Genomic DNA, 71,917 nt, shown 5'->3' with positions numbered 1-71,917 from the left:
TTGTGCCAGGTATCAAAACCAGAGTTTGATGTTCAGATGCCAGATAGAGTTTGGGGTGGGGGGGTGGGGGGGTGGTGGAGGGAAATCTTTGGACAGAAAACAAATATCAGTGACAGGAAATAAATGGAGGGCACCGAGTTGTCACTTTTAATAGACGGTGAAAATGACGATTTCTCTCGGGGTCACCTCTGCAGCCCCTCGGTTCCCCTGGTCTGGCCGCTGTGACCCCCGAAGCTGAGAGGATCCCGCAGAGCGCAGGAGCCGCAGCCCGGTCCGGTCCGAGCCGCCGGGGTCCCGCAGAGCGCAGGGGCCGCAGCCCGGTCCGGTCCGAGCCGCCGGGGTCGGACGGGCGGCGGCCGCTTGCGGGCAGGGACCGTCGGGGGGCAGTAGCACCCAGCGCTTCGCAGCGGCGCCCCCGGGAAGCCCCGGCGCGCTCCCGACTGACGGTGCGCTGCACCTGATCCCCGGGGCCCGGCTGCCTTCCAAATCCCCGTCGCATCGGGCTGCCGGGCGGTGACACGTTAACATGCAGCATATGCATCTCCATTTCCCTAGTCGCTGGGTTATTTGTAAACCTAATTTAAGCGACATCCCTCCCTGCTCTTATGGTTTCGCATCGCTCCAAAGGAAAGGGTGGGAGGGGGGAAATAAAATCAAATAAGAGAGGTGCCAGCAGTGCACTTTTTCCCCTTCCCCTTCTAGTACAATAGCTTTGTAATCATTCATTTGCTGCGTAGGAAGGACCTGGCACCCTTGGGTGCAACCTTTGTGTCTTTAAAGGCCAATATTAGAGACGAAAAATCCTCTAGGTTTCCTGGAAAGGGGTGAAGGAGACTGAGTAGCAGATGCACTTCCAGCTGGGATCCATCACCCTCCTGCTTTGGTAGAGAGAAGGGCCTGCCTGAGTGAAGGGCTGTGCTGCGCTGCTCCATGGCTGGGGTGGCAGCAGGCAGTACAGGGAGGGAAGCAGTGGGATTTTGAAGAACTGCACAATTTCTTCCAAGTGATTAAAAAAATGTCATGTGCTTTGTTTGCAGATTAGTTCCGTTTGTTTGTTTTTGACAACACTCACAGCTATCATTGGGGAGCAGGGGGAGTGGCCTATGGTGTCCCAGCAAGTAAAACCCATGAAATTTGATTAAATTTTATGGTTAGAAAGGTAAAATATTTTACCTCCATAAATTCCTACCAAAGCAGTTTTAACCAGCTACAGGTTTTTCCCTATCATTCTTCCCAGCTGAGGTGCAGCTTTGCTGTTCAGTGTTTAACAGCTGCTGCTGCAATAAAAAGGGGGGTTTAATTTTCATCCTAGGTGAAGTACTGCTTATTCTTTTCTTTGTTGCATTTTTTTATTTGTTTGTTTGTTTCTTACCGTGATAAAAGTGGTAGGAACTTTTAAAGATAGAAAAAGGCCATGGCAGTTGTTCCAAGGAGTTTAGAGTATGGTCTTCTGAAGGATGCAAGAAGACTGACAGTAAGAAGAATGAGAGGGTACATTTCGTGTGTGCCTTTGTAGTTTTCTATTCAGTAATGTCAGTCTGTTTGGAGGAGCAGAGAAATGCTCGCAGGTGTCTGAGAGGAGACCTTGAAAAGGCAAACCTCATCGAAGGAGAGACCTGTAGAATGACAAAAACAGCTTTGCAGAAGAGATCAGGAAATCAGCTGTGGTCACGGGACCCTTTTGGAAGAGGAGAGAGACTAAGTACTCAAGAGACTTCAGCAAAGCTGCTCCTAGAAAGCTGAGTGGAGACACAGGTGCAGACAAGTGGGTGGAAGATGGGTTGTCAAGGTAAGGGCAAAATGTTTCAAATGGACTGCAAAGGGGAAAAAGAACTGGTGAAGGATGGTTTTGGAGGTGTTTTGAGCATAAGGATGACAGAGAGGATAATGGCAGGAGTGTCTTGGATACACTGAGGCTCAATGTGTTTCATGGTCAAAGCTCAAGGTAACACAGGTCCAGAGATGGTTTTGTTATCTTGTGTGCTTTCTGAGGGGTCTGTATCAGGGCTTTTCTTGTACAGTGAATGCAAATACCTTTCCAATGGCAGCTTGTAGATGTGTATAACTATTATTAAGCCTGTAGTAGACCTCCTCTGAAACTGACTGGCAAAAAAAGAAAGAAGGTGAAAAGTTAATATGAAACTTCTGTGCAATATTTTCACAGCAAATGTATGATTTTCATGGGAAGGAGCACAAATATTTTTCATCAAAAAAGGAAAATTTTTCAATTTTGACAGTTGTTTACTAGGTTGGGCTATTTTTTTTTTTTTTTTTCTCTTCCGCTCCATCAGCTTGTTTTATTTCTTGTGGCTTTGAGGTTCTCAACATAAAGTCAGCATTTTCTCCATGTGGGGACATTTGCTACTCTCTTCCAGCTGTCAATGTATTTGTCTGAAATCTCAGCTGAGAAGACCTCTGGATTTGCTTGTCTGCTATGAAAATAGCTACATGGAGCAATTAAAACCTTAGAAAAGAGAAAAGAAGCCTTACAATTAGCAATGTTGTATCAGCCTGCGAAATCTCTTCCTAAAGGTACACCAGTGGTACTGAGAAGCACACATAGCCCCTGTTGTTATCTGTGTGAGGTTTTTAGGGTGTTGCTGCCCTGACCTGCTGCTGAGGAAGATGCAGGGCCAGCAGGGGCAGCTGGGTGGCTGTTCGGAGCCCCTGTGCAAGGAGCAGCTGGATTTGACAGCACTGGCAGCAGCACTCTTCAACACAGTGATTTGATGAGAAGAATATCTGCTGGAGACAGATAACAGGACAAGAGAAGCCTGCAGACTTGCTGAATGGTAACTCCAACTTCAATCAAATGTTTGCAATACAATGTGTTCTACTTCATCTACTTTCTTCTCCAGAGAGGTGAAGGAGGCTTACAGACACCCTGGAAACATTCTATATGGATTAACCCACTGGAAAGCGGGTTGGCAAGAGGAAGGTAGGTCTGGCTGCAGCTCAGAACTCACCCATGTTACTTTACTATGAGAATGTTAAGAAGTGATTATCCATCTTTCTTGGGTAACAGTAGAACACAAGGAGATGCTGCATTGTAGCCATCTTTCTGATTGTATCTGGTGGCCACCCTTTAGGAAGGAGTGAGGACATCAGTTCTGACACTTCACAGCTGTCCAGTAGAGTATTCCCATCCTGCCTCTATACAGTACAATATCAACTGGACATCCCTCAGTTCCTTTCCCAGTCCATTGTGCTGCTCTGGACAACTTAACCCACCCAGTTAGATTAATTAGGCTGATTCCTCCAAGGGCTGAGTGAACAGAGGGAGAAACTCACTGTGAATATTGGTTCATATTTGAAAGTGAATTTTCATTCAGAACAGAGCCACATCCACATGACTGCTGCAGCTAAACCAACCAAGCATTGAATTGAGGCTATTCATAACAAACTGTCCATGAATGGCCTGCAGGGCAAAAACTATCTGCAGGAGAAATTCATGGGCAATTTTGACTAATGAATGAATTTGGGAATTTGGCTTACAGTTTGCAGACAATTCACAAATGGAAAAAAAAGCCATATGAAATTTATTGAATAAATGATTTACAGTGAAATATTTGTTCAGCTCTAATCTCTGTAACATGTGTAGTTTATGGTGTTAGAAAGCATTTTAGGATTAGCTGTGGGAGCTATATGTCAATGAATAGTCTGTGAAAAAACCCCATTCCTTGCAGAGCAAATATATGAAAAACTGCTAATGGCACCCGACGCAGAGGGAGCCTGGTAAAGAGCTCATGCTTGGGAAAGGACTGTTGGATTCCAGCAGTGTCCCTGGGCTCTTCAGAGGAGAAGTTCAGGCTAGAAATCAGTTGTTTGTGCTGATTGCAGTAACTGAGAACAAAAAGGGTGACGGGCCTATGCATGGCAGCCAGCAGCCATTCGAGAGTCATTTTGCTTCTGCAATGATATTCACTGGGAGACCGAGCTGTGATCAGTTTTCACCAAGGTTGTAAGAAACATAGCTCAAACCTTGTTATTTAATAAGGGTATTTATATATTAGAGGTACTAAATGTTCATCTGCCTGGAAGTTCTTTGCAGCTAGGTAGAGCATGACTTTATGCCTTTAATCCATAGCATTTTAATGGTGCTAATACTAACAAGTCCTGCTGGGAAAACACTAACTACACCTTGAATGAATAAGCTTTCAGGTTCCTGTGGAGATGTTCCTAACTATCCTCTCTTTGGTTGTCCTCTAGATTCTGTTCCACACTGCATTGCCCCATTTTAAGAACAGCCTTCTCCTTCTGTGCATGGCCTCTCCTACTGCAGGGGCCCTTTGGCTGGGCCCTATCCATATATTCAAATGCTTGCTAGAAACCCTGAGTGCCTGTTCTCCCTCCTGAGTGGCACGCAGTGGGAGCAGCTCAGTGCTTCTACATGACACAGGCAACAGGAACTGCTCTGTACCACTCCTTTGCAGCACCAGGAACTGGCTTCACTTTGGCAAAGCTGGAACTGGAGCTGACTTCTGAAACTCATCTGGCAGTGGAACTAAGGTTACTCAGAAAATGCCGATCCAGGACAAAACTGAAAATGTTTCCTGTCACTGTTGTACTGGGGACGGCGAGAAGAACAACACAGAATTCAGGTCCAAGAGAAAATGGGCTTATTTAATTAATTATAAATCCATTTATATAACTTGGTTCACAAGAATGCATGATATTATTGGTCCCTTGATCAACCACCTCCCAGAATGATTGGTTGAGACTCTACAACACCCATTTCAAAATAATTTTCCAATGTACCATAACAATACTGGAAAACAAGTTAGCAGGTGCTAGATAAAGTCTTAGTTTACAAAAACTTTGAACTGTTTTCAGCTAGCTTGCGTGAGAAAGGAAAACTTCACAGGAGGCTGCAGAAAGCTGGAAAATTCCTCTGCTTCTAGCTTTTTAATATCCACAGTTTCCATTTTGTGTTGGAAGTCCTGGACAGCACTTCTGCAATCACTTTCAAGTGGTGCAATGAACAGCTCTTTGTTAAGTCCATCCTGCATTTCCACCCCCCCCCCCAAGTGCACCAAAAGCTTCTAAACTGAGTCTGGCTGGGAGGAGATTCATGATGCACAAAGCCATTTTATGAAGGGAAGCTATAGAAGCAGCTTGCAAGGGATTCCATTGGAGATTAATAGTAAGTTTGGTGTGGCATTTCATGACAAGTATCTTCAGAGAATAAACCTCATCGTATGGATAGGAGTTTGTGCTGCTCCTCTGTTTCTCACAGTCTTATCAAAGATGGATCTCACCCTTCCTTTTCTTATGATCACTGGCCTTAGTTGCTCCATGTCCCACTTCTGTTACTGTTCCCTGCTCATTCTTCCATCCCTTCATCCACCCACTGTGGCTCAGTTGGTGTATCTCCTCCCTGGGCTGCTCCAGATACTGGCTTCAGGCAGGGGTTAACTAATCCAGCATGTTCCATAGCAGACTTGTTTATGGTAGCAGTAGAAATAGAAACACAGACACTGAGAGCAAATGAGCTTTGGCTCATACTCTTGTTCTTCTTTGCTTTTAGTAATGTTGATATTTCAGGAAATAAATGGCCCAGATTTGACTGTGAAGGCATTTCCAAATGCATGGAGGTTTCAAAGCACTAGAAAGCATTTGACTTTAGGACAATTACTGTTAAAGTGTATTAATTTTGTGGCATGATTCAGATGTCAAAAAAAGAGAACTTACAGCAATGGTAGTACTCTATTTTGGTACAAACAATGCATAGCAAAGTGACTTTCCTGGAAGTGCCCATCTTGCAAACACTTTCTTTCAAATTCTGATTCATCAAGAAGAATAAGAACTGGAGAAAACTATCCTGAAGCCATAATGGAGAATTCTTAAGTTAAGAATGATCTTAATAACATTGTTCTCTCTTTTTACAGCTCACTTTCATAATTGCAAATCAATGTTTTTAAGTGAATGTATTCTGTTATCCTCAAATCTTACCTGGTGATAAAGCAAATTTCTGAATAATAGGACATACATTCAGACACTGCAATCTTTTTAGGCTTTTTTTGTCTTTATTTAAACTCAGGCTTGCAAACCCTTGTTTCATCTACTGTCCTGTGTGTGGCACTGTAAAGTCATGAGGAAGTCCACCTCTGTACTACAAGGAGCAGGGCCTTGGCAGGCCCTCACAGTACAGGCTCCTGCATTGTGAACAGACAAGAATTACCATAAACCTCTTTGGGAATGGACAAAGGAGCAGTAGAAGAGAAATCAAGAGAAAACAATCCAGTGAAAACATGGTGCTGACTTAGGATCTGTAGGAATGCAATGAACCCAAAGACCTGTTCACAGAAGTGTGAGCAGGGCTCCTTTAATTTTTGCTTTTCCCCAGCACTACCCTTAAAGAAAGCAGGACCCTCGACAGAGAGTCCAGAGGGCAGTAGTTTAATCAGTGTTCTGACAAAAATGAACTATGGAAAAATGTTGAGTGAATTTGGGTTAATTAGCCTACAGAAAAGAAGGCTGAAGGGGGAAGGTGGTAACAGTCTATAAAAGACTGCTACAAGGAAAAAAGGCAATAAACTGTTATTCTCATCCATTGTGGATAGGACAAGAAATAATGGGCTTAAATTGCAGCAAGGAAGATTCCGGCTAGAGATAAAATGGCCATGGTAGTGAAACCCCAAAATGTATTGCCTGGGGAGAGTGTGAAAATTCCATCACTGAAAAGCTTCTTAGGAGCAGATTAGGTGGTCATTTGCCATGCATGCTTTAGTTCTAGTTAATCTTACCTCATGGCAAGGGATAAGATAGATGGTTTCCTGAGGTTCCTCCATGGCTTTGTTACTGTGTGGTTCCAGATGTGCCTGGAATTCAGTCAGCTCCGTACATGGGTTGGAGAACCGGTGTCAAAGGCAATAAGAAAAGCCCTGTCACAGTAAGAACACTGATTCTGTGCTCCCTTGTGCTGTGCTGAGTAATGTTCTCAAATGCCTATTGAAAATACACTCAGCTGGGCTCCCTTCCAGTGGTGGTGGGAGATAGGTGTTAGGGGGAGGGCTGGAATCATGAACAGTTGAAACAATAGGTGTCCTCTGCAAAAAGAGATGTCCTATCACATTTATTTTTCAGGAATATATAGGGTTGGTTCAAGACAGTCGGTCAAACGAAGGTGTTAAAATCATGCTCAGGCTTCAAATGCTTTTCAGATTTTTTTCTCTAAACCTTCTTTGTCCTGATCCCTGTTACAGTTTTAGTAATTCCTGGAAGTCCTTTTCCCCATGCTGGTTTATGCTTTTCCTGATCTTTCTCCTTTTAAGCCCGGGGGAATTAACCAACCAATCCATCTGAAAGCCGCAGAGTTCCTCCTCCTCTTTCACCCTCCTTATGTCCTCTCAGCCTGCCCTACAGAGACCCCACTATCCTCAATGCTGTCAAATCCTGACAAAACCAAACAGAATAAATACTCTTTGGTTGCTGTGCATTCATGCCCCAGTCATTGCCTTTCCCCTCAGAGGAGGAGGACTGGGCATCTCTGGCTGTTTCTTTGACCATATGGTGACACCAACTCTGTCTTTGTCAATTCATAATGCTCAGAAAACATTCACTTTCTGCTCCTTCCCAACCCCCAAGGTCTTTCCTGTGCTGTCCCAGATGTTATGCAAAATACAGCAGGCATTTATCACACCAGTCATGTTTAGATGATTTATAAGTCAGTACCACCTGCCCTTCAGTCTCCCAGAAACATGTGCTGCTGACATTCTACAAGGAAATGCTTGTTCCTCCAGTCTAAAAGCCTGGTGACAGGCTCTGGAAACCAGGTGGGCTGGCTTTCTTGTACACGAAGAAAGAATTGTAAAAGAGGGAAGGAAGAAAGCAAGTAGTTTGCTGAAGCTTGCTACAGCAGACCAGCCCCTGTGCACAATGTTCCTGAAATCACGAGCCTTGATTTCCAGGCTTCCTCACACTGAGGCACAATCACACATGCCTTCCTGGCTGCTGCTGTCCCAGCTTTCTGGCCTGGCCCCCTGCCTGGAGTAAGTTTCTTTTGATACTTGTGTACTGAGGTGTTCTTATTCAAGGACACCTTGAATAAGATTCAAGGACCTGACACCTTGTTTTAGCCATCTGAGCTAGGTTAGCAATGACCTGTTATTAAAGCTAAGCCAGCTCCTTCAGCCTGAAATGGGGATGGGATTGCTTTCAGGAGCATCTCGGGCAGCAGATCTCACCAAGCAATACTGTCTTCTTGGCTGCAGCTGGAAGAGCACATGACATCCAGCCCTGATATTTGTGACTGTGGAAGTGTCACCAAACACAGGCAAAAAGAGCTATGAGCTTGATATTATTTTAAGTAAGTCCAATAATGTTTTTTCCTGATGTGTGAAAGACAAAAAATAAGGATAGAGAATCATTAGCCTGTCTCTACATCTTCTGTGCAAAGCTATCAACAGCCTAGGTGAGATACATTGCAGTTCCTCCCACAGGGAGCTCTGAAGGGAAATTTCCACTGGCCTCCTGAAGAGACAGAGCTGGTCATCCATGCCATGTAGGGCCATCTTACTGCTTTAGTCATGATTATTTCAGCTGAAAAGCAGTGCTCTGCCAAGAAAATATGATCCCAGTTAGTGTCTAGCCAAAGTAAATAAACAGTAAGTCTTGCTTCTCACTCATACTGCTGTGGTATTGAAAGCCTAAGGAAAACCTAACTCCAGATCTTCTCACATCATGAGTTCTCATGCTTGCATGCCATCACAGCCTTATTTTGTGTCTTCTGATGGCAGTACCCATTTGTGTGGCCTCTATTTTATCAGACAATATTTTAGAAAGAGTGCTGGAAACATTCACAGTGTCATAGGAGATGAACTGGAAGTTTGTCAGTTCAACCCCCCCTCCAGCCCCATACTTCTTGTGTATCTGACATGAAACTCAGTATATATGATACCAGAGAGTATAGAGCAGAGCAGAATTCCCTTAAAATGCTTGAAGTTTAATGAGAGTGAACATGGAGCCCCCCACACACCGTGAAGTCAGCTCGACAAGCAGTGAGCATGCACTTTGTGTCAGGAAATGGTATGTAAAGCAAATGAAAAACAGGGATGGCCTTAGAGTGGATGTCCTCTGAGTATGCGAACAAGCCCAAAAGGAGAAGAAAGTAGGTGTAGAAAACAGACAGCTCTCTTTCCTTGTGTTGCTTTGTCTTGGAACTAAGCAGGGGAGTCTGAGGGTTAGGTATGGAGTCTGAGAGTGGAAAAGTAACTTCTCCCAGTGGGAGACAAGGAGCACTTGAGAGGAGAGAGCAGGTTATGATGACAGCCCTTGACAATGTTTGCAGAAAGTACTCTGGTTTGGGCCACTGGAGTGAGCTAAAACCTATCTATGCACACCAGCTTTGGGTGGTGAAGATTATATACTGCAATGGCCTCTTCTCACAGCAGCTGTGTTTTTCCCTGTTTCAGTTAGCACAGTTGTGAGCTCTGCCATCGTGACATTTTACAGCAAACACCCATCTGCAGTATTTCCTTAATGACAAGAAATGTTAGATTTCAGTCCCTCTGTTTTCTGACAAGAGCAACAATGCCTCTTCCTCTAGAGCAAAGGGCTGTAGGCACTGTATGTTATTACAGTAGCTTTGTGTTTCTGGAGGCGGTTGTTTGGTTAGACTCTCCAGTGATACAGATTTGCCGGGAATCCCTTAGCTGTCATCAGAATTTATGAAACAAAACCCCACCTGACCCCCAGTGACAGGCTGTTGGGACAGGAAACCTCTGTTAGTCCACAGAAACTAGGTAAATAGAGCTGGGAAAACCTCTAGAGTCCACTGCTGTACCAGAGAATGATTGTCTCCCAGACTCCCCTGCATGAGCGAAGCAACAGGCATTCCTCAGGGAGACAGGTCAGCATCTCCATTATCGAGTGTGCCCATCAGAGGCTAAATCTCCACCCTTTTAATTTCACCCTATTCTTCATAGCTGTAAGACCTTTATTCCTCCCAGGACAATTATTCTTCCATCAAATACTTGTAGCAGGTTAAGTATGCTCCTCTGGGTATAGCTAGGCAGCTATACATATTTAGCTCTTTTCCTCCCCAGGAATCAATTTCCCCAGCCCTTTAATCATGTTTACTGCTCTTCTCTGAATCTGTGCAGTTGCTGGTATTTTGCATTGGTTCCCATACATCTCTGGGCTTTTGATGAGCTGTATGGTTTCATCTTTGCCCTTTTTTCTACCAGCAGAGAGGCAATCTAGTGAAGCAGGTGACACTGAGCTAATGGAATTTTGTGACTATGATTCTCTACCTCCTTAAACTGCTGGTTGATCTCAGAGATCAGTTGCTTGTTGCAGCCTTTCTCACTGGGTGAAAAGAAACAACAGTTCCCTCTCCTGTGAAGTGCTTGGAGATCTCTGTGTGCAAACAGGATAGAAACACTAAACTGTACAGCTGTTATTGCTGCCTAGAGGAGTGGCTGGCATGGGGAGAGGGGTTCTCAGGCAGAGCCCTGCCCAGCCTCCCTCACACACCCACTCACCAGCAGAGATGCATTAGTCTCTGTAGAGAGTCCCTCTCTACTGTGCAGCTCACGTCTCTGAGTTGTGAAAGTCTCAAAGGAAAGAGGGCAGCTTAAGCTCAGGTTGAGGGCAATTATGTTGCTTAATAATTTCACCTCCCTCTGATCCTTCCTTGTCAGTGAGGGACCAGCACATTAACTCTCAATAAATTAAGTAATTATGTTGTGTTTAAATCTCTCTGTAATATTTCGCTGTTGAGTTTTCTAACAGAATCAGGACACTTCTTGGCAGCTTTTTCTCCTTACTCACCCTGGTATTTGACCCCTACAGGAGCAGCTTGGTTTCTCCCAGGATCTTGGATGCCAGTAAAGAGCTCTGCTCAACTTTCTTCCCTGCCATCTGCCATCCTGACATTTCTTGGCCTTAGAACAGCAGATCAGATTTCACCTTAATCAAATTGCAAAGCACTGAGGTAATAGTCTTGGTCTCCAAGCACTGTTACTTGGACTGAAGTGGGACACCACAGTGGGCACAAGGTAGCAGATTCCTGCCAATGAACTTCCTGGTGCCAGTGCACAGAGCGTGGATCCCTCCTGGACAGGACCTGAAAGAAAAGACAGAGCAGCTGAGAGCTGGGTGACTCTGCTTTGCCAGAAATGTTCAGCAAACACTGCTGGCTGCCCAGCTGTAAGGAACTGACTCCAAGTCTACTTACTACAGGCATCCTATCAAGGCTGATATGTGTCTGCCTGGCTGGAGAGGCCTCATCAGCCAGTGGCAGAGACAGGGCAAATATGTGCCAATGGATGTGACACTGGAACATGTGGCAGGCTGAATTCTTCAAGCATCTTTCTGTGTCAGGAGAGACAAATTGTAGGGGAAGGAGCCTGGCTTCTTTTTGAGTCGGGGGAGGGCGTTTTCTTCAGCGAACTGTTCAGAGAAATGTTATGGTCCACGTTGTCTGATGCCCAGAATAGGACTACAGTGAAATTCTGGTCTTTCATTTAGGACAAAGTCACCTTCCCATGTAGTCACAGCTACTGTCCAGCTCTTGCAGCTGCTAAGACCCACACTTTATCTATTCTGGATCTACCCAGATGTCAGTAAGTACCCTGGGCTGCATGCAGATACCCACAGTCTGAGGGCTCAGGCAAAGAGCTGACGACCACCTGTCTGAACACTGATGAATAGGGTGGGCATCCCCACTTCTTCCCCTCTGTGGGTGCTCACAGTGCATGGCCCATGCCCGGTCACTGCTATTCTCCATAGCAGGCTGGCAGTAGGTTGGTGAGAGGTGAAGTGGCTGCACAGTGCAGATGCACAAGGCATGCAAGCTGTGGGGAACAGGAGGGTGAGCACAAGGGCATGAGGGGTTAAGAACCAGGCTGGAGAGAAAACTTAGTTAGAGATAATATCAAGGAATTCAGTCAGGGAAGTAGGAAAGTTTGGAACAGAGCTAAGGAGTAGGAAGGTCACTGGGGAGCAGTTTGGCCATGACACTCAGCAATAACATTTATGTACCACTACAGCTTTCAGTCAAACAGAAAAAAAAGAGCAGACGCCTTAAGATCTAGTCCTAGCCCCAGCCATGTACTCTCCATTGGGCCAGGCCTAAGCTTCATGTAGGTTTTGGCTGGAATTGTGGTTAAGTAGCATTGCAGGACATTTGATGTTTAGATGTACAGTGTCATAGTATATCCAGACAAGTAGAGATGCTTAAATGACACAGAGATAGGTGAAAGCAGAAGTTGTAGACCACATACCCTTTTTCTACCTTTTAGTATATAAATTATGGGCTGTGTCTTCTGCTTTGTTTTGTTTCAGGGATGATCTTCTGTCCTTCAAGATGTACAGTGTTCATTTTTGCTCTTTGCTCAGTGTGATGGCTATTTTGGAAGCCATTTTAGATGCCACATTCTCCATTTAAGCTGCAGAGGGCAAATCTAGGCACTTGCATGAACATTTGTGATTTTAACTTGGGAAGGGAGGGAAAGGTGAGGTATTGAATGACTGAATCCTTGATTGGCACTAGTTGCATGTGAGAGAGATTGTGGTGTGATGTGAGAGAGAGAGCACAGGCAAGTGTCTCTGGCAGACCTTGATGGAACAATGTAAAATGCTACAAATCTTTAGGAAAACTTAGATGTGTGTTTTTAGGTCTCAACTGTGAGGGCAGTCCTCTCCTGTGAAGGGCTGTAACAAAGAGCAGGAACTGCTATCTTCTTAAACTGTGTTGGCTCAATTAGTAAAGAGCTGCTAGCGTGGCAGTAAAAGAGAAAATGTCTGCAGATGTACCATAAATATGAATTTGTGATCACTTGGCTTCCGTGTTACAGCACTGTTCGGAATCTCTGTTCCTGGGCACCGTATGGGGCTACGGGCTGTCCACACCAGCAGTTTGCAGTTGACCACTCAAGGCAGATTGTGAGAAAGGTAGAAAGAGTGCTGTCACCCTGTTTAAGAAGAGAGCACGATTTTCAGTTGTCACAAGCTCTAAAATCCCCACAGAGGGAAAGGTACCACAGCTGAATGGTATAAAATTATATGATAAATAAATACCATGCCCAGGCTTCCCTGGGAGCTGCCAGTTGTTGTGGCAATGGTGATGCTGCATAATGCAGGTGAGGTCCTCACTCTGCTCCTTCACAAGAAAGATATTTGCCCTTAAATGTTTCCTCAAGATAAGAGCAACAAAGACTGAAAGGTGTGAGCAACTACTACTTTAGCAGAGAAGCTACTCTGGAGTAAAAAGCTGCTCAGAAGACTGACTGGAATAGAAAATCTGAAGAAACCCAGCATGCTGTAGTGCCTTGTACCATAGGTGAGAGTGCACTGGACTAAGGGAGCTGTTGTTCCCTCAAGGATACTGGCCTACAGGGAAACTGAAGAGCACCACCTCTTCACACTGTTCCTAGGAGGCAATGGATCCCTGCTGGGAAAGATAGTCAGCTTATTGGCTATCTGCTGCAAACTTATGAAAGGAGCTGTGCTTTCCTTCAGTACCTCTCACTTGAAATGTATCCAAAATTACTGACTTGAAATATGAGGCCATAATATGTTTATGGGTGGAATCTAGGCACCAGAGAGAGGCAAGGTGCATAGCATGTTAGCATGGATTACAACCCAAAAATACCAGTCACACAATCTATCCAACCTCATCTGAGAGAAGGGAGACAGGCAGGGGAGACAGATGTTTGACAACAGATTTTACCTGAATCTGTGAGGTGATGCTTACGAAGGGGTACTTTTTAAAAAGAAGGCTCCTAATATTTTCTTCTGTTCAGTACGGGCCATGTCCCTTTGCCAGGGAATGCAGATGCTGCTTAGCTAGAGAGATGAGTGACTCGGGGAAAAATCATCGCTTGTTTTCCTGTTTAAACAAAGATGCTTTCTCGTAATGATAACCAAAGCAGGAGTCAGCATCTTTTGGCAAACAAAGTGACATTAAAAGCATTTGCTGGAAATGCTTTCCACTTTGTTCCTGAAAAATGTCCAGAGGATATTGATAGAGTAGCAGAGGACTCAGTTCTGCAGCAGGGGCCCAGCGACTGTAATTTGAAGTTTGGGAGGGGAAGGACCAGAAGGGTGGTGAAGGACCTTTAGTGAGATCTAGGAGTTTCTTCCTCCGGGAAGCTTCGTATATTAAACCCACTAATCACTGGATGCCATCTGGCAAAATCCAAAGACAGAAAATACGCTCTTTCAAAACATGTTTAGAAGATATTGGAATACGTAATCTCTGTTGGGGGGATGATGCACCAGCATGGGAGAAGGAAACCACTGAGGAAATCATCCCTAGCATACAGATGGATCCAGGAATAGAGCCCAGCAATGTTGCTTTCAACACATGGCTGCTCTGTCCCCATGGGATGAAGGCAGCAGCAAGGACTGACAGAGGATTTGCCTGTTCCTCAGAGAGAGCAAGTTGTGCAGAGAAGCACAAATGCCTTTCATACTGCCCGGCTTCGGACTCTGCATCTCCTTCACAGCCAGCCCGTGGGGTTGCTTTGTAGGCTGTACCTGGCAGCAAGGTACATGGGGGCTCCTGTGCCTGAGGCTACGCAGCTTGCACTGTGGAAACGAGGCAAGGCAATTCTTAGGGCTGTCCTCTGAGGCTGAAGGGGCAGACAGTGCCAGGATGCACACTGCTGGACAGGACTCCAAGACCCAAGTTTCTATCAGAAAGAAGCAAACACATTCCAGGAGTTAGTCTGAGATCAGCAGAACTCCTACCAGAACTAAGGCTTGTCTGTTATCTCACTGACCTCTCCGGAAAGAGCGAGAGTTCCCGGTCACAAACAGAAGTGCAGTAGAATACAGGGCCCAAACCCTGTTGAAATAGGAGATGAAAAGAAGAAAAGAATAAATCAGAAGCGAATCCCAGTACTTTACATATCCTTGGAAAACTGTCAGCTCTGGTAGTAATTGGAGCAACTGAAAAATCAGTTTAAGAGTCAAGGCAACTACTTTGCCCACTGTCTAAGAGTCACCCCAGCTTGCTTGAATCCACTGAGCCTTACAACAATTTATAAAATCAGAAAAGATTCCTTGGCCTGTGGATATCTTACAGAGCCTCAGTGCAATGAGGGAAAGTCTTGCTTTATACCACAAAGCTTACATGCAGATAGGACTCTCTGCTAATCAATTGTGTATTGAGACCTCGAGTGTACTCCTGTGGCTTAACAACCCTGAGCATCCTCACCTGCGCCCTCCACCCCAGCACCCTCCATCACTGCTTTTAGGCTCCAACCCAGCCTCTCAGTCCTGGCTTGAGCTGTGTTGCAGGTAGTCTTATCTCTACCTGCCTCAACTGACTGGAATTGTATGAGCCCAAGACCTGGCTTGCTTCATTTCTGTTCCTCACTGCACTGTCAACAGAACCTGCCCTGGCCCTGTTTGGATACCATGGGGCTGTGCCTCTGATTTGAGAAGACACTGTGGGTATCTCCAGTTTTTTGCCCATCTTCACTTGGGGAGTAGTTGTGTTTTTGTTGCCTCCTGCTTTTACGTGGATAACCTCAGCCTCAGGTGGAAAGGGTGGGAAAAGTAGAGTGTTTTGTTGACTTCCTCAGCAGCTACTGACTTCTCCCCTACCAAAAAAAACCCAAAAAACAAACCAAACCAATTATATGCGTTATTGCTTCTCTTATGGAAATGAGGGAATTCAGAAAAAGTGATCACTAAAAGGAAATGACAGATTTCCACTTTTTCCCACGTGGAAAAGAAATGTCAGGCTTTCTTCTTTATTCACTTGTTTCTGATGTTTCTAGTGCCAATAGCTTGAACAAGTCTGCCTTACAAATCAGGAGCTAGCATCTGACCTCTCAAAGAAAGAAGCTGAAATGAAGCACATATGTATCAAAATCCTGTGGAACCCACTGCCATTTGATAACTTTAGGGTTGGAAGCTCGACAAAATTCAGGAGGTGAAGGGGTGTTAAAATAGCCAGTGAGAGTATACATATTTACACTAGACAGGTGAAAAGTGCAGAAGGGGTGCAAATCTTCGTGCTTGAGGGTGTCTGCTCCCTGATAAGTGCCTGTTTTAAGGAAGAAACGTCCCCTGTTGCTGGGTTGTTAACTGGCAGGATGGCACATGCTCCTGTGCAGCTTCTTGTGCACATCACAGAGAGAGTCAGGCCCCTGCGTGGCCTTCACACATGATCCAGTCTAGCACTTGTTTTCTTTGTTTCCTCCTTTTGTGAAACACCAGAAACTAATGGTGGGGTTGCACTGAGAATGTAGTGAGCTGGCAGCAGTTTAGTAGGAGGTGAAATTATTTGTACAGTGATGTGTTGACAGATGTGTGAATTGTACACAAACTCAGTATATGAAGTTGTGCAGCAAAGAAACAAGTGACGTGTGCTTCTAAACAGGATCTTCCTTGCTGTGGAGTTCTCACTCCTGCTGCTCATTTTCCACCTCCAGTCTCAACAATAAAATCTGGCAATTTGCAAAGTGCTGTGAAACCTGTCTCCAGGTTCTGGTGCAAGTTGCAAACCTGCTTTTCTTCTGGCTCCTCAGGGTTGCTGTGGGTGCTGGGTGGTGCCGTAGAAGGGAGTGGGGGGCCTATGAAGCTAAAAAGTGCTCAGAGCTGTGTGGGGAAGGCGCTGCACGAGACTAAGGATGATAAACGGAACTGAGAACTCAAGGAACAAGTATTCAGTATTTAGTCACTGTCAGAGCCAGGACAAAGAACTGAGTTCTTGATCCCCTTGCATGTGCTCCAGCCATTTGTCAAGGCCGCTGGACTTGTATGACTGTACTAGAGACTAGAGGAGTGTAAATGAAGGGAGCAGAAGCATTGTCTCTAGGGAGACAAAAAACCCACATCTTTCCTCTCTAGATTAGAAGAATGGTAGAGTAAAATATGCTTAGGGGCTTTCTAGAATTTTCCTTGAGACAGTAGCAAGTCCTAAGGAGGAGTATTACAGTAGCCTTTCCACTCTCATCTTCTGTTGCAGCAGCAAGCTGTCCCCATAAGTGCCCCATCTTGTCTCTATTTGTATTGTACTCACAACTTCCCAGCCACGTCTCGAATGGGATACGAAGAAGAATAGTAGAACTTGCCCTGAAAGTGTCACCCCTAATTAATATCCTCCAAGGCGGCTTCCTAATTAGTATGCAGCTGTGGTTTCAGTGCAGCTCGTTAAGGGTCTCGCTCCTCAGAGAATGGTAGTTAGGTATGACACTGATATACTGTGGTGCCACGGGAAGCTGCCACAAGGCTACATCCACTGGACAGGTAAGTGGCAGCCACCACACCAGGAGAACAGGTGTTGGGCAAATCCATTTGTGTCTGGGAACAGAGTGAAACAAGAAGGGGCAATGTGATATGGTGGAAGAAAGAAGCCCAAGGTGTGACCAAAGATCTGGTTGGCAAACAGTGTGAACAAAGCAACTTCACGAGCTTGGGTCCTATATTCTCCACACCTATGTCTGCTCATGGCCATCACTCGTGCTAAAGCCACTTCTTCCTCACTGAACTGTTCAGAAGTTGCTCTGCCCAGCTCTAAAAAGCATATCAGTTCTGTACTTTAGTATTTCTATCATCTTCTCTTGCTTGTCTTTTCATGGTTAAAAAGTTTATTTGACAGTTTTTGTGACAGAAAGGGGCAGAATCATTCTGCACAGGCAAAATCTAATTTTTATGCAAAGATTCCTCACAAAACCTTTGTTGTCTCTCACTGACCTCTTCTGTTTGGACATAATTTGACATGGCTGAAATACTAAGAGGGAGAAAAATCCAAAAAAAGTCCTCCAAGGCCTACCATGTGCTAGGAGGGAGGACAAACTGAAAAAAGTGCTACTTTATCCAAGAGGTCAGACCAAAATGCTGGTTTTCAACACACTGAGCCATCAAGTGTGTGAAATCTGGAGTCTCTTGGAATCAGTGGTTCAGCACTGACTTGGATAAATCTGTTCATCTGGGCTCCTCTTCAGTTTCCTGGAGTTGTTTGTGTGTGCAGCTCCTGTGTTGGTGGCACCAAGCAGGCTGCCAGGCTGATCCCTTGCAGCAGTCTATCATGACATGATCCCAGATGTGCAATACTATATCCTCCACGATTACTATGTGAGAATTACTACTCTGAGTGTACAAGCACCCCTGCCTTCATTATGTATGTGCCCTTAAATCCCTCTTTTCTCTGCCACACAGAGGCAGAAAGAGTTCAAAAAGAGGAAGACTTCCCCTCTGTCTTATAGCCGGTGTCTATCCAGCATCTTTAGCCCAGAGGAATCCTTGGTGCCAGCTGTCACTCAGCTCCTACAGAGTAGTTTTGCAGTTTGTCAGATGCAATTTTTCTGTATCCCTGTGCACGAGGTGATGGTGATGCATCACAGCAGCTGATTGACAAAATATTTCTTATCAAAGGACCGTGAAGGAGGGAGTGAGCCAGTGTGTAGCACAAAGGCCACAGACCTCTGTCTGATAAAGACCAGGATGTTTTTCCCCTGTACCATTCCTACATAGTCATGACCTGAATGTGTTTTTTTCCCCCGTATTAGTCAAACCTTTAAGTAGTAAATGAGAGGAGTTTCTGGAAGCTGGAAGTCTTCTAGGTAGAAATAATCCATCATTACAAGCCTAAGGCTTAGAGGTTTTTTAGTAGATCTTTAGAAAATGGTCAATGAAAGGTCTGAGACCAGAAAAGTTAGGAATTTAAAAGGAGCTTCATTAAGAAGTGAGCTTTACAAAGCATGTATTCCCTTTAAAGCTGAGGTAAATCAAGGCTAAGCAACATGAAGTTAAGTAGGTGAGCCTTCTGTACTGCTGGGCTTATTCAGGATTTCTTAGCAATTAAAGTTGCTTCTTTAATTAGGGGTACCTGCAAAAGCTGTTTGGTTTGCTCGTATATGGATTTCTTTTGTCTCCTGAATGATACAGAGTAGAACTTTAATGGTTTTTTTCTTGTCTTTGAGTTTTTCTCCAAAAAATATCAAGACTATTGAGCCTGAGCTTTCCTTGCTCAAACTTCCTGAAGGATTCACTGTTGAACTAATTAAAAGATCCCTTTCCACACTGAAGTCTTAGCAAAGCTTTCCTACCCCTCTTGCCAAACCAGGCACTACAGTAAGGTAAGTTTCTGAAATGCTTGAATGTTCAACTCTGCTATGGCCAATGAGATAGATTTGTGTTCAGGTCCTAAACAGCTCTCTTAATTCTAACATCCCAAGCTGATTACCATCCTTGATACTCAGTGAAGCATTGAGCACAGCCAAAGTAGAATCTCTGTAACATCTGAATCCTATTCTTGTCAATATGCCTTGGAGCAAATGAATGCAGAGCAGTGAAGAGTGCAATCCCTCACTGACATCTCTGAAACAACATGAAAATATAAGTTTGGTCTAAGTGCCCAGAATTTCTTTTTCTCTGAGGAATAGGTAGTTACCACACCAAGGTAGGTTCCTTACAGCCATGAGGACTCCTGACCTTGCTTAACCTGGACAGGACAGGATCAGATATCTCTGTGTGTCCCCTCATGTCCTCTAACTATGTCCTTGAACTGTGACAGCTCTGGAACCTTTTCTCACGTCTCTTGTACAGATCACTGGAAGAATTTGAAATGCTAACCTGCCCTCTTGTCCCCTCAACACATTGTCCCAAGACTATTTGGTGGAAGAGACATTTCAGTTGCCCTCGGATATTTCATAACTTTAAATATTTTATAACAAATTAAATGTTAATTGTGTGCTGTCCAGGGGAGAAAATCATTGTAGTATTCAATTAACATTTAATATATTAGCCATCAAATATTTAAATAGCCTCTATCCAATGGATGTATTTCTTCTGCATTATCTGACTGATCTTCCCACAGAACTTTTCACCAGCAGACAACAGCAGAATAACTTTAAAAGGGTAGGAAAAAAAAATGACATATCTGCCTATGTTTTCTTGCTTTTGAAGTTTTTCAGCATAATGTAGAAGCTCTGGATACTAGTGTGGGGGAGAATCAGCAAGCTGGTAGCCCCTGAAGTATTGCTTTGCCATTCTGCTACCTCACCCTGGCTACAAGTCATGACATCTTTGAGAGGGTGCCTAGAGATGTCTTAATTGTACAGTTGCCTCCTTAAGTCACTTCAGGGCCTCTTCATTGTGCTGTGTGTCAAAATCAGCTTCTGTTCTCAGGGCCCTACATCTCATGGCTCCTGCTTATGTTTCCAATTTGGGTTGCTTTTACATTTTCTCCCCTTGATCTGTCCTCAGTGATCGCTTCTTTCAACTTCTTCATTCACTGACAGGTTTGTCTTCTTTCCTGTCGCCCTCATATGTTTTCAGTACCTTGCTATAAGGTCTGTTCATCAAGCTGCTCTTTTATTCTAAAAGTAACAGACCTTCTCCCCATCCTCCAAAACAAAATACTAAAGTTTACTCGCTGCAATAACAAAACATATGTGTCTGTGGGGAAGAGATGATAAAATTATTACTTGTAAAGCTTACACATAACAGATGTTGCCTGGTAACTAAGGGCAGGATGAGGCTGGTTCTGTGGAGCAGTGTGTAAGCAAGATGTGCTGCCTGATTTCACAGGGTTAATATACAAAATAGAGGCTGTGGGACAGGCATTGGCTGGGAGAGCTGTCTCCTGTGCTAGACTGATTTGGTAAATGACTTTGGGGATCTGGTGCTAATGGGCTGAATATGAGAATTTGGGATATTGTTCAGGGACTTCATGAGTAGGAATCAGGTGGAAGATTTGCCCAGTGTCTTTTGTTTTGAGAGATGTTTCATCTCAGTGGAAGGATAGCCATGTTTGAAAAATTTGGTCCTGGTACTCTCAGTGCAGTAGTCCCCTTGTGAAGTGGTGGTACTGGTTGTAAGGAGCTGGATCACATCAGGAGAACTCTTGTAAAACCCTTCAAATGGAAAACCCTGTCTGGACCATGACTACAAGCCAATCATGTGGTCCTCACCAAGATCCCAGATATATTTCCCACATTCTTTGGATAACTCTATTTCTTATCTGGTTTTCAGTCTCTCACCCCATTTCAAGGTGTGATGCTTGCATATGTTTCCTGGCTGGCTTGGCAGCACGGAACTTGGTATATTGAGCCTTGCTGCAGAGCCCTCAGCAAAATGGATTAAAGAGATGTTTATTAGTGTACTTATTCCAGGTCTTCTTTCAGTTTTGGGGTCCACAGATCAAAAGCTAAAAATGGTGAGGTCAACTACAAGAAAATTTTGGGGCTGGGAATATTCTCATCTGCAGAAAAGGCATTGACATTTCTATGTATTTAGCTTATCAAAGTGAAGGATCTTGATTATGGAATAAAGCCAACAGGGAAAGAGAATTTGTCTGAGACAGCTCTTTAGTGCTCAAACATGTGAAGGAACTGAGAACAGGAGATGGAAGCTAGACAAACTGGGAATGGAAATAAGGCACAGCAGAGTAATGAGCTATAGGAAGAGATCTGTCAGAAGCAGGGGATTTCATCAGCACTCAAGTCTTGAGTCCAACCCTGCCAGCCTTCTCCATGAGCTGCATGGTGTGAAGAGAAGTTTTGAGTGTGATGCAGAAACTATCGGTGGACACTATGACCTGTGCTCTGCAGTGGGTCAGAGCAGCCCTGGTTGCTTTTATAGTCTGCATTTGGATTAAAAATTATGATAGCTCTGTGGCTTGCCTCTTCTGTTCCTGGCATGATATGGGAACATAAGGGCATAGAGATTTCTGAGGTCATGGACCTCGGTGCGTTGAGATACTACAGTACTCTGAATATTTACCACCAGAATTTGCCATCTTTCTTGCTGGTCAGGTGTGCCAAAGTTGAGATAGCCATATGGTACCTAATTTAGGCCATATCCAGGTGGTAAAGTTTTTAGCCCTTTAGTCATCCAGCACCAGAAACCTGTGCCCAGATGGTGGCAGCCGTGCTAGGGGCCAGAGTTTTTTCTGTGTTTTTCTTGGCCCTGTCATGGCTGTGAAGTTGACCCCTCTGACTTTTTCCTGCTGCACCTGCCTTCTGGGGACAAACAGGGTTCTGAAGAGGCCAGAGAGTGGGCTCTGGTCTCATTCCAAGAGCCCACAGTGTAAAACACTCTTGTGTAAACTCAGCTAATCTGAGGTTAACTCCCTTTGCCTCTCCTTCTCTTACCTCTACAATAAATTGCCCACATATCTTCCTGATGGCCTCTTTAAAGCAGAACAGATCAATTATATGGAAATATATATGCAGTACTCTGAAATAACAAGCCCTTGGAAACACCACACTGAGTCTGCGATGCTGTTTGCAGAACATGGAGCTAATTGGTGTGAAACCGCTATTTACAAACAGTTTATCTCCTTGCCTGTAGGTTTCTGGGAGGGAAAGAATAGGGATGTCTGAAAGGAGGGGGTTGCTCTCTGCAAAAAGAGCTGTTTCTGTGAGAAATAGAATAGCAGTGGCTATTCTGGCTTTCATACAGTGGGGGATGTTTCTGCTCTGGACTCAAGTCCTAACTCTTTTACCCACCTGTGCAGCACTATATGTGTTATTCCATTTTCTTGAGATCTAGTACTTTGGTGTCTGTATGTATGAGAAAGGCTTAAGGTGGCTTTTAGAAGCTCAAGAACTTCTTAAAGGCTTGAATAAATATAACTTTAGTGTTTCATGTCTCTCTTGCTCCTCTGATGGGATGTGCTTTGCACTGTCTCTGTCTCATCCCTTGCAGGTTGAAGCAGGAGGGTAGAAGATCATGGTATGTGCTCAGTACTCTCCCACTGGGAATGGGGGAGCAAGACTTGAGATTTAGTCGATAATCAGAGAACTGAGGAGCCTGAAGCATTTTTGGGAAGCTTGCTTGTTTGGAGAGGGTGCATGTGGGGAAGGGTACTTACAAGCAGTGCTGGCTTGCCAGCTAGATCTCATCACTAAAGCTGGGGGAAAGATTTGACACTGTTTTGGGGCAGAGGTCCAGGGGACAAGACCAGGTGGCCGAAGGAGCAGCCGTGAGAACTGCTGTAAAAATTGTGTGTTACTTCTGTGGGTCTCTGTGTGCTGGAAACAATGCAGGTCATTTCCCGGTGACAGGTAAAATCTTTGATACTTTCAGGAGCCCTTGCCAGAATTTGACCACATTGAGAGGAAGTGCAGTTGGTCCTTGGCTTTCCCTTCATTTATCCCTTATTCCTCAGACTGTGGAAAGCAGGCTGGGAGAGCCTCTAGTCTGTTCTCAGTAGGGAAATTTCCAGTTTCCTTTAGTGTACTTTCTTGCCTCATGGTTAAAGAGCTAGGGACCCTTTTTTTAAATGTTCATGGCCTTGAAAGAAGAGTCTTGTTGTATAATTTCATCTGATTTTCTGAGATTTGAGGAATGAGAAGGGTAGACCATAGATCTCTGGAGATCAGTGTGAGAAAAATGATGTCCCCTCCTCCAAAGTGTGCTACAGCTATAGCTAGAAGAATAAGTAGCACATTCATATCTCTTGTATGGATGTCAGCAAGACAGGTAGAGCTGTAAGCAGGGTGCAGGGCAGGCCAGTAAAGCTGCTATCCCCACTGTTGGCAGATTTGGGACTGCATCTGCTTCCCCAGTCTCATCTGTGATTCTCTGAGGCTGCTCTTTTATTTGCTTTTTTCTGCGTATGTTTTCAGGCTGACTGGCTGCTTGATCACCCCTTCACTGTCTCTGGGTTTGGTGTTGGTGGTTCCAGCCTTTTATTTCAATGCCTTCACTCCTGAGGAAGGGATCTAGGGTACTTCCCTCATGCATTACAGCACTCCCTTTGCTGGAGTGATGTTCCTTGAAGACAGACACTGGTTTGGCAGCAATGACCTTCAGTGCTTTTTGGTTTCTATCCTGTCCTGCTTCCTAAATGCATCGTGTCAGCCTATGTCACCTCTTTTCCTCAAAATTTTCACATTATTAGCACAACCTTTCCAGCTTTCCATCCAGTGATGTTGGGGAAACCCACTCTTTTTCTTTTTTTTTTTTTTTTTTTTTTTTTTTACCAAGACTGTGGAAGGGACATGGCCTGGATTTATACCTCAATCTAGTTTCACAGCTGTACCCATGTTCTGAGCCTAACCATATGCTCTGAGCTGTGAGGACACTTTGTCCCATCTTTGCTTTGTCTTTTAGGCTGCATGGTCCACAGTAGAACTGTGCCTTTCCACTCTGTGCAGCATCTGGCAAATGGAAGGCACCTGGCATGCTGTCAGTACTTAACAGAAATTAAATAGTAGTAATACAAAGATACCTAGAGAGATTAGAGGCTTGGTACAAAAACAAGTGAAGAGTCAACTTGGCAAAAATGAAAGTTAATGCACCTGGCAGTGATGGGAATGTGGGAAAAGGGAGCCCTCTATGAATATTTGAAGTGTGTAAACACCAAGTGGAGAAGGATTTAGTTAATGTGTGTTGGGCAGAGCTAGCAGTGACGGGAAGAAATACAAATAAGGAAACCCTTATGGTGAAGCTCATTGAGCTATTAAATAGTTTCCAAAAGTAAAGGCTAGGAGTTACTTTGCCTGGGATGCAATAAAAATACTATAGCACATTGACTGAAATTCTGGGACCACTCAAGTCAGTGAGGAAATTTGTTCTGACACAACCAAAGCCAAGATTCTCTCCCCAGATAAACGTGAAAATGAATTGGCAGAAAAATTGACCTGTGATTGAGAGTTTGCTGTTTTCAGAGCTGTTTTGATAGTTTCCCACCAATGCAATATATAATGGTGGCTTATGAGAACAGATAAACATAAAATACCAAGTATGGCATTGTGTATAAATAAGACCAGTGTTTTACAGTTCAAGGCATTGTTATTCTACATGATCACAGCATGCAAACAGCTGCAGAGTATGCAAATAATATATGAAAGTATTTATTATGAGCACCATATAGATTCTTGGGGAGTTGATAGGCAACAGTGGTTTTCAATCTCTTTTAGGTTTGCAAATCCCTGCAAATTTTCCTGAGATCGAGGACCCCTGAATGGTGAATTAACATAACAGTCTCTCTTCTTTATTTTTATGGGAACTGTAAATATATCTCATGGACCTCTAAGGGACCAAAATCAGAATGTGAAAATTCTGGCAGGAAGATATCTGGGTTGTATTCAGATGTGATAGATGTTTGTAAGGCAGTTTTACTTGGCTATATTTTGATGTAATTACTATTTTGTGGGTTTTCGAGTACAACTCTTCCACTGTTGGAAAGCCTTGCTTTGTATAAAGAGCTCAATGCATATTGAGAGCAACCTGAATTTGCTTGCATTTTTTACAGACTCTAGACCGAGTGTCAGCCTAGACTTTCAACAGCAGGGTTAGATGAAAGCAACAGCCAGTCTGAATGAAGGTCAGTGATCTCAGCTGCTCATCACCAGAAGATCCCCCTTTGTTGTCACAGCTAACTTCTTGGCAAAACTGATAGCTGGGGTATGATTATTCATGTGTCTGTGTCAGGACATCAGAGATGACAATTACAGCAATGGATGAGTTGTTGCTCTTAGTAACTTTTTACTCCCTGGCTGCAGCCCACATAAGATGTGTGGTTTGAACACTCCAGCTGAACAGAGTTTTGTTGTTTTGTGGGTTTTTTTTCCCCTCTGCCTGCTAAATAAGTCTTTGATGTGTAGTGGTCTTGAGTGAGCTCTCCATTCCCACATGAAAGTGGAAACAGCAGGTAGGAAGTAGCAATTGAAAACTCCTGGCCTGGAGAGATCAGAGTCTGGTCTCCAGTTTTTGAGGGATGTCATGACAGATGGCAACAGAAATGGAAATTTTGTCCTGAAGGCGGTTGTGACATTTCAAAATTTTATGTTGTCAAACTGGGATGAAAGCCCCAGTTGGGTTACTGGCTTAATTTGTGAAAGACACATTCAGTATTTTTAGTTTAATTGCAACATAAATATTTTAGAGGTATCTGAAATACTTTGTGAAATATGTATTTACACTAAAAAGTGTTTTGATAACACTGAGTGACTCTTTATACAGCCATTATATTCATGCAGACACTGCACAGCTCAGTTATGTCAGATCTCCTTTTCTGATAGAAGACTATACTGTTTTTAAAATTTCAGCTAAGGAATATAAAGCTCCTGCTCCCTTGAGAAGAGGAATACTAAACACATTACAAAAGGAGAGGATTTAGCATTCCAATATCATACTTACCAGATCAAAATGAGGCTATTTTAATTTTTTCTTTAATATGACACCTATTCTTACTTTTTAATGTCATTCTACTGTCTCAAAATGTGACACCTTCTACTTTAGGGGACAAAGTCCTAAGAAATGCTAAAAGCTGCATAATGAAATTTAAAAAAATTACACTGGAAATGAGGCAGCTTTTTACAGTGGCAGTGTATTGGCCATGGAAGTCTACTGAGGAGATTTGTTTAATTCATCTTCCTCTGGGATCATTCTCTTGGGTTTGGGTGTCTTTCCACAGATATTTTCTAGCGTGTCCTCATGTCTTGAATTTGGTTTTATTTGCTTGCACATGGTTGTAGAGGAAGGTGAGGTCCCCTCCCCACTGATACTGTCTGAAATTCAAGTGTCTGTGCAAGGAAGGGAGACCACACTAAGGTTTAATGGCCCAGTGTCCCACTCTGACAGCATAATGTTGATGAGCAGGTTAGGGCTGCTCTAAAGCATCATCATGGAGACGTGGGGGAGAGGTGAGGTTACCAGCAGAGCTTTTATGGTAAAAAGGTCTTACTGCTGTGGAATTAATCTTAAGCTTGAAGCTGGGATATGGCTGCTTCTGGTGCAGAGCACAAAGTAAAGTAGGGAATGGCAAGGGTTTTCCTGGACTGGCTGCCCAAATTTCTTTACAGCTGGGAGGCCTGCGTGGAGGTCTTCTCTTGCAGCAGGAATGATCACAGCTTGGCTAGTTGAACTCTTTGATTTGTTAGTCATTACAGCTCCAGATCCCATTAGTATTTGAGTTTTGCCAAGATGACAGAATATATTCTCTGTCTCCTGGACAAGGTCAGATAGCTACTTGGCCTTTTCTCCTTGGAGTGACCGTCAAGATTAAACTGCATTACGTATTTCCACTGTTATATCTTTTCACCAATTCAAAATTACGTTACTCTCACAAATTAACTGAGTCCCTGCCCCTGTCCTTGCCCCTGGCTCCTGATGGATTTTATCATTTAATGAAGCCCGATTCATTTTTTCCCCAAGTTTTATCATTTATTATTAATTTTAAACCTTTTTTTTTTTTTTTTTGGTTCAGAGAGATCATGAGGTTGCTATGCTGTATTTATAAACCTGCTAAAAATTTACAAACAGAAGACAATGTGCATATCACTACATTAGGGAATCAGGAAGCACTACTAAATAATTATATTGTGTATTGTGAAGACACAATATTAACTTTTTAGCTGGGAATGGAAAGACAGCTCCCTTGTACTAATTATTGTTTTTTGCATTGTAGTGGAGCCCAAAACATGAGTTGAGCTCAGAGCCCCATTAGGTGAGGTGTTGGGTAAATTTTGCAGAGAGAGAGGGAGAAGACTACTGATGTGCTTTACTCTGTGGAAGTGCTGATGAATTGCAATCATGGAGACTAATTAAAGCATCTGGATGGATAGATAAAATGGACATAAACCAGATTTAATTGATGGAGAGCAGAGGAGGGTTTGACAGTTAATTAATGTTTTTAATCAGTTGTGGATTTACAGGAAGAAAGGGAAAGGAGGAGGCTGATGGGGTCTTAGCCCTTGCTGATAGCAATACCTTGTGTATGGGAGTGCCTGGCGTCACATGGAGAGAGAGTGTTCAGACCATCTTTTCCTCTCCACTCTCATCATGGATGCACTTGACCTCAATGCTTTTTATGTACATATTTTCCCCACCTCTTAATTTGCTGATCCCTTATCGTTTTGAAAGATATCCATTCACCTTTAGGAAATTCCCATGTCTCGATCCTTACAGTGCACATCAGATACAGAAATAGAGCCAGGCTCCATGGGTTTGCAGACCACAGTTTGAAAATCTGAAAAATTGGAAGTATTAAGCAAACTCTGGATATAGCTCTTAATGTTGTTCTGCCATTTGTGCATTGTAAGTCCTGAAGATTTGTCCCTAGACTGAGGTCTGTTAAGGTGAAGGATATAGTGAATAAGAATACACATGGTCTCCAGGCTTTCAGTGAAAAAGTTATTAATACTCTGCACCCATGTGAATGGAGAGATCTGTATTTTTAATGGGATTTTCACAAATTACAATCTTCCCAATCTCCAATAGGAGGGATGGGAAAGCTGTTGCAGCAGATATTAATGCAAGATGGTTTAATCTTATCCTTCCAGAATTCATAAACTGAAATGGGTCTTACATATGCTAACATATTGCTGCCATTGCAAAGCTGGGTTTTTGGAGATATGCATCCACTCTCGAGAGCTTTTTCCATTGTTTGTCATATTCAGAAGAATGCTAATTTTCAGTAGAAAAAGCCCAGTATTGATTCCAAGGGATACATATAATCAATATCAATTGCAATGTGGCAATTATGTGCATGACTCCAAGTCCTGGCTGGTACTGACATGGCCTAAAAGTGCTTCGTGGGGGTCTGAAGTACTGCCATGCTATGGGGACCAGCACAGGGATAAAAATGGGAAATGACTTGCCCCAAATCCCTCTTAAATACAGACTGTGAGGAGGGGCAAGATCCAAACAACTGGAATGCACCATGCATTGTGGAAAGTCCTTGCTACTCAAACCTACCATGGCCTAATCCTTCAGGGCTCCTCTGTGATGTGCAGAAGAGCATTGCAGAAATGCTTGACTGGGTACTAACCAAGTTCTCCCTAGACTGGAAAACAGTGCATCTCATTGATACAGGCTTTATTGTTCCAGGGCCCTGTTGTAACAACTGCACAACAGTGCACCAAGCTGAAGGATCATATCAGCTGGAGATAACCCTGGGAAGCCTAAGATGCCTTTGCAGAGAATAAGGGTACGAGATACCATTAGATGTCTAGAGCCTTTTTTATGACAATCAGCCTTTGTCACTAAGGGAGAGCTGTATGTGGGTGGCACTTTACCCAGCAATTCTGCTTTCAGTTTCTGCAGCTTTGTGTAAAGACTTAATCTTGTGCCTGCTCTCACTGCAGAAGTTGCTTTGATTGTGTGTTTGGGACTGAACCAATGATTCCAGCAGCTCTCTCTGCAATTGGGCAGTGCTCAGAGGTGATATAAATGATGTTCTATGTTACCTGGCAGCAACTTAGTGTAACTTACAGGAACGTGCAGTCAGGGAATAAATGATGCAGGAGCAAAGGCAGCTCAGTGAAAGGTGTAAGACAAAGTGAGAGTGGGAGGTTCTTTATCTTAATTCTACTTGGTAGTTGCTTTTCTATCTACCCAGTTCTATTGGCCTGTAAATTACAACTACTTATCAACCAGAGGTAAAATGCAATATCATTTCAGTCACTTTGAGTTTGACCCAAAGTGTTTATATCCATGAAAAAAAATGAATGATTGCCACTTATTTATTTTTACAAAAATGATAGGCCATTGTGCAGGAGAAATCAGCTTCAGCTGACATTCATAGCTGTTCTTTTTTGTAGGAGGCAAGCAAAGTGAAAATAGTATGCCACTCATGTTTCTGTTGGACAGTATTTTGGAATATACAGTTAATCTGCTCAAGGGGGAAAAAACATGGGGAGAATGCACTGCTTAGCAATAAAATACATCAATACACCCAACATCACCACATCAATATACAGTGATTAAATTTATAGCTCTAGCTTCTCAGTTGTTCTGCCTGAAAACCCCCAGGGTGGCCTCAAAGTCCTCTGCTTCTAATCCAAACTGGTGATGCCATGGTGCTTCTGTCATTCAAAAACCCCCCATTTTGCTTTGTGTAACAGCAGATTTCTCACAAATCTGAGTTAAATACAGGAACATCAGAATTCTTCCCAGGAAAGGCTCAATTAGGGAGGGTCTCCCATCCTTCAGTGATCACCGAAGCGAAAAAGGATTAAATTGGTTACAATGAGTATCCTTAAAGCTGGAGAGAGGCAGGAAGCAGCTATTCTCTGCCTGTTGAGGCTTCTTAATTTCATCTGTTGGCGCCTCAATACCTGCTCCAGAGCTACAACAAGCATCAACACTTTCCTGCTGTTTTAGATATTTCCGTTTCTGGCTGCACTGGCTGAGGTACATGATAGCTACATTCAGGCCAACTGCTAAACCCCTTAAAAGTAAGAAATGTGCCTGATGTTATAGGAACTAATTTTAAAAAGGATGATGGGTGGTGGATCAACAAATGGACTAAGTCTTTTCCAGGGCTACCAAAGTCTGTCTGTGGAAGTGTCATATGCCTCAGTGCTCTGATTTTTTCTTCTAGGACAACTGTTTCTTTCCCTTGGCTGTAGATGGATCCTGGGTCTGACAGCTGTGTATCCTAGACAGTTTGAGATTCACATCAGCCTCTTGAATTTAGATACCATAATCAGTGAAGTCATTGTAGCCTCTGGTAGCTAGCTGGGCACTCAAAATCAGGTTAGTACAAAAAAAAAAAGAAAAAAACCAAGCAAACAACAACAACAAAATAAACTAGCCTGAGATTTCACAGGGAGAAACTTGTCAATGTGGCAGTTCAAAAGCATTTGGGCTTTATCTGAAATTGTAAGGAAAAGTCAGGAGGTGAGTAAATTACCTACACAGACTCTGACTGGGATAAATTCACCCCAAGAAGGGAGAGGTCTAGGACTCCATCCTGCATATTACTCATTAAGTCTATGCCTAGAACAGCAGTTTAGAGGGAATGTGCTAGTTGCCTTATCCATGTCATGAATCTCTTTGTGGTCTTCAATTCAGGGCTGCTTCAAGTGTTCTAGAAATGTCAAAACAGAAGGTTGTCCAGAGGTTCTTTAGCTTAAAAAAAAGTAAAATTAAGCTTTCAAAATAATGTACTGAAAAAGGAGGTTTGTGCCTGTCATGCGTGAAAAAGAACAATTGCTATATCTTCTGATCAAAGATGAGTTTGCTGTAAATGAATTACAGCTGATTCCATCTCTACTGACTTTTATAAAGCACCCACTACTGTAGAATCTAAGCAAGGAAAGATCTGATCTACAGATATACATTCATGCATTGTTTAAAAAATTAAAAACAAGCCAAAATAGATGTTCTGCGAGGCAGAGGCAAGTTTTCTGCTTGAAAGCAGCAATAAGCTTCTTATTGTTTACTAAATATTTGTACTGGATTTTCAGCATACAGAGAGATCATAAGCAAGAGATACAAGCACAAAACAAACAATAAAGTGAGAGCATACAACAGAAAGCTAAGCAAATCATCACATTACAGGATTTTCCAAAGCACAAATGATTTTCATGTAAAAAGCAAGTCCTATGCTGTATGAGATAAAGAAATGTTTAGCATAAATGTGCATCACTGACACTGATAGCAGAAATGAATGTTAGAATGAGATGACCAAATTTTTCTGCCTATTTTCGTACCGCTGGAATTTTTCCAGTAACTTGTTAGCTTGTGGTTCCATGATTCTATCTAAAGAAGTTTTTGTTGGGTGATGACTTGTCAACCTTCTTGATGATGCTGAGCCAAGGTACAAGCTGTCACTCTCCCAGGTGGTTTAAGAGGAGGAGGAAGCTGTAGTCACCCTTCCCTCCCTGCCCTATCCAGGCTTGTAGCTGTGCCCTTTTATGCACTTCTTAGTGTTGATTGCTTGTCTTGCTTGATAGTCTGGTCCAGGCTGTGCATTATTGGGTCTGCAAATCACCAGGCTTTGGAAAAATGGACTGGAAAACAGTGTCCTCATCAGAGTACTGGGCACATATACATATATATATATGTGTGTGTGTGTGTGTGTGTGTATATGAGACTAGCTGTACCCAGCACACGACTTTAGTACTCTCAGCTGTCCTTTCTGCTCCCTTGTTGGAGATGACTGGAGAGTTGGCAGAATGAGACATGTGCCTGTGCTCCACTGGTTGCAGCTCTCATCTGATATATTAGCACAAACCCACCCTTCATTGGCAGTTTATGCTAATACACCAGCCTTAGCTAGAGCATTCAAGGTGCAGACACATGTTTCTTCTGCTTTCCCTGCTGTTGGGGAAGTAACTTCTGGCAGAGGAACAGGGTAGACAGCTGGGGAGAGGTAGCATCTTAAATCACATCAACTAGTCTCTTTGGAGCTCGTCTGTCAAATACATTTGCATGCTCAGAATGGGTGCAAATTGACTCTCTTTTGCCTGGGACCATCCGTCATATTAAGGAGAACAGCCTGGGACAAGGGCATGAGGCTTCATAATGGAGTATGTCTGCTTCCATATTGTGTGTGTTATTCCTCACCACCTTTTCTGTCCTTGACAGGGACTGAAGTCCCTAGGCTGGCTGACTTGCTGCACCCCTGCTAACCAGTGAGTGAAGGCTGGAGTGCAGAGTCAAGCCCTGGCCCATAGCAGTCCCTGCTGCTCAGCTGTTAACATTTCCCCACCATGGTTTCAGAATGTGTCAGCTGGCATTCCCACTGGCAATGCCTGGCCATGATCCAGGGGATGGCAAACACAGAGCCTGGAATGCGCTCCTTGAGGATGTGTTTCAGCCTGGTGGCTGAGTGAAGGGGCTATAGTGGGAGCTGCCTCTGGATTATGGGCATCACTATCCCATCACCTCTCCTACCAAACTATGGCTTGTGGGATTAAGGAGTCCAGGGTTCAGATGGATGTGGCTGGCAAGATCACTTCTCTTGCCTTCACTTCTCGCAAGGTTTTCCTGATGACATCTTGCACCAACTTGTGCTATAACTTCATAGATAAATTCATGCTCAATTCTATCTCTGCAATTTCCATATCATGTTTATTCAGAATAAGTTGTTTTTGCTTCTCTCAGCCCTGCGGGGTTAACCTGTCTTATGAAATTCAAATGTCCTCCGCTTGCTTTCTGCCTTGTAACACTTCTTTCTTTTCCTCCCACCTCTTTGTTGGCTTCATGGACTGTGCTAAGCTTGCAGGAGATACCAGAGGGCTGAGAGGGAGATGTTTGCCCTAGACTGCTCCAAAGCCAAATCCAGCCCCTTCAATATGGGCTGCATTCTGCTTGATTGTGCAGTGCTTTTGAGCGCCAATGTTACACAAAGCTGAGCCTCCCATTATTGAGGAACCTTTTCTCCTATTCCACTCTGAGGAATAATAAACCAGTGGGCCAAATATCTAATACAGAAAGCATTAAGAAGATAGGAATTTCTCCATCAGCTCAGCAGTTTTCAGAGTTGTACTAAAGGAGGCTTCCTATTTAAGGGAGTATTTTATCTCTGTTAATGCCTAATGTGTTGAATTGTTATACGGGGTTTTGCTATCACAAAATAAGATGATAATGACAATTTCTGCCTGTGTAGCCAATGATTCTTTGTACTACTTATAGATTCTTTCATTCGAGGATCTTAAAGCTCTTTATGCCTTAGCTCTTTAAAGGACCCTCTTTGCTTAGACATCCAAATCCCACTAACGGAGTGCTTAACTCATAGTACATATTGTAAAGTACTAAATATTTGAAAAATTCCAGCCAATGTCTATTAACAAATAAGTTAAAAATTGCATTAGTCCCCCTCATAAAAGCATGGGGGGCTAATAACACATGAAGAATCAGGGTTTCAGAATGTATTTGTTCTGATTTGCAAAGGGAAAGGTGCTGGATTTGGGTTATTTCCATGTTACTTTATAATGCACTGCATGTTGGAAGAGCATGATGTGTCCTGCAGAGGAAGCAAGGTGATAGGAGTGCTCTCACAAGCTATCACGCATCACTACAGAGATAAGCCAGCCAAGGATATGACCCAATGAGAAGAACAGTGGCCTTGAGCCCCAGATGTACAGCACTTGACACAATTGCTGTGTTTTTCTCCAGGTCTGGCTTCAAAGGAAATGTTTTGTTTTTTCTTTTCTGTTAAACAACCTCTTTTCCCCCCTCCTTTGAAATTTCTTCTTGTTGGTAATATCAGGGCTTTGACTTTTACTAGGCTGAAGGCAGGAAAAATAGTTTTCTTCACACTGGTAGACATGCCATCTCTAGCCCAGCTCCTTTAGCAGGCTGTGGATGATTTGAGCATGTAACATGTAAATGTTTTAAAAAGCAGTGCGAATAGTGAGCTAGGAAAATGAAGAGACAAGACTGAGTGTCTTAGCAAAAACATTTAAGTTCCCTGTCACTTTTCCACGGTGTGAAGAGGCCTTGGCAAAAGGCAAGCATGACTGAATGTAGCTGCAAGTAGTGTTAGTCCGTCCTGTGACTACAAAGAATCAGAGTATTCCAAACATTATCAAGGAGCTTTACTGCTTTATTTGCAGTCATACATAGAGCACAAATCCTCATTTACACAAGCAGCATGCTGAAGGCAATCTCTACCTGTGCAGCATAGGCTGTGACCTTGCCAGATGCTGAGGTCATGTTGCTGCTCTATTAGGAGCCTACAGGGTTAAGTTTGACAATTGCACCTCGTGCCCTGCTGTCTGAGTGCTCCTGCACGCTGCACTCGCCTGCCTCCACGGATAAACCTCATCTTCCCTGATTGTGAGATTTAAGTTTTTACCTGGGAAGGACCAAAGGTTAACGTGGTAACAAAGCAGAATGGTTGTTATTTGGAGTAGATAACAAATAGTTCTGTGCCCTCTGATGCATTGCTTTAAAAGTCTTCAATGAAGGGGAAATAGTGAAATGGTATTCTGTAGGAATGCAGTTTGAGTTTGAGTGGTTCATCTGAATCAGAATTTTTACATTTCCAGTGGTTTTCTATATCCTGGATTCTTAAACAAGCATGAGACAGGCAATCATTCTGTCTGCCTGCACGTCAACCTGTCAGTCCTGATCTTTTCTGGTATCAGCTGGCTGCTTTCAGCCACATTTCCTAACAGGATAGGTGTTTAAAGAATAAAAAAGAAAGAAGTTCTTTTAAGTACCAAGGAAATTAGTGGCTGGGCTAGGGAAACAGAGTTAAATGAGTGCCCTCACTGGGAGGAAAGATGATGGTGAGAGCTGAAGTGTAACTTGCCCAGTGTGGTCTGTCAGCTGGCTGATGAGCATGTGCACAGCTGAGAGCAAACACAGCATGAGCTGCCTCTTGTCCTGGCTTTGGTCAGGTAACCATGGGGATGCTGCATAGGTATACATGCAGGGAGCAGGGACTGCTGCCATTTAGGACCAACAGATACTGCAGAGACTAAATGGACTTAGATACCAGAACATTTTAATCACAGATATATGCATTTTTATGAGTTACACAACTTCTCTGTTCAGTGGCAGAGATGACGCAGGAGAGCCCGGGAGAGAGTGTGGATGGGTCGGTGTAGCAGCTCCATCTGTGCTGTGCTTATTCCCAGTGCTGAGTGGGGGGGCCCCCTGGGCTCTGTCCATGGGTGTCTTCAGGTGCTGTCAGATATAATTTTGGTAGAGATTAACTAATGCTTAATTAGTCCATACAAATTCCCTAAGTGTACACCTGTCTATTGACACTTGCTGATGCCATCAATCTGCTCATCTGGACAAGGGGTTCTTTCCTCCTCATAGATGGAAGTTATTCCCTTATCCCATAAGGTTAACTAAAGTTCATATGCCAGCGTCACTGTCAACTAGGCCTAACTTATGCAAGCTGCTATAAGGAAACACAGGGAGAGAGTACAAGTAAGGTATGTCCATAGGAGAATAGCAGGAGAAGAACCCCATGACTTTGGGTTATATGGGACATAGGACCAAAAATGGGAAATGAGAATTGCTTTTGCTCTTGCCTGCAAACAACTTGTTAACTCCAATGTTCTTGAGGAGCAATATGCACTCAAACCACTGCTATGTGCCTGCAACCTTAAATTCACCTTAGCCAAGTTTCTCTGTGTGCATTGGTTATTTATTACTGCTAGAGCACTGTGGATGCCCAGGGGATTTCAGTAGCATGGGGATATGATTACACTCAATAATAAAAATAATGTGCTGTAATAAATCTGTCATTTAGGGTAGAAAATATTGACTGTTAATAAAATTACCTGTAGTATGGACTAAATTATTTTGGAACTATTAAAAATTCCAATTGCCAGTTTCATGGAGATGCAATTCCTTTTACTGTGGGTAGAGGAACTGATGGGTAGATGGAAGTGGTGGAAAAATGAGGGTGACTGCAAGGCAGGGCCTGAAACTGTCACAAGGGAATCACGAGAAATGGCAGTGGCTGTGTAGCAGAAGGTCATATTCATGGTGGGGAGAATAATCACATTTTTGGAGGGCAACAGCCAAAAAACAGGCAAAGTGCCAAGCATAGTGCATCCTTGGATCAGGAATGTTCTTATAGTGTGATTGGGGAAAGAGTTGGGAGAGCCTTTGGAGGGTTTGGTGTCAAGTTTTATCCTTTTAGGCCATCTCCAGTCTCCTCTGAGCTTCTTTACTGACTCAACAGGGAACAGGGGAATGGAGAATTTAAAATCTTGGTTGTTCTAACCTGTTAAAGACAAGCCCTGTGGGGAGAAGCCATGCAGAATAATAAAGCAAATGAGAGAACCAGAGGCACAGTGCGGGGCCAGTGGGAAAAGGTTTTGGTGAGGAAAGTGGCCAAGAGCAGAAAGCATGAAGGTTCTTGTGCTTGGACTCAATGATTTGAAAAGTCTTTTCCAGCCTAAATAAATCTGTTACTCTACTTGTAGGGCTGCATGCTGCTTTCTGTTTCTGAGGGGTGCTGTTGCCAGAGAAGGGGAGAGGGTGTGAGAGTCCTATTGCCATCGCTGCTGAGAACACTGGGGTGCTGACAGAAGAGGAGATGTTGGAGAGCCATCTACAAGGAGAATTGAGAGGGAGCAGGAGATCACTGGTGATTTCTCAGCAGGGGAGACTGGACTGTGTTGTCCCTAGGGACTGAACTAAGCAGACAGGCACAAAGCAGAGTAATTGCTATGCAGAAACACCCAAAGGTGAGCAGGAGGTATAGTCTGACTTTGTCTCTAGGTTTGACTAGGACTGAGACAGAGGGAATGCAACCAAAAAAGAAAGTGAGGTTAAAGGGTATGAGATAAAATGGGCAAAAGTCTTTCCTCAGTGTCTCAACACAAGAAATATAGGAAATGACTAAGCAGGAAGATCTCATGCATGAAAACAATGATGATTTAGTTGGCATTACAGAAAGCGGGTAGGATAATGCATGTGACTGGAATAGCAATAAAGGAAGATAAGATCAACAGCAGAGGGAAGAAAAAAACTAGGGCAGAAGAAAATGAGGTTGTATAATGACGGATCAAAAAGGTAATTCAGATTTTTTTCTGAAGCAATTTTTTCCCTTGTGTAGAACTTCTGACCTGACATTCCCCATGTGAATCAGGCCCACTATGTTTTAAGATAAAAGTTAGGCCATAAAAAGAAAGCTTTATTTATTTTTTTTTTTTATGAGATACTCATTAGAAACATGTTTCCTTTTTAAGTGTTCCTGTAAGCATGATCTCATAGTTAGAGCATGATTAGCAGAGGGTCACTGTGATTCCAGTAGATATAGGGCAAAAAAATGTATCATCCTCTGAAACAGTGAGTTGGGGCTCCCTCTAACCTTTTCAAATAACCAGGATAGGAAAAACAGCCCAGTTTATCCCTTCCTCTGAGGACTGATCTGGGACTGGGTAGGACTTGGAATGCTTCTACCTGTTCCACCATCTGACTATGTGAGCTGCTCAAGTCACTGCTGCTTTTATTGTGATTGGATGGTTCAAATGTTGGTGATAAGATTCACTGCCTGCTCTGAGGATTCATTAGGAAGTGTTTTCAAAATTCTTTGACATTCTGCAATTATCATGGCGTGGTGGACATATTAAATTTTAACCTGACCTCTTTTAATAGGGTGTGTGTTATGGGGTCAGTTCCTATGTCCAGAGAACTTGGGTTTTGAATTATTGAGGGACCAAAGATTCAAACATTGCTATGGGCTTTAATTCAGAATGGTCTCTGTACCAAAAAGTTTCCAAACAGAAGCAAAGCAGTGAGTCAAAATGTTAGAAGACTTTGAACGTATGGCAACACAACCTTGTCTTTTTTTTCTGTTGTAGTCTGGAAAAAGGCAAGGAAAAAAAGAGAAGGAATAAAAATGATGAGAGGTATTCGTCCATCTAACTGACTTCTCTCCAGGCATTGCCACAGTGAGATTGGTTCACCTAGAGCAAGGCACATAGAGCTTTTATTTCCATTAGCACCCTGAGAGCCAAAAATAGCCGTGGAGGAAGAAGCTGACCTCTACTTATGTCTGTGTGAAAGCATCAAAAATGAAAGGCACTGAGCTGCCCTGGTAGATCCTGACATGTATTTCCACAGTTGATGTTCAAAGTAAATGTCTTTGTATATACCCCCACAATGAGGTTGGTTTGGATTTATTGAGAAACTAAAGTCTTATTTTTGGGAAAATGGCATTACATACTCTGGTTTACCCCAGCTAGAATATGTTGGAGTTAAATGAGGCAAAGAAACAGGCCACTGTGACACAAATATAACAATTGCACCTGCAAAAAACCAATGAACTTTTAGTACTGAAGTGTGGCAAAAAGAAATAAGGAGATGTTTTATGAAGTGGTCACACACCGTTAAAAAAAAAAGTTCAAAACTGAGAAGCCAGATCAAACTAAAAAATAATGGAAAAGCTTTCAGGTATTTTAAAATCAAAGGATGAGGGCTTTTTTATTATTATTACTGAAAAACATATTGGGGAAAAATGCCCCACTGCTGGCAAAGAAATATCTCATTAGAGAGGCTCACACACTGTGTGTCCAGGAATTTTTTCTTTTTCCCAAGAAATTAAAAAAGTAATACTGTAAATGATGGGCTTCTGAGTTGGTGGACAGTTGGAGGTAAGAAAGGTTGGGGAGAAGCAGCATCTGTGGTGGGATGAAAGTTATGGTAGAATTGTACTTGAAAACACTGCCTGTATAACTCAAGAGTCCACTTTTCAGGCGTGTGAGAGCTTCTGGAGGTGTTGCCATATCCAAATTCGTATCCCAGTCTAATGTTGCCCAGATCTGGAGGAATTTCAGCTGTCTGGACTTTTAGTTCAGTTTGTCATAGAGGGGAGGCCAATCCCATAATTTCAAAGAGTTTTTTTGGCTGTAGTGACTTCAATCTGCCCTTGCCAGGTGATAAATGATTCTCATTGCCCTGGTAGTTCTTCACTTTCTATTGCTGGGGAATCAGGCCCATGGTATTGGTTCTGACATAACTCTAATAAGGATGCTAGAACTTTCTGCAAACCAATTATGGAGCTGATAGAAATGAATGCAAAGCTGTCCTCTAATATGAGCTGGAGATGGGGCAGAGGGAGGATAGGAAAGTATTAAAAACACAGTCTCGTAAGCCCAAAGGCTAACAATATCAAGACAACTTAAAATACAAGGTAGATTAAAAAAATCCATTTGGCTGAAGGGAGGGTGTGTAAAGGAATTGTATAGAAAATGAACAAGCAAGGGAGATGGAATTTAACAGATAGCCAGCAGTGCACACCTCAAACCAGGGAGGGGAGGAAAGCGAAGCCAAATCAAATCACACTTGCTTGAGGCGGGAAAGAAACAAGAAAAGGACTTATCAAAACATCCAGAGAGGGAGAGGCATCTGAGAGTTTCCAAATGAGAAAGTGAGGCAGTGGGGTAGACAGGAGAGTGGCAGAGATTTTCAAACCCTTTTTTCTCAATTTTCTTTGCTTCAGATCACATAATTAATCCTCCTGCAGGGCTACTTTTCAATGCCATTGACTGCTTAAGACATATGCACCCTCTCAACCCCCTCTCTCCCTACCACCCATGGAGAGCATCTTGTGGATTAGCGCCTCCTGAGAGGGTGCCCCGTTTGAGCCATGGAGCATTTGTTGGGTTTTGGGAGCAGCAGTCACAAGGAGAAATGCCAGAAGGTTGGAGCTGACATCTGCTAGTAGCCCTTGTGCCAGTCCTCTGTAGTTTATTCTGCCCTTCTGGGATGGATGACCTTAAAGGATTGGCAGGGCTTCTGGGCAGGTTCTTTATTTCTTCTGTAGGCAGGGGGAAGGAAGTGGGTGACAGACACACTATCTCTTGATTAGCAATACAGAGAAAACTCTATTTGTAGCATTTTCCTCTATCCTCAACATATATCAATATATATCCCCTCAATGTATATATATTTTTTTCACAGAATGGCATCAAGGGAGCTTTTACCTCCCACTGATGAACAAGGGCCTTAAGACTATCCTTCTAACTTTCAGTGCCTGACCTCAGTGAGAAAATTCAGGTGAGCCTGGTGGCATTACCTTGCTGAATAAGAGACTTAGATGATAAAAGTGAGTGCAGGAGATCTGTTATGCTTCAGTTTCAGTGAGGCAGCCGAGATAATGTTGCATAATAGAAAGAAATGAGATGAATTCCTAGCTGATAAAACATGCCATCTGAGGGCTTGGCAGATGAGAAACAGAATGAAATCGATGGGTTAAAGCAGAATAAGAAAGGCTTTTGCAAACAGATTAGAGCAAAAAGTAACAGTAGGGAGAAAGTAGGTCTATTAGTAAATGAGGATGGGAAAGAAATTAATGATGGCTCGAAAATGGCTGAGATTGAGAAGTTGGTTCTCTTTCACCCCAAAGCATCATGAATAAGATTAAGAAATAAAAAGAACCGTTTGAAAATGTAAAGGACAAACTGTAAAATAGCTGTTAAAGAGTAGGTATGGGAAGCTTGCAACAAGATCATGTTGTAGGTCAGCTCTTCTGGGCAAGATACTATACCAGAAGGTTTTGGCTCTACAGGATCCATCCAGTCCCAGTCAGACCCAGCTGGGATCATTAGACAGTCTCCATAAAAGGCTCAGAACAGAGCTGGCAGATGTCTCTAGGAGATGATCCATTTTTGGAGGAATCCCAGATCCTAAGAGATTTGAAAGGAGCGGGCAGGAGCCATAGCAGAATGGTTCTAGCTAAAATGGGAAAAAGATGAGAATGTGCTGTGATAGAGAGTGGAGTTTATTGGCAGGTCCTCTCAAGAGTGGAGGGACTGACCAGCTGCCTTACACACAGGCAAACAGCTGCACAACATGTGTGCTAGGACTCTTACAGTTGTTAACTTTGTTGCAATACTGACAATTATTTCTGAAAAGGCAGGCAGATTTGAGGAGATACTTAAAAGTCTTTCTTTCTAAGAAAAGTCAGTGACCTCCAGAAAATGTCATCCTGTAAGTAACTATCTTTTCAGTCTAATTCTATCTCCAGCAAAATAATATTTTGAAAATTACCAAGAAGTTCATAGACAATGAAACCATAAGCAATAGCAAGTGTACAGAGCAACTCCATGGCCAAGCTAATGCATGTGCTTTTTGTAAAGAGTGTAAATTTGGAAGACAAAGGACATCTGTAACCCATCTGGATTGCTGAAAAATATTGGGTAGCTTTAAATTCTGTATTACCTTACAGGAATTCAGAGAGGAATATTGGAGAGTGAAAACTGTCCTTGGGAGCTTGAAAACACGGCTTTATTAAACTGACAGCTCATGCAGCTCCGAGGGAGGTATCCTTTTCCTGGCCTGACCATATCTTCGGGGAATTCTCCTATCTCTGCTCAAAATACAACACTTGGGGCTTGACTCTTTGGAAGATCCCCAGCATTACCTGGCAACTTTCCCCCTCTGTTCCACTCCTGGAAAAGTAGCGCTGGAAGATCGCTGAAGAGGTCCCAAAATGAGTCCTGCTAAATATGATGATTTTGCTCTTGCTGAGCTTCCCTAGAGCAGGCTCTTGTAACAAGCTCTATGCTCTGAAGGCTGCTCCCGTAACAGGATTTTGAATGTGCATGGGGGGCTTCTGAAAATGTTTTCATTTTCTCTTGTAATCTTGACCTGCAAGCCACAGATGTTCCATGCAAAGCACGGTTGGCTGTGGCCACAATCCTCGGTTGGTTTGCAGATGATGCATGTGGCACTTGGATTGGGATGATAGCAACTAATGAATGTAGCAAAATAAAAAGAGTTATTTCCTTTCTTCCTGCCTGGACAGGAATGTTTTTCAGTTGAACTTGTCTTTATAAATAATGCACTATTACACACAACTTCTATCTGTCATTTTAATTTGTTTCCTTTCACTCTCCTCCCCCAACACATGTTCCTCTCCCTGTGGATTTTTTCTGTTCACTTTCTTTCTTTCCCGTCCAGAGTCTTTGGTGTAAAAATGAAAGGGAGGAAAAAAGCTTCAGCTGAAAACTGCTATTTTGTTTATATCCAAGCTGCCTGCCTGCTGTCCACATATATTGCTATTTTATCCCAAAGGGGAGAATAAATCTTTGTGGTGAAAGCCCAAAATTTTTGGAGCTGGGCAAAGCCCTAAGTCCCTTGTCACAAAGATGGAGCTTGATAAAAGCCCTGCCACCTGGGGAAATCTCTCAAAGGCCCAGGCTCACATCACACCCTGATGGGCAACTGCAAGAGCCTGCTGAAGGAAAGGCTTGCTGAGATATGTTCCTCTTCCTCAAGGCTCAAGCTACAACAGAAGAGAGGACAGGAGAGGGTTTGTCATTCTCTTGGGTTCTGGTGCATGGAGTAGTTCCTGGCTTTCTCTTTGGCCCACTGGAATATGAAACAAAAGGCCAAGTAGCTTTTTAATGAAAAACACCTCATTAGTAACATGTCTGGAGCTTCCCAGAAACACAGTTTAGGAAGAATAATGTATCTGCATGGGGAAAAAATGCTTCTCTGACATTCAGGCCGTGTGGGGAATGTGTCCAGTTCATCCATGAGCATCCCAAAAGGACATAAGCATTTGATTAAGGGTCCCAGAACCTCAGCTGCTCAGCTGTAGGATTAGGTTAATAATACCAAGTACTTGGTTCTCTGTTTTTGAGGGCCCAGGGGTGTTTCTCAGTGTGCTTTTGTCCCATGCCTGGCACAATGGACCTGTGAGCACAGGTGAATAATTATAGAGAAACATTCTAGCAAAAGTAGGTTAGGGTGGAGTGGAAGAATTTATGATGGCTACAGAGCACTAGATAAACTTGCTCTATACAAGTATAAATACCTTTCAGACAAGACATCTCAGTCCTGCCAGGATGGGGGTTATGAATGCTGATACTTGCAGCTTGCATGCAAATATCTTTGCCTTATCCCTGAAAGAGCCAAGTTGCTGTCAGTGCTGTCAGAAATGTGGTCACTTGTGTCTTAGTTACTCCCCAAAGTGAGAAGGCATTTTTAAATGCCTCGTGATGTGTTGGTTTAGGCCAAAGCTCTTGTAGCCACGGGAAACCTTCCATGGCTTAGGCTGGGGCAGCACTGAAAATGTACACCTACGGCAAGATGGGTTTTGAAAAGTTTCTTAAAGAAATTCTTGTCTGTTCAGGCAACATTGTATCACTGGAACAGAAAAGTTCTGCAGTGGGGCATGAGCTTTGCTGAAGCTCGCAGCAGAACTAAGGCACAGATCTGCTGCCTGGTCAGCATGGCCCAAGCCAGGACCTGCTGTCAGTGTCCCTAACAACTTCTCTTTTCTCTTTTTCACTCACGTTCCTCTGCTGAGCTGGGTGGTTCTGGCTTCCCAGGCCCAGTTGAACTGAGACTCTCAAGTTTTTGTAGGTAGGTTTTTCTTTCAGATTTCTGCTTTGTGAGGTCACCAGCCTTTCAATGTTCTCAGCTCTTCAAGAGTTGTTCTCTGCATGATACCCATCTACTCTTAGTCTCCTAAGCAGCTGGATAGCCCCCATGATCCAAATACTTGAGAGAGAAGGTGGGATGTCCTAAAATATTTCTTCTTTCTTCAAAATATTGATTCTCTCATGGTTTTACCGTTTCATCTTAAGAAATATTTCTTATGAAAAGAGAAAAAATAAAGCTTACAATTTCTTGGGGAGTGAGTAGGGAGGAAAACCGCTTTTTCTGGCTTTCTTTAACCATGCTCTCTATTATTTGCCTATCTATTTATTTCTGAACTTCTTGTGCTTGGCCACACATGTCAAACACTACCAGACTAAAACACCTAATTGTCTGCACCCCTGTCTGTGTTGCACATCTCTTTCACCCTGATGTCTATATTTATGCCACGAGCAACTAACTGGTCCAGTCAAATATCACTTCCAGCTACAGAAGGCCGGTATGTTTTTGAAAGGGGGCTACTGGTTAGAATCACAGAATCAAGGTACTTGGAGTTGCTTGAGGACAGCACTGGAAACTTACTAACTGCCTTCCTATTGAAACCCCAGTGCAAAATATCCCTTATGTGCCCAGTGTGGTTGGGGCTGGGGGTGTGTGTGACATCCAACCCAGGCAAGAGTTGCTTAGCAACTGTGTCCTGCCCTCAGGCTGCCTGCAGCTGCCTGTGATGTTCTGCTTTGATGATGGAAATTCTTCCATCTTGTGTTCTCAGGGCTCTCTCTGTGTATCCCGCTGGGTGTATGTTGTGTGCATAGATTTTTCTATTGAGCTTGTCTGATCTTACCAGCTTAGGTGCCAAACTCACCTGCTCCTGCAGTCTGAATTCATCTTTGTTTATTAAGAGTAAGGGTTGTTTTTCTAACACCTGGTTTACACAAGAAACTTGTACCAGTTGAGTGCAAGTGATTTACAGGCTGGTTGTATAAACTGCTTCTTTTCCCTCTCTTGTGGAAACTTCTTTCCATGTGCTCTTGGGGTGACCTTGCCATTAGAGGGGCTGAGCAAGATAGTCTACACAAGACAAGGACTTTTCCCAAGTCAACTTAGAGGTAGCTAAAGTAATTTTAAAAGCTAATTTCAATAAGTCCCGCTAACAGGTGCTCAGTGTGAAGTGATCAATTTATTGCTGTGACACTTGATTCAGTAAACACATTTTACTTTGTGGCTGGTCCAAGGGCACAGAGCAAAGGATGGTCCTACAGTCAGCTGAGTCAGTGGAAGATACTGCAGTTGCTGACAGCTGCCCCCATGGTGCTGGTGATGCCATCCCTCAAAGAGTTGCCAGCTGAGCTGCTTCTTTCATTGCTCCTCTCTGTTTCTGTCTAAATGGGCAAATTTGTCCTAAAGAATGAAAGTAGCAAGTCTCAAAGTCGGTGGAGTGGACAAGGCAGTAACCTCTGGTGGAAGACAGTTCACAGCAGGCTCCTCTTTCTTTGACTTGCTTAGTGTAGCAGAAGGTCCCACCTGCAGTCTTAATCTTGTATTTGGGCAAGATGTTTGGTTACTCCTTGAGCTCCAGTCCCTGAAATGCTTTGGAGGATGGTATCGTATTCCTCTGGCATAAATAACCTGGGAGTCATTCAGAATGAAATGACTCTGTAAAGGTGCTGAGTCTGTGAACAGCCTCAGTTTAAAAAGCATCTCCCTTGTGAGCTACCTCTGCTGAGAGCTTTTTCGAGAGGTAGGTAGGAAGCAAAGGTGCTGAATATCAGAGCAGGAAAAGGAAATAGACAAGTCTAGATGTGTTTAGGTGAGGGCTTGTTTGCTTCCCGTGGTGTTTTTTCAAGATCACTGTCAGAGTCTCCACAGGAAGAATTTTTTCCCTGTTTCTGCTGTCTCTGGGGAACTGTTTGATAGGCACCATGGATTTGCTTGCAAGCACTTTAAATAATTTCCAGAGCTTTAAGTCCCAGAAGGGGGTCTAATTCCCAGCTGAAGCTGCTCAGTGGTTCAGGTCAGACCCCTGGAGATGGCCTATCTGATGAACAGGTTCACCCTACAGAGCAGGGGATGTCTCAAGTGCCTTAAAGGAGAGTGTTGTTATTTGTAAACACATGTTAAGGTATTTTGCCTGCATTATGTTATTACCATAATCATTACTTTTACTACCACTCTGCGGGTTTTGCCTAACAGTTGTCATTTATACACGTCGAGGCCACTTTGCTTCAAGAAATCATGAGATAAGATTAAAACAGAGATAGAGAGCGGACAGTACATCCAGCAGGCTTGTGGTAGTACCCACACCTGCTCTCATCCAGAATCATCAAACCCACCCCCTGGCTCTGTGCCCCTCTTCTAATGAGACTTTCCTCTAAAGAGATGGAAATTGCTGAGTTCACAGCACTTTTGAACTATGTCTCTTTTCCTTCCAGTAATTTAAAGTGTGTTTTCTTGTTTTATGTACGGTGTCTGATATAACTCCAGAATCCTTGTTCCCTTTGCCTTGAGTGGGAAAGGCAATGGTATAGATAAGAAAAGCAGTGTGCAAAGAGCTTTCACTGCAAGAAACTCAAGAGACTGGTGTACTAAGAAAGAAGAATTAGGAAGCTGGGTGAGAGAGAGGGGTATGTGGGAGGCTGGGAGGCATTCTGTTGCTTCTTCTGTTAATTTCCCAGCAGTACTTAAAATCTGTCTTTCCCTCACAGAGGAAGTGCCATCATAGAGAGAGGCCAAGTGCAGTCCTGCCCACACCAGGGAGGAGCTGTGTGTGGTACAGCTGTTTTTGCAGTGTCTCAGGGCAAACAGTCCAATACCAACAAAACCCAAGTTCTCTTGAAAATTCTAATTAGAAAATATCACTACTTCTAGGCCACACAAATGGGCAGTGGTCTTCAGTCCTGGCAATGCAAATGAGTGAAAGGAGGAAACACGGTGGGTGAAGCATGAAAGATGCAGAAGAAGAAGGGCAGAAAGGGCCTGGAGTTTAAAGAGAAGAAAGGAGGATATGTAAAGCAAGCAAGGTGGTTTATAGGGAGATGCAAATTCTTTTGTTGGACCAAATGATACAGATGGGAAAAAAATAGTGTAGATTTTTGGTACAACAGCTGAACACCCCATATAATCCCTGTTGGAGAACATAAAAGGTGGCTATGTTGACCTGCTGACCAGCTCTCTTCTGTCATCTCCCCTCTATGAACTCTTGGCTCTTTTCAGACTTTTCAGGCTTCTGTAATGTTGGCTATTGTTGACTATTAAGGGCTTAGAACAGGACATATTCCCATTTGCCACGTTATGCATAGGGAATGTCTTGCTGATGCTGTTGAGAATCCCTAGCTGTCAGGAACTGCTCTGTGCAGATCCAGGGTGATGAAAAAGGTGAAATGTACCCAGCTTTAGGGCAGGAAAAGAGGTAGGTCATTTTCTGGAGAGACTTAAGCCATTCCAATTCATTGGTTCATTGATAGTGAAGTCTCTTATGGGATAGGATTGTGCAACACCAGCAAACCTACTCCTTATCCACCCCCTTCTCCTCAGCTTTAAATACTTCCAGGTGCTAGGACAATGATACAGATTAAGCTATTAAGTTTGTCCAGACAGTGTAATCACACTGGGAACTGGAAAGCAAAGGGACCTGAAAGCCATGCAGCAGACGTGAAAAAAGTCTGGCATAATCATGAGTAAGTATCTTGGGCAGGGAGCTTGTTTTTATTCTTTGCAGCAGGCTCTGTGTTCACCACGACTACTCAGCTGTCTGAATGTGTATTTAAAGCAGTATTATAAATCTGTGGTGCTACATGTGCGTTTTTATTCCTATTACACTGTATACATATTTTATTATGTTTATCATTAATATTCAGCATGGGGTATTAGCAGAAGTCAGAAGCAGTCAGTTCTGCTATGGTTCCTCCAATAAGCTTTCAAAAGGGCTTTCCAAAAACTGAGACCTTTTCATTTCTGCCTTGCCTCATATGAGCTCCTTCCAAAACTCATGAGAATCTGTTGCATTTCCTCATCCCTCCCCATCCCATTAGCTTTAGATACAGTGAGGAGCAGATGCACGGCTTTCTGCCATAAACCCAGATTTTGCCTGGCTGGATGAAAAGTGACCAGGATTATAATTAGTGTCAGTTTGAGTCTTTTGGTTGCAAAAGTGGAAGCGGGTTCCCTCAGCCTTTTTCTTTTAATAATAATTAATTATTAATCACCTCAACAGAAGAGGGAGGAAAGGAAAATTACTGGTGCTGTGTGAAATAGACATGATGGGAAGTTGAGACTCTGGAGTCTGATTTGAGGAAATATTTGAGTCATTAATTATTGCATTTTAAATAGGCTGTGAACCCCACTGGAGAGCATATTTCTCTCCTTCCTTTGCCTGCCATGTCCAACCACATGTTGGAAATCTCTCTTTACACCCCTTTCTGACCTCAGCATTGCTCTGAAGCAGCTGGAAGCTACAAAGGCATTCTGGTTAATGAGACAAGCAAAAAGACTTCTATGTGTCCCTCAGTGCTTCAGAGAAGCCTGGATCATCCCACAGGTCACCACAGTAGAATTCCTCTGTGGCTGAGATGGCAGAGCTCCCCAGGGCCTTTGATTCTACATTGCCAAAGTAAAGGATAGGCCCAAAGGCAGAGTCTAGGAAGAGACATTCTAAATGAGAACCATTTGAAGAAAAGAGTTAAAAAATAATAGCAATTAAAAAACCCAAACAAACAAAACAACAACAAAAAACCCCAAACCAAAACCACCCCAAAGCCCACACACAAAATAACCTGAATCAACAACCCCCAACAAAGAACACACAGTGAATTTAAGGGGCCCACAAAGGTAGACAAAGTGCCTGCTTCTTTCTTGAAGTTTACACTTGACTGAGATTGTTGTGCTTGGTGTTGATACAAGATAGGTCTTGCTCAGGCGAAATCAGTCTCTCTCTTGTAATGGTCATATTGGTGCTTCAGTAGCAAGCTGTTCATTTCCTTTTTTTTTTTCTTTCTTGTAAGAGGAAACCCTTCTTTTTTCACCCTTATTTCCTCTGCCCTCCCCATGGTTCTCAGCACTACTGATCATGGAAGTTTTCCTTGGGTGTTGCCTCTCTCTTTCACCTCCTGGTGTGAATTGTGCCTCATCAGCTGCTGCTCTTTCACTGCTGAAACCTTCTTCCTCTTCTCTCTGCCTTTCAAACAAGTTCTGTCATTATCAGTGCTCCCTTTTTCACTGCCAGGGCTCACTGTAAGCCTGGTGGTGTCCCTCCTGCGTGGACCACACTCAAATCTCCCACCTCCTTTAGCCTACCCTTTAATCTCTTGTTTGTCTGCCTGTACTGTACCACATCTCTCCTTCACTCTTCTTTCTACTTCTGAAGCCTTCCTGAAGGGAACTGTCTGTACCTGGGTGAAATGCTTCCTCCTTTTGTGGAGGCAGCATGGACTGTTTTGCAGGATACTCATTACAGAACCCAAGGCACTGAGATTTTGCTTGCTTATGCTTCCTGGGAAAACGACTTGTTTCTCCATGTCTCTGTTTTTCAAGGGGTAAAATAAAGTAGGCAATGCTGATCTCCCCCTTTTTTTTTATTATTGGTATTTTGAGATCTGTGAGTGGAAACTGTCAGATGAGTAGCAATGGTCATTATGCTTCTTCTAGCACCAGCTTTTACAGAGTTCTCACATTTATATTAGTCACGATTTGCTTATTGATAGCTGTGTCAGGTTCATGCTCCAGCACCCCAGACACACACAGAAGCTGCTTTTGCCACAGCCACTCCTTTGTTAAAATCCATCATCATTGACTTGTTACACTCTGACCTATTCACAATTATCCCTTATGTGATTCTTCCCAAAGCCATGCTGGGCACAGCACCAGCAGTCATGAATACTGTAATTTTAGGGAAGGCTGATTAGTACTGTGGAAAGGTAATTCCCCAGTAAGGTGCCCAGATCTGAGCTGCTTTTCTGATTTTCCTGAGCCCTCTGCGAACACCTGTGACGTGTGTGATCACACTGGTTTCAGTCAGTGACCCTCAGCTGCTGCTCCTCCCCACCCTTCCCCCTTGCTGTCACACTTGATCCCAGGCACCTTCTCCAGGTTGTTCCTTCCCGCTCCATTCTGCAGTGCCACTGCTTCACTGCTCTGTCACTGATCCTTGTTTCCTCTTTGGGCCGTTCTCACCCTCTTTCCCCCCCTCCCCACCTGCAGTCAGGAGCCTCTTGAATGTGCTGTATGTGCAACAGCTGCCTGTGCAGAGCCTTCTCTCTTCCTTTAATCTGCTCCGTGGTGAGCTGTAGGGCTCTCTGTGCGAAGGATACTGCTCAGAAATGAATTGCTCGGCGCAGTTTTCTGTTTTGTGCCAAGAGGCGCCTTTCGGCTGCTCTAATATCGCTTTCCCTTCACCGCTTGATGGTGCTCTTGGACACGGCAATTCTTCATTGTGCTGCAAGAAGGGCCAGGGCAGCCCGGGTCTTCAGAATCGGCCACTAGCTCTGAGGAGCGTGATTATTCCGGAGCTCAATTCTAATCCATAGCTATGTTCCAACCCATCTCTAAACAAGGTGCCTTTTTTTTTTTTTTTTTTTTAATGTAGGAAGCAGCATCCTAAATTTTTACCTCTTTGGGTAAAAGCCTGCTTGCTTCTTTTCCTATTCCCTGTTTTCTTGACTGGCTTGTTTTCTTTGTATTTGGTCAAACCGTTTTCTTCCATTTCCTACATTCTTCACCACCCCCCCCCCCCCCCCCCCTTTTTGTTTCACCTCTCAAGTTCTGTTTCCTTCGTGTTGCTTTTGCCTATCCTTTTCCCCCAGTGCCTTTCCCACATCTCCCAAATGTGCTCCTATTAGCTTTTATCTGCTTTTTCTTCCTTCCCCTTTCTCCTGTGGTTCTCTCCCTAGAGTTCACAATCTTAGGTGTAAAGTCCCAGTAAGTCATAAGAGACCCTCAATACAATTTTCTTCTTGCCTCTGAAATTCCCAGGTCTTGCCTCTCTCTGCTTCTTCTGCACTCCGTCACTTTCCATTAAAGAAACCTAAACAACTCCAAACTCATCCTCTTTTCTGCATCCTTCATCCTCCCATGGCTGACTTACTAGTGGTGTTGGGAGCAAAAGCATGCCCTGCAAGTTAACAGAGAAGGCTCAGTACAGACCACCTCAGAAAAATTTCCTGTGTATCTGCCAGAGCCACAGAGAGAAACATTTGAACTGCTGCGAAGAAAATCTCCCAAGAAGGCTTGCAGCAATTCAAGTGCAAAATTCATGTTGTTGAGTATATGCTCTCAGAAGCAGAGTACTGGCTGGCTTTGGCCCCTGCTTTAGGGCTTGAGAATCACCAGTCGCATTCTAGCTTGAGCTAAATTTCTCTTTTCATTCTAGAGTAATGGTTAAAGTCTCTTATGAAATGATAGCAGGCTTCTATCCAAGCCAGAGGTCATACAAGCACACTTTAGCCACTCGGGAAAGACAACTTCAATGGGCTCTGAAAAAATTGGGATGGTGTGTATGCATGTGAGAGAGAGAATGTAACTTCAACACAAGTAGGGGGAAAGAAGGGAGCTTGAACACAGCCTGTTCAAGCAGCTGGTAGCCTGACCCTAAGGAAAAGCCTAGAGTTTGATGCTGTAAGCAAAGAAACTCTCTGGCTTGTTTGATTTCTCCTGCGTGGAAGAAAATGTAAGTCCATGCATTCTTTGCAAATAAATAAGATATCATGTAAGACTTCTTTCCAGTTCCTGATTCCCCTGCAACAATCCACAACCCCCTGAACTTTAGTTAGCAGAATGAAGGGCAGAAGGGAAAACGATGCTATGAATTTTTTAACAAAGCGCCAGAGCTCTAGAAAATGTGTTTTATCTGTGAATCTCAAAGCAATGTAAAAAGCAAGATTGCTTTCTTCTCCCCATTTTATGGAGATGAATACTGAGGTCATCCACCGAGGTGAAAGTTTTGACAAGGGATCTCCTGTAACTCTCAGAAATCAAATTCTTAGCCCCCTGTCCTGTCTGCAGCTATGCACCCTGTTGCCTAATGCACTGTCATCAGGCCAAAACCACAGAGAGGGAAGGGTTATCTGCTGATCAAAGGTGAGGGCTCAGCTTTCACTCCAAGCAGTTTTACTGATACCACTGTACACTCTTAAATAAGTTGTTTGGGTTTTCTTGTCATTCACAGTGATGTAAATAGCAAGTTCTGCTTTGAGGTGTGAGCCCCTGGGTCAGGCTCCAAGTCCACTTCTCAAAGAACTGCAGAATTAAGCCTAGAATTGCCAAAGTTCTCCTGTGGGACAGGACCCGTGCTGTAAAGCATCATGAATGCAACGGAGCTGGTGGACCAGACTTGCCATCTATGTGATCTGGTCCTTTGTGGTCAAAGATAGTTTATTTTCTGTAGGAGATGTTTCTAACCCACAATGCTCCCATAGCTCTGAAATGCAAGAGACAACCCTCTGGCTGGGATAGGATGTCATGACTGGATCCATGGGAGTGAGATCAGAATCAGTCTCTCAGCACTTATGAAACTATTATAATAATATTGACTTAGTGGGGCATTGTGACAATTACTGAAGGACTGTAATATATCTTGAAACCTGCAGATGACAGTGGGAGAACATAATGATAATTTTCCTCCTTCAGTTCTTCTGTATATGGATCTCAAAGTACCCCATTAGCATTATTAAACTCCAGAGTTCCGTGTGAGGATGTTAAGTAATTCAATGAATCCATGGTCATAGGAATAATTTTTGATGGTCTCTACACTGTACATCATGCTGACTTCCCTCTTCATTGCAGCACCAGTGATAAATCTCAGGTCTTCTAGTTCCAAAAGAACAGGCACTTGCCTCTTAAAAATCGCAGAGCATCTCCATTAATTATGATCAGTGTGGGGACTATGCATTCCATTTAGCAAGCCCAACCAACAGGCAGGACATGACAGCTTCCAGTTGAAGCCAGAGTGTCTTAGCAGCCTTCATTGTCCACTGGCATCATCTCCCTTGCAGCTCTGTGAGGGAACTGGACTTGCATATACTTGGAGGCAGCCCTGTGTGGGAGAGAGGAGAAACTTCTGGTTCCATGGAATAGGGTCAAGGCCTCACTCAGTTTGGCTGCTCCTAAGGAAGAAAGGCAAAGATACCTCTCTGTCTTTCAAACATGAGCGTTGGGGTTGTGGCTGTTCTTAGTGAATTATGAAACATTTATGAAGTTACCTCAGGAATCCTGAACTCCTTTTTGGGGGCACCTGCTTTTCCCCTATAACAAAATTGAGCAAGTAGACTCCTGTTTTGGTCCTCTGAATCACATCTATGTTAGGAACTCTATTAAGACTGTGTGATTATCTTCCTGATGTTCTACTTGACAATACACTTCAGTCAGAAACTCCCCCTACCCCAGCCTCCTGCTTTCCCTCAGCTTAGATCCCATCTCTCCAGAGCTCTTCTGTTAGAGTTGCCAGACCTCTGCAGTGGGATTATCTTCAAAGGGACACCATCAAATTGTATCAACCCCCACACTGCGAGCACAGCGTAGGCTCGCTGTCTGTCCTTGCCAGCCTAAATATAGTTATAATCCTTGAAAGCTATGAGGAGAACAATGGAATAAAGGTAAATTGAGGGGACATTCCTTCCACTCCCTTTTTCCCATGAACACATGTCTGTGCTCAAGTGCAATCAGAGAAAACTCTTTGAGCTGCTTGGATCTGAGCTAGCAACCATCACTTCTGTACAACTGAGGCACCAGCCATGAGGTAATATGTTTTAACATGCCTGGAGTACTGCTGCCTCCTGCCAGGACTGCCTCAGAAGGCAGGGGGAATATGTGGACTTCAATATTGCTGATCTTACTACAGTTTACAATGCTGATATTTAAATAACCATGAAAGGGAGCTAAGTGGAAGACCTTGCTAGGGTGACAGTAGTAATTCTCTCTTCTCAGGGCTTCTCCTTACTGTTTTCTGGAGAGTCACATAAACATTCATTTATGCATCGTTATGCATGGCTATATGTGTATGTGGAAAAACAGCACATACAGATTAAAAAGCCGGGCGTGACTTTGGGATGAGAAAGAGTTTCTGTAGAGGTGCACAGTGAATGCCAAGAGCTTCCAGTACTACTGCAGTTTCCAGTCTGGGACTCGAGTTCTTTTCTTGATTTGAGAGAAATTCATATCCTTCTCTAGCACAGCAGTTGCATTGTGCAATGCTAGAGTGATGGGGAGGAAGGAGGAGGTTTTTCTCTCATTTTTCCTTTATACCTTTGAAAATTATGACTAGTAGCCTAGGAATTGGGGTGTTGGAGCTATGAGGTCTTGTCTGGGCCACTGGGATTTCTCTTTATGTGCTTAGAACTGCTCTGAATGAACAGGCAGGGTTGCTGCTTGTTTTGCTGTGATCACTGCCTGGCTCAGCACACCCCTCACATCCTCCCAGGGCTCCTGACAAATCAGGGCTGGGGGTGACTGCAGCTGAAGAGGCAAGCAGGAGCAGAGAAGATAAAAATGAGTAGAGACACCTAAACCATCAAGAGAGCTTGTATCTAATCCCAGCTCTTCCCTCTTCTCCACCAGTACGGTGCGCAGGCCAAGCAAATAACTTCCTTTTGCTATGCCTCAGTTTCCCCGTTAATTAAATGGAGATAATAATACACCTCTCCCAGGAGAAACGTGGTGAGAGATCAGTCAGTATCTTTAAAGTGCAGTGAGATCCACAGATAAAAGGTGCTGTGGAAGAGCATTGTTAAAAGTCCACAGTGAAACCCCACAAAACCTCCTGAACTGAGCCCTCTTGTCAACCTGGATATTTTCACTGCACCTTTGAAGATGAAACTCTGCCGCTTACACTACTTTGCTTCAATTCAGTAGGTTTTAAGAGGCCACAGGGGGACCTGTTAGAGTTAAAATGGATTGAAATTGTCTTTGAGCCTCTAGAATAATGAGTATTTCCTTTTCTTTACATTTTTGGATCCAGATGAGATGCTGTTCAGTTGCTGTCATTCTGCCAATGTATGCCTTTCCATCGCATTGAAACTTCCACTCCTAGGGTCAGGCATTTGCAAGCAGATGAACATTTTTTTGGAAGTGCATTAAGCAAAAGAAACTTAGGTAGGAAATTTTAATTACTTTTAAACTCTAAGCTACATCTTGTTCTCCCCATTATGCACCATTTTGATTCTGCATTACACAGATGCTGGCTATTTCTATTATTTGAATTAAGGTGATGATCTTCTTAGTATCTGGGCACATTTCATGATTATTATTATTTTATATCTCAGCAGTGCCAAAAGGAGAGGAGAGAACATTAAGATGCTTGACTAAGGCCTGATTCCCAGGCCTGGCACGGACTTTTCTGTGTGAACTTTGGCATGCTGCTACGCTGCCTGTCTTTCTGCTTCATTTTCTCCTCTCTGACATGGCACTTCCTGCTTTACAGGGTCAGTGCATTCATTGGTGCAGGTTGGGTCTTACAGATATACAAAGGGAAAGGCTCTGATTTCTGCCCAGTTGTGTTTGATACTGTACAGGCATCCATGAGGCTGTGCCTCTGCCTTGCAGGGCTTGCAGATGAATGTGACGGTAATCTACCAAAGATGTGTGAAAAGAGGGAAAGATGCCATTCTTTTGTACCATGGGAGGTGAGACTAAGGTAAAAAACAGAGGAGCATCATGACAGGAAGGAGAATGAAGCCTTTAAAAAGGCTGCTTGGAGGTATGATGGGGCCTCTCTCCACAGGGCTTTAAGGGCAATTTCTATCTGAACTGCCATGGTTGCAAGAGATTCTGCTCCTGGAAGAGGGGGAGAGACTCAATATCATCTGAATGCCTTTCAGATTTTTTAAATTCCTGATTACTATGGGGGTTTCCTCTAGAAGTGAAGCTAAGAAGTAAATGGTATTTCAATATCTCTTTTTATTTGTGGAATACTAAAATATTTTAGGGGGAGGTGTGAAATACTATAGGAACCATGTGTTTGGCAACCTTCTCTGCAGCGTAAGTGAAACCTCTGTACAAAGGTGACCTTTGCTGGCCCTTCAGAGATAGCCTGTGATCTCTCCTCACTGCTGTACTGGTACCTAATCTAAGTTGACCCTACCTTGAGCAACCTGTTGGATCAAATGACCTGTGATGGTCTTGTCCATCCCAAGTTATCCTATGAACCTTTGATTCACTTTGCTGCTGGGAATTCTGAGGGATGATGCAGATTCAGCCCTACCCCTTATATTCATACAGAGAACCAAACCGAGGAGGGTACACCTGCACTACAAAAATCACAGAAAATCTGATTGGAAGGGCTCTCTGGAGATCACATAATCCAGCTTCCCTGGGACCAGCACCAACAGGAGATCAGATCAGCCACAATTCTGTTGAGCTGAGTCTTGAAAATGTCCAGGAAGAGAGATCTGACTATCTGATCTGGTCTGCAACTTGGTAGCTGAACAAAAGCTTGCCAAAAGTCACTAGGCGTGCTCTCTTTTTGACATTTAACATGAACAAAGTCCACTACTGGGACCTTCCTTCCTGCAACTTCCCCGTGACTTCCCAGTTCAAACCTAAGATTAGCCTGATAACCCACGCTGGTGATATCAAGAGAAGCCCATTTAAGACAGACAGGCTCTTGTTCCCCTCGGGCTTGGAAAAGCCCGGCCAAAATGACAAAACCCATGTGCTGCAGTCTTTTGTGATGGTCTTGATTTTTTCGTACTTGTTCCGATGTCCACTTTCCATAAGAGCAAGCTGGTGTTTGTTGCCTCTGGTCAATGCAGCCACTGATATTTTCTGCCAGCCAAATCTTCCCACTGCAGTCTCATGAAACATGCCCTTACTGGCAGCAGGTTACAGGCTTCCACCTGTAAGCCAAGGGCTTGTGGCAGATGGGTCTGAATGCAAAGTTTGGTTTTGGATTCAGTTCTGGAACTGAACAGTTTGAGATAAAGTCAAAAGCAGGGCTTTTTTTATTGGATCTTTCTTTTTCTCTTCTGTTACACTTGCAACTGAAGTTGGGATAATTCAGAGCTGAGCTCCCTGTTGGCCAGATCTCTGGCTGAAATTTTGCGGGAAGTGACACAAATCTGGGGAAGAATCATTTCCAAACCAAATCAAAGTTGGACTGAGTAGCTGCCAGGTGAAGCTACTGAGAGGCTAAAGGAGACTCAGTTCAGACATACATGAACAGGTGAAATACTAAGCTTGCCTTCCTCATGTTGATATCTTGAGTCAGTGCCTAAACTTATGAGTGACTGAGAAATCTCACTGTATTGAAAACTCAAGACTTCTGTATGCATCTTTACACTGTGAAATATGCCACGGTTTGTTCAGCTCCTCTCCAGTCTTTCCAGTATCTGAGCACGTATGCCTCTCACCCTGCACCCTTTCCCTTCCCTTTTTGCAAGGCACGGGAGAAAACAACACAGGCAAATTTTGCAAAAGCTATTTCAAGTCAGTAATTTGCTAAGTGCTCGGAACTTGTCGCTTCTTTTTTCTATGTTAAGTAATTTATAAATAAAAATAAATTCACACTCACTCTAATATTTGCTTGTTCTTGAGTTCTATTGGAGAGATGTGTGAAAATTGCCTGATGGTTGCGATCACTAGCAAAAGCAAAGTTACAGGGAGTAATTACGGATGGTATTATAGAACAGAAGGATAATTTGATCTAAAAATTCGATCTAAAGCTCTCGTGCAGGGACATATTTTTCTGGGAGAGGAGTTTGTAAAGCAAAAGAGAAAAAAAATAGCATGGATGTGAGCTGTGGAAAAGCAATTATTCTCTCATAATATGGGAACACAGTGTGCTTGGCTCAGGAGAGGTATGAAATACAGGAGAAAGAAGGGGCTGCAAGGAGGAGCCTTTATGCATCCCAGCAGGGTTACTCGGGAAGGTTATTCAAAAAGTGTTGGGAAGACACAAACTCCTGAGCCCAGCAGGGCAAAACAAATGTGAGAGGAAGGATACACACAGCACTGCGCAGGAGGAAGGTGTGTTGACATTTCAACAGGGAACATGAAGAAGGTCTAAGATTCATCAGATATGCTTGAGGTCTCTGTCCTGTCCACAATAGAGACCAGAAGGGGGAAGAAGTTCCCAGGTATGTGAGGCAAGGGCCAAGAGCACCTGACTTTTGGCAACCCTCAAAGCTCCCTGAAAGCCTTTCAGGTACGAATGCAAAGCAGCAGAATTTTCTAGCTTTGATCTTCTAAGCATTTCCCTGGGATGCAGAAACACTGTCAGAGGATACCCCTTTCATTTAGGGTCACCATTATCCCCTTGAGATTTACCAAGGATTGGTGAAGGCTCATGTTCTTCCCCCACACAATGACTGCACTTCCCTCCTCTTCCTATGTGTAGCCCCGTAGTCACAGAGTGGCTGGCCTGTGGTCTTTGGAGAAAGCATCTCCCGTTATCTGCTCTTGTCTCGCACTTAAAAATGGCCACCTTCTGGTAGCCCTTGTCCCATGGAAATAGATGTGTATGAGGCATTGCAAAGTGTACACTGTGAGTGATTTTTATTAACAGCAAATATGTACCACTCCCCTGCCTGACCTCCAGCATTGAGGTCCCCAAGGGGAGCAGCTGCCTTGATGCATGTCCATGTTTTAAACACCCAGAGAAGTGCCAGTTCCCCACAGGCACTCACCAGGTTAATGGCAACATACAGCTCTGCTCGCAGCTAACAAGATTTATACACAGGCTAATGACTGCATGTTTTCACTTTAATCAACGCACAAATCGCCCTTTTATTATTATGGCTGGGTTCTTTTAACTCCAATTTAATTTATAATTTAATTATGCTCTAGATTGTAATTGTTGATATAATCCACATCTTTAATTCCATGTTTGCTTTGTGCTTCACCCTAACCTTTCAGCGAGGGGCCCAAGGAGTGCATTGAGCGAGTCAGTGCACAGGGCTGGAATCAACTCTTGATCTGAGCACAAAGAAACTCATTTGATGGCCTCAGGCTGATCTGCCTGTGGAGCCCTGTGTCATTTCCACAGGCTCGTTTCTCCGTGCCCTGCACTAGAAATCACATGCCGGGAAGGGATAAGATCACAGAATCATTTAAGTTGGAAAGGACTTTTAAGATCATGAGCTTTCAAGAATCCAATTTGGTAGCTGAACATGTTAACCATCTTCTCCCTCCTGCCTTAATTCTGTTCCCCTCATTAAATGTCACCATTCTGACAGCTGAGCTTTGGCAGGAGATTGTGTGAGCTCTCCTGACCCCATTCAGGCAAAAGAAATTAGCTAAGCTTAAATTACTTTTCAGCATAGAGGACAATAGTGCAGAAATGAGTGGACTCACAAGACTTAACCATGCTCTGAAGTTCAGATTGCTCAGAGGCCTGCGGGTGTGTGCCATGAAGTCCATGGAAATTGAACTTTGGTTGTAACTAACATGATGTCCAAGACAATGTTCCTTTTCACACGCATACGGGCAGTGGTATTTCTGAACATGCCATTTTTGTCAAGGCACCTTAGCGTTAGCCATGAGTAGCTGAAGTGTCAAAATATCATTTTTTATCTGAGGCATTGAGTGATACTTGAACATCAAATGAGTGGAACTGTGTTAAGTAATGAGGCTTTGAGGGTATTTTTTACTGGTGAAGACATACCTGAGCCCAGCTTTCAGTGTGGCAGTGATGTGGCTTCTTAGCAAGAAACTCAGAGCTGGTGTGTGGAGCCCTGGGCTGGGAGAGCAGGGGGACTGCAAGACAGGGCCAGTGGTAGGGTTGGTTTTGGGCAAACCAGGTCTCGGGTAATGAAGTACGGATGTCTTGAAGGTTCAGGTTTCCCAAATGGTGGGCCATACCTGTCTTGAACCATGCATAAATTTTACTTGGATGTTGTCAAGGGCCTGAGTGCCATTCTTGGGAGGGCCCCAGATTTCTTACTGTACTTGGACCCATCCTTTCTCATCAGTGGGGATAACAGGCAGTGGCTCCCTGGCAGAGCTGAGCTTGGCACATAAATCGCCGCTGCATACACCTTGGTATAATTGTCTAGCACATCTTGTGGTAGAAAACAGCTGAGGAGCATTTATAGCATATTTCTGTTCTTTAGGTAAAACTAGCAAATGTGAATACTGTTTAACTCTCTTAGCCTGTAAATTCACACAAAGTAAAATATAAAGCAGCATCAAAGAGAATGACAGATTCCCTGGGAAGTCTCCTAGCCAGGAGATCACTTCCCTTGCTCCCTGCAAATGACTGCTTTATGGGGTACATTGAAGTCTGATCAAGAGCTCTTGGCTGATACAAACTGATGTTGGGTACAAATACTGTATTAATGTCTGACAAGAGAAGTGAACAGAAACTGCCCTAAGTATAGCCCCTGGCTGTATGTGTGTGATGTTGGCTGCTCGATCCTTCTGGGGTATCTGCACAGGTACAAAGCCCTATTTTCATTGAGGTGGCTGGTCAGCTGCTCGGAGGGATCTGAGACATATTCTAATTCTGAAGATGAGAAGGGATAGTTTCGGTAGTGCACATTTCCTGGTGGCATATCCCCATACCCAAAACAGGACAGCTTCCTCTTTCATCAAGGTCCCACAGCTTGTTTCAAGACCCAGACCACGAGGACCAAGGGGCCTGGAAAATTTTCCTACCACAGGTAAATGTGAAGGATTCTTCCACTAGAGTTGTCCCAGCCTGGACCTTCCTGAACCTCCCTGGGGGTGCCACTGTGGGAGTAGTTAGTGGTGGATTTTTGCCTCACTACTTACTTCCCTATGTTCCTTTATGAATGCTCCTAGTGCACATTAATGCACAATAGTTTATTCCGCTTTCAAACCTACCTCACCTAAAGGCACTTGTGTTTTCTGGCAGGGTATCCATTAGGGAATGAATGAAGGGTAGTTAGTGTGCTATAAAAAATCACACCCTTGCTTATTGCACACTAACTTCACTTTATTCGCGGAATATTCCAGAATGAAGAGTGTTTTCACTTTAATCAATGCACAAACTGCCATTTTATTATTATGGTTTATTTTTTTCTGATGTAATTTATGATTGAATTATGCTCCAGACTGGAGCATAAAAAATACTTTTATTCCAGTATAACTACTCCCCTTTGGAAGCAGAGTCATTATAATGGAATAAAGTCCATTTTATTCCAGAACAATGTAGTGCTCTCTACTGCCAGCAAAGGCCTGAACGTTGTAATTTATAAAGAGGGAAAAGTAAGGGTAAGAACAGAGGGAAAATTAAAGCAAGGATAGTTAACTGATAAAGGTCTTGAGAATATCATACACGTGAGGCCTGAATATAGCCATAGTGAGGAACACTAAACATCCACAAACTAAATAAAAAGAATAAAAATGCCTCCTGCCTTTCTGTCATACATCTTATGAGGTGGTAGAAGGGGTTGTGGAGAAAGGATTGATGTCTCTTGCTGGGAAGTGAATTATTCAAACTCCTGGCTGCAGGGAGCTCCTACAGTTATGAATCCAGTTTGTGGTGTTGCCAAGGCAAAGGTAGCCTCTGGTTCTCCACGGGAAAAGGACACCCTCGGTGCTGTGTTGCCCCTTGATGCTGAAGGCCAGCTCCCTGTCTGCCGACTCCTTGTCCCCCCAGGTCTCAATACCACCCCAGCCAACAGCAGCAGAGGCTCCCTGAGGCCAAGAAGCAGCTGTGCTACTGCTCAGGGCTGGGCAGCACAGGTGTACGGGGTACGTATCCCTCAATCATCCATGTGCAAGCATTCTTCTGGGCATCTCTGCGGGATCTGCTTTGGTCAATGTGCTTCATATTTGTAATGGCAACTCAAAACCCCACCTCCGGGACTACCAAGCTGCAGTCAGGCCCAAGTAGGCTGCTGAAGTCACAAGCAAACTTCAAATCCCAGGTTTAACAGGACCTAAACATATGCCTTGTACCCCTTAAAACAGTGAAGTATTATTTTAACCAGAGGGCAGTTACACTTTGCTAAATTCAGCTCCAAAAGGAAATGCAACCATCCTCCATGTGCTTCTTTGTAAGTAATGGGCCAAACTGTCACATATCACACCACCGCTGTGCTTTTGCACTTCTCGGATAAGGACCTGGTGAACTTTTAGCATGCAGCCATAGGAAAATTATATTCTTTTTCCTCTCCTGTCAATAATTCCCCATGTGGCAATCAATTTGATCTTGCTGAGGGCCAGGGCCTATCTTTCAGAGATTTTAAGTTATGATGAATAGGAGTGAAAAAAAGTTTTTTGGCTCTTATACTGTGAGGGTTGGTATCCTTATCCCATATTCATTACCCATACCTGATCAAGCACCAGACACGCAGCTCTGCTGTGCTGCTGCACTTGTCTGGAGAGAGGACGGAGAGCTGCTGGATGGGGAAATGTGGCAGAAACACAGCCTGCATTTCTGCTGTCCCGTTTTGAGACAGAGATGGTCCTGGGCTGGGCTGGGATGAGGGAGCAGGTGAGGAGTCTGGGTTCTGTGTGATACTGATATCATGATGCTGTACTGAGAGAGTACTTGACCGTTTTGGTAAACACTGGTGTATGCTTCGAGTAGATGTGCTGGTGGGGTGGGAGCTTGTTCCCTGCCACTGCACATACAGCTTGAACAGTCCAGGCAGGCTGCAGTGCCAAGACATCCCATCTCACTGCCCCAAGCTGACCATGTCTCCTTCACTGACCCCACACATCTTCCAGAGGTGTGGATAAATCTGTCAAGAGTGTGTAAATCCTATCCTGGTTGGTACCATTAACACTGACACCTGAACAGCAAGATCATCTGACACCAACCTGACTCGTTTCAGCTCAGCTTTTATTTCCAGGCGTGGGCATCCTGCTCAGGCAACATATGTGCAGAGTGATAAGGGCCTTTAGAGGAGCCCCAGAGAGATGTGGACTGGTGTTCATTCCACAGCGGCTGTATAACTAGAGGTAGGCACCAGGGTGACAATGGGAATTTATATGATGTGTCAGCTAGATACAATATCCTTCAAAATATATTGCCTGTTTCTTCAGAAGGGGTTAGCGTGTCTCATAAAACTTTTGGCTACACATAAGGAAAATAAGTATTAAGAGATTTAGGTATAAATTCTGTCAAGATCAAATAAATCCATCTGCTTCTGGCAGGTAGACTCTGCTGTGTTTGGGGAAGAGAAATCTGAGGGATTCGGCCTTACCAGACCTTTCTCTCCACTGTGAGGATATTAACAGCAGTGATTCCAGCAGTGACCTGCTCTCATCCTGGAAAAGGCTGCCCTCCTGTCCACCAGCTCTGCTCCACCCCAGAGTAGGCAGCATTTGGCAAAGCCTTTTAGAATCTGCCTGAGGATCCTTCATATGACCTTGTGGGTGGGGCAGACAGCTATTCTCAGATCAAGTCTCCTTCTCGGGAAAGTGGCAGTTTTGGAAAGCCAGCAAAGCTCCTGCCTGGCTTCAGGCACCGCTTCAGCTACTTAAGTCCAAGTGGGAAAGACCCTGCCAGTTTTGAATGCTTTTGAGTGCTCCTCTTTGGCTATTGTTGTTCATATTTTCTTTAGAAATCTATTATCCTTACCAGGCCCATTAAATAGCTATTAGGCTGCTTGTTAGCAGATGCTCTTGATGGCTTCACACAGAGGTCTCAGCATGGGCTCCTTGTTTGGAAAAGGCAAGGAGAGAGAGCGGTGAGGTCAGGAAATGGGACCTGGGCTACAGCGTGAAGAAAAAGGGGGGAGGAGAAAAGCCACTGCCACTACCAACTGCTCTTCACACAAGAGAGAGAGGGCTCTTGGAGGGTATGTGTGTGGGGCAAGGTAGTTGGAAATAGGGCTGAACTAAACCAGTAAATCCTAGGCCAGGGCTGGTAGCTCACACAGCAGTGGAAGGACCAGAGTGCCTCATGCAATCACTGCCATCAGGTTCTCCATCTTGCTTTGACACCAAGATCACTTCAGAAATGCAGAAAGAAGTAAACCTAAACCAGAATAACTGCAGTATAGGAAGCTCCTGCACAAACCAAGAGAAGCATCTAAAATCTGCTACTCCAGATCCTACTACACAGGCTCTGCCCACCTGCCAGGCAACTGGCTTGGCAGCTGCAGGGCCGTGCTGGACTCTTTGCAGCTCTGGGATGAGTCCAAGCACGTGTGTCCCAAGCTGGCATCAGCACAGCTTTCATCATGAGCACAAATCATGCAATTATCCCAGCCTCTGTCTGCTATGCTGCTACTTCTTTGCATTTCAGCTCTCCTGGAATCAGCTGAGTCCTGCCTGCGGGTGCCCTGGGAAGCAGAGCAAACTCGTTCCTCACAGCCCAGTGGTGAAGGAAGGCCCTCCATTTCTTACAGGGTGGAGATGCAGGCTTGGATGGGCTTGAGAGGGGACACCAGAAGAGTCTACAAGGGTGAACTAACAATTAAATTTCAAAAAGTGGTGGAATTAAGGTGAAAGGTGGCCATATTGTAAAAGCAATAGTCCTGCCCAGATACTCATGTATGACTGGGAAAATGCCAAGTGGATTTATATTGTAAAGCTCTGCCAATACCCCTGATCCTACCCTGCAGCATCCTGTCCAATTCCAGTTCTTTTTATCTTGCCCTAATATGCATATGTGCACACATAGACACACAGAGTTTTGCCAAAGCACCCTCTGTCCTGACCCTCTCCTCTGGCAGCTGTAGTGGTTCTGGGTATCCCCGAAATCTGAGCAGTCAGGCAATCATGCTGAATTGTGTTTAGTGGAGCCAGGTTATTGTGATGCTGAAAAATGAGGACAAGATTGAGGCCATCAAGCTCATTTTTATTGTTCGTTGGAACTCCAGATGTGAAAGCTAATGGATTTGGATTGGTTGCTAGCAGCAAAGCCTCATCAAAGACCTTTTTTTCCTAAGGGCGTTCAGTGCAATTCACTGATTGATTAGAGGCTTCAGACGGTTTGAATGTGGATCTGTGTTTGGGCTGGATCAGGGGCTCATGAGGAAATCCAGCCTGCAGCCTTCAGGCTCATGCAGGAATAGTGCAGCCTCAGCTCCAGCAGGCTGAGAAGCTCTTCGTGAAGAGAGTTTTGCAGACACATTGTTACCTTGCTTGGTTTAGGCAATGGAGGGAGGAAGAGGAAGGCAGACAAATCTCTGGACTATTCAAAAGGACTTCCCCAACAGAAGTTTTCCTAACAGGACAAAAGTCCAAAAACAGTCTTCTGCAGATGGACAGTGTAGGCTTTGAGGAGTACAGAAAGACACAGATAATTATTCACTTCTGGGAAGGTGGAGGTATTTCTAAGGAGGAGATGCTGACGTGACTGGAAGATGCTGAGGGCTCTGCAGAGGAAGCATAAATGTTTAGGTAGGTCAGATCCACCAGGGATCAAGATGGATTCTATTTGTGAGATGATAAGGGTTTGTGGGAGTCTCAAAGGATCTAACTATGACTCAGGCAAAACATATGCTGTCAAAGTTTCTGATTAGAGTTTTATAACTTTTACTAAAAATCGTTCACTCTCCGTCAGGAAGCCAGATGAGTTACAGATCTGTGTGTGCCTGTCAGGTGCCTGCTGCCATGCCAGCTTGTCTTCTGCTGGCATTCATTTGGGTAGTTTTCTTCTTTGTCTGAAACACAAGTAGTTAATCACATGGAGAACCTAATTAGGTGGTAACGAACCCAGGTGTCTTACTTCTCTCAGTGTAATAGGACATCTGCCACTGCTCTAAGAGCACTTTACAACGACTGACTAACAATGGCTGTAATGTATGGTCTTGAAGAGACAACAGCTTCCTTTAGTGCCTCAGCTAGGATGTGGCTTGTTGGGAAAGCCTGAATTCCCACTCTCCTCACCCAGTGCCAAAACTCATGGGTGCCTGACTGCCAGTCAAGGGGAGCCCAATCCTGAATGGCGTGGGTGAGAGACATGCAAGCAGGCTGGGAAGCACAGGGTGTCTTGTGGGACAGGCCTGGTGAGCGCAGGCTGAGCACAAACTTACCTTGGGAAAATGCTTTGAATGAATTTTTTCTAACAGAGTGAGCTTATACCAGCTCAGCAGTGGCCTGACATGGCTGCAGAGCTTTTGATCCTGTCCTAATAGCCCCAGGATCAGATTTGCTCCTTAGCCCAGCTATTCCCTACGACTCCCACGAGCACAAAATAACCTGTTTTTTCTGCCTAACACCCGGCTGGGCTGGTGTGGCTGTCACCAAATCCCACCCTGCTAGATGCATAGGACTGCTGGATGCTGGCTGTTCCCATGTTGTGACCAAATCTTGCTATATGTATTTCGTTCTCAGTAAGATTGAGCAAATTGTTCACAGCTCATAATCTGGCAGATGCATTTCACTTTTCCCTCTGTCTGAGGAAGGAAATTATAATTTTCTCAAAGCAGTGCCTTCAGCCTTTATCTGCAAATGCATTAGTTCTCCAGCCTGCTGTTTAAATCAAGCCGTGTCAATGTGTTGTGGCTGGATGACAGTCGCATTAGGTTGCCTCTGCTCTCACCTTCCATCTCCCTTCCCATTCTACTGTAGGAGTGCAAGTCTGGCTTCCAGGGCGAGTGTTCACAGGAAGAAAATCAAGAGTTTATCCATCCATTAGTAGCCTTTGTATTAAGGGCAGTTCTGGGAGTAGAACCCTGTGTGGTCACAAGATGCCCCATGTCCTACCCAAGCAAATAGCCAAAGCCAGTGGGAATGTGTCACTGTTTAATCCCGGTTGGCAGCCAGGCCCCACGCAGCTGCTTGTTCATTCTGCCCTGGTGGGATGAGAAGAGAACTGAAGAGGTAAAAGTGAGAAAAATTGTGGTTTGAAATAAAAACAGTTTAATAGGTAAAGCAAAATCTGCATGCACAAGCACAGCTAAACAAGGAATCCATTCACCTCCTCCCATGGGCAGGCAGGTGTTCAGCCATCCCCAGGAGAGCAGAGCTCCATCATGTGTAATGGTTACTTGGAAAGACAAACACCATCACTCTGAATGTCCCTCCTTTCTCCTTCTTCCCCCAGCTTTATATGCCAAGCACGATGCCATATGGTATGGAATATCCCCGTGGTTAGCGGGGGTCAACCGTCCCAGCTGTGTCCCTTCCCAACTTCTTGTGCACCCCCAGGTGTGAGAAGCAGAAAAGTCGTTGATGACACAATGTCAGCATGACATGGTTGGAAATAAAATCGTCTCTGTATTATTACTATCATTTTCAGCACAAATCCAAAATACAGTCCTATAGCTACTATGAAGGAAATTAACTCTATCCCAGCCAGAACCAGAACAGAAGGAGACATCAATTCTAATTGCATTATGCCATGACAAGGTGTGGGATGTTTCTTCCTGACCCAAACTGCTGATCGGCAAAAGCCCTGAAGCATAAGGATTAATAAGACTACCAACATTTATCTTAACTAGCATAATTGAGAAAGCTGTTTCTATTCATACTACTGTCTACTTCCGTCTTTTTTTGGAACGTGCTGAACCATATCACTCTAACTGAACAGGATACAAATCCATTTAGCAAATCCATAGCTCCTTTTCTAACCACTTGCAAATTCTCTCTTCTTATCTTGCTGACAAAAGTGCTGTGGAAGGAGAAGTACAATGGGGCATACTCTGTGTGTGTACCTCCCTCAGGCAAAGAAGGAATTTTGCAACATGCATCAATGAGATGTCTGAAATCCCTCTTGTTTAAATTGTCCCAAATTTGTTGGTGCTTAATCAAAGTTAAGCCACATTCTAGGCTTTTCTCCTTGCTTTTCAGCAACTAAGGGAATTTCATGCTCATGAAGCTCAGTGACTAATAGCAGTTAATAGTGTAGCAGCAGATGGCATACGAGCTCTGTTCGCTTCTTCGCTGGCTGCGCCGGTGCCCCCCACAAAGCAGTCCTGCTGTTCCCATCCAGCGCTCGGCACCGAGCTCTTCCAGTGCCCACTCCTCTGTGCAGTCCCCCAGTGCCTCCCAGCCCGGGGATCTTCATGCCAGTGCTGCCAGTGCTCCCAGTGGTCCCCCAGCCACCGCAGCTCTCCCAGGCCAGGGCTCCCCGCCATGCTCTGCCAGCGCCCCCCCTCCTGCCCTGCAGCACCCCTTGCTAATCTCCCTTTGTTTTCCTTGGCTCACTTACTACTTGCCAAGACACCTCTGTTGTGTACATTGTGATTATACTCAAGATACCAGCGAAGGCCCCTCATCAGCTATTCTGGCTTTGTGACTACAGAAACAGTAAATGATAAGGTCTCTCCTATTTCATAAACATAAATGTCACAGGTCTTACTCTGCAGCGCTTCTGAACTCCGCACTCACTTTGAAACCAATGGGAGCTCTGTGCACAAAGCAACTCCCGAATAATCACAGTCTGTCAGCTCTATAATGTCACAAAATATTCCATGTGTGCAAATATTTGGATTATTATTTATTGGGTGTCCACAAAGTGCAAATATCAACCTGCCCCAGAGATACATTATAACTTTCCAGGGTGGGAGGATGGGGGAGAGCACTGTCTGCTCATAAAATAGCCATGTGCCTGATAGCAGTGCTGAGCGCTTGTGATAATAACCACTGCTTTTCAAGTCCTTTCCATCAAAGGATTTAAAAAACGGCCATGAATTAAGGCTGACATTTTCATTTAGAGGTGACAGATGGGTGGAGGCAGTGCATCTCTAATTTGAGCCACTCTAGATCTGACTTCCAGAAAAGTTTCTCTCTGTAGTTTCCATTTTAAATTGGAAGCCTTGGGCAAAATTAAGAAGATAACTCACAGAGCTACTTCCTTAGGACCTGTAGGGACTCATGCTTTAACCAGTTTGCCGCTCCTCCCATCTCTTTTGTTTCATTTAACCACACCTTTCCAGAAGGCTGGAAAAGGCCACTTAGGTTTTGACTGTGCATTGCCTGATGGCGTTGGATGCTGTAGCCAGCTGAAGTTTTTTGTTCTACTTCTGACAACTTGTATTTGAACTTGCTAAGCACTGCTGGCTCTGTCTCAGAGTTTGAAAACTCACGACATTGCTAGGGAAGGTGATTTACAAGTAAGTGACAGATGCTGTTGGGCAATCCAATTGTCTTGGCTCACAGACTTGGACTCTCATTCCAGAACCTTCTTTCATGGCAGATGATGCTTGTTGATCCGTGAGACTAGTTTTTCACTTCTTATTCTTGATGTGAGGCAATGAGATGTGAATATGAAAGTAAATATTGGCTACGCTGAGAAAAACTTGACCCTTCTATTCTTATCAGTTGCAAGTTGATTCTGAGATTGCCTACTTTCTCTCTCTCTTTTTTTTTTTTTTTTTTTGAACTTCTGGCACTTTCAGTATCCTGAAGGAAATATTTTATTAGGAAGATTAGTGTCTTGGATGCCTTGTGGTACCCACTGACCAGCAACAAAACATGCAACAAATTAAAAATGGAGAGGACCCCCCCAGGGAGAAAAGAAATGGAACCAGTCGGATTTTTTTTAACTGCTTCAGGGCCTGCATGCTTTTTCAATGTCTGGACTGTTAGTGATTCTCATAGCTCTATGTCTTCAGGCCCTGCTGTCTGTCATATGTAATGCACATCATACACTGTTGGTAAGCCAACAGCTTCTGTTATTATAGGGAGCTCCCACAGACTTTTCTGCTAAACCCAAAGCATCAAGACTCAGGGCTGCTCCGTTGAAAGTCCAGGTGTTTCATAGATGAGAGGAAGATCTCTACTGTGCCTGCCGTGGAAGGTAGGAGATATAAGAGCTCCCAGCTGTAATTCAGAGTTTGTGCAGCAGAGCTCCTGTCCACTCCTTATCTGTTCCAGTGCAAAGTCAAGCAGCTTAAACAAAACCTTTGCTGTGTAGGATTTGGACAGGGGGAACACCAATGAGCAGTTCCTATGTCCTGGCTGGGGAATGTATCCTCTGCTTAAAAAAACCCCAACAGTGCTAAACCTGGTAACTTTAATCACTCTACTGGATTTCATAGTGGATTTTGCACCTTCTCTACCACCTTACGTCCTCTTCACATTTGGCCAAAACTAAACCCATCACTGTCAACTTCATGGTGCAGGTAACAGAAGACTGGAATTAATGGAGGGATAAACTGAAGGCTTGCCATAGCCTTATGCATTTCCTTCAGCTTCATGGCTCAGTGAATAAAGAGTTGGAAAATAATTCAATGCAGTTCAGAGTTTGCCCAGCCAAACAGACAGAAGACCCAACAAGATAGAGAATTGTGCTGGGAGATACCAGAGGAAGAGATTTCTGTAACAGGCTCTACTACCTCTCTTGAATCACGAGTCATTGTAAATTTTCCCCTATCCCATCTTGTCTTATGGACATGGGAGAAGGATTTTCACTGCACGTAAAATGTGCAGCATGACAAGTTTTGGATTTCGGTGGTGAATGAAAGGTAATGCTATTATAAGCAGTCATAATAATAATAATTAGTATTTTTATTCTGAGTGAAGAATAATTTTTTCTCAGCAGGGAGCAAGTCAGCCACCCTAAATTCAATTTCTCCTGAGGGATTCCAGGAAATTGCCTCAAATTCCTTCACTTTTGCTTCCATTTTTGTATTGTACACTGCTCAGGAAGTACACATACAAAATTGCACCCATGCCTGTATTTTTAACCCTCAGACTAAGAGCATGGCATATCATATTTAGATATAGGGTAAAGTAGTCTCCCTTTACATGTTATTTTTCTGCCTGCTCTCCCTCTGGGTGTGCTCTCTAGCTTCTTCAGCCCTTTCTTTACAGCTCCTATGCACACATCTCTTTTGTGGCTAGTTCATGGCCTCCCTCTTTCCATCCAAGTTTTCATGGTGAATTTTTTAATGGTTGAAGCACTATAGCACTGCCAGTCCATTAATTAGTAAAATGCTCCCATGGCTCTGCCTATAAGCTCTTTTAGTAATGTTTTACTCATTGCAAGTCTGCTCCCTGCTGTCATAGGCACCTGACTGCCTTTTCCTCGTGGCTACAATTGGGATGCATTGGAGATCTGGAGCAAATCTTCACTGTGCTTTGACTACAGCCAGCCTCCAACCTGAGAGTGAAGAGGACACAAGGGGAAAAGAGAGATATGGCCTAGGCAAGAGTTTATGTGTATGTGTACAATGCTCTTTGGAAGTTGGTACCTAGTCTACAAACTTTAAAGCTGTTATCACTGGGGACCATCACTGGGAATGTTGTTGTGACTTGATCCAGGTATTTGAGAAAGCCATGAAAGAGAGTAATGCTATTATCTTTGAGCCACAACTAATCTATCAATAAAATAGGGATTGGTGAGGAAACTGCAAGGAAGAACAACTATCATTCTTTTAGGCACAACTAAGGGCCTGAAATGGAGCAACTTGAAACATGTCATCTTAAAATAAAATATCTTAAAATAGGAAAAACCACATATAAATGAGTCTCTAACCAGTACCAAGACTTTCCAGGAAGTGTATGAAACACAGGCAAGTATACAGAAATTACTTTTTTGCAATGTGCTTCTAGTATCCAGAGATTGACAATTTATGGGCTACCTGTGTCAGACATTGCTCAGCCCACTGAACAGATACTCCATATTGTTTAGCTCCACTTGAAGAGTTTGTCTAATCACTTTTATGGTGGCTTTTCTGCCCAACACAGAATAAGATCCTCCCTCTGTAACATCACACTTCTCAATTTATTTGCTGTGGCTAGTTGACAGATTCTGGGTGTCTCAGCAGCCTTGGGGAATAGATAAAACCAGAAAGGATTGTTTTCCTTTGGTGAAATGTAAGCCTGATTAGCATTCTGAGAAGCCAGGTCGGGGTTTTGTTGGTTTTTTCCTTTTTTTTTTTTTTATTTTTATTATCCCCAGCCTCTGTTACATGTACCAGATACCTCTGGGGATGCTGCTGAACAAGATTCTATTCTTTCACTGGGCTATTGACTACCTGCCAAATAAGATTTCTCTCCAATCGAACACTTCTGAAGATTTAGGCACTGTCTCTATCACAATTGGTGGTGTCTAGTAAAACAACTCAGTTCATTTGCTACACCTTGCCTGGGTCACTGGGGAAGTTAACTGTGTGGGACTATCAACACCCCATAAAGATACTTTCTTAGCTTTAAAGCACACAGCTCTGAAATGTCAGCAGCACCGTGGTGATGGGCTGTCTAAAGGCTGCTGTTGTGAGCACAGTGTGCTGCTGACCCCGTGCAAAACAAAACAAAGAGACTGCCTGAAAAGGAAAGCTGCAGGGCACTGCTGCAAACCTCTTGAGCAGGCATGAGGAGCACAGTTCCTATGGCCTAGGCAAACCACAGGCACAGTAGCTACACCTGCACATACCGAGAATAGCATGCTAAGCTCATCACCCCCTAAACCTATGTCCTGATCTATCAAGTTTTATGACAACACAGATGATTATTTGCATAATAATGTGACCTATAGAAACAGAATAATTCTCTGACAACTGTAGGATGATACTCTTCCATCCTATTTTTCAATAAATATCCAGGTTTGGTTCTCCAGCACAGAGTGGAGGTTTGTGGGTTTGTTCTGGGAGTACCATAACTTGATTGAATACAGTGGAGCTTTGCTGAATTAAGCAATGTGGACATCAATTCCAAGACCATGAGAACT

The 71,917-nt window shown here is 43.8% G+C and overlaps 2 long non-coding RNA genes across 3 annotated transcripts; one reads left to right on the top strand and one right to left on the bottom strand.

The window, feature by feature from the left end:
- Positions 1-13,714: 13,714 nt before the first annotated feature.
- On the bottom strand, positions 13,715-15,082 carry LOC138119618 (uncharacterized). Of its 2 annotated transcripts, none has more exons than XR_011155548.1 (3): positions 15,033-15,082; positions 14,730-14,794; positions 13,715-14,639 (listed from the first exon to the last, which is right to left on the bottom strand). It is a non-coding gene; the product is annotated as an uncharacterized lncRNA (long non-coding RNA). The 2 variants fall into 2 exon arrangements; XR_011155550.1 differs by lacking the exon at positions 15,033-15,082 and adding an exon at positions 14,985-15,032.
- A 120-nt stretch (positions 15,083-15,202) lies between these two features.
- On the top strand, positions 15,203-41,921 carry LOC138119613 (uncharacterized). Its single transcript, XR_011155546.1, has 3 exons — positions 15,203-15,401; positions 40,027-40,122; positions 41,294-41,921. It is a non-coding gene; the product is annotated as an uncharacterized lncRNA (long non-coding RNA).
- Positions 41,922-71,917: the final 29,996 nt, after the last annotated feature.

Source organism: Aphelocoma coerulescens, chromosome 1, assembly GCF_041296385.1.
Source record: "Aphelocoma coerulescens isolate FSJ_1873_10779 chromosome 1, UR_Acoe_1.0, whole genome shotgun sequence".
Taxonomy (NCBI): domain Eukaryota; kingdom Metazoa; phylum Chordata; class Aves; order Passeriformes; family Corvidae; genus Aphelocoma; species Aphelocoma coerulescens.
This window is presented reverse-complemented; position numbering and strand designations above follow the sequence as displayed.